General features: G+C 35.6%; 2 protein-coding genes and 1 long non-coding RNA gene across 3 annotated transcripts; 2 read left to right on the top strand and 1 right to left on the bottom strand.

Moving 5' to 3' along the window:
- The first annotated feature begins 38,095 nt into the window (after positions 1–38,095).
- Positions 38,096–38,895, top strand: LOC145053955 (uncharacterized). The gene is made up of 2 exons (XM_079002085.1): positions 38,096–38,355; positions 38,460–38,895. Exons 1-2 carry the CDS (start codon positions 38,096–38,098, stop codon positions 38,893–38,895), a joined length of 696 nt encoding a protein of 231 aa, XP_078858211.1.
- Positions 38,896–43,339: 4,444 nt separating this feature from the next.
- LOC145084422 (uncharacterized) lies at positions 43,340–46,810 on the top strand. The gene is made up of 3 exons (XR_013698871.1): positions 43,340–44,597; positions 44,737–46,048; positions 46,122–46,810. It is a non-coding gene; the product is annotated as an uncharacterized LOC145084422 (long non-coding RNA).
- A 16,358-nt stretch (positions 46,811–63,168) lies between these two features.
- LOC145084406 (deSI-like protein At4g17486) lies at positions 63,169–64,377 on the bottom strand. Its single transcript, XM_079023446.1, has 3 exons — positions 64,118–64,377; positions 63,730–64,017; positions 63,169–63,626 (listed from the first exon to the last, which is right to left on the bottom strand). Exons 1-3 carry the CDS (start codon positions 64,254–64,256, stop codon positions 63,361–63,363), a joined length of 693 nt encoding a protein of 230 aa, XP_078879572.1. The 5' UTR covers positions 64,257–64,377; the 3' UTR covers positions 63,169–63,360.
- Positions 64,378–72,089: the final 7,712 nt, after the last annotated feature.

Below are 72,089 nucleotides of genomic sequence, written 5' to 3'. Positions count from 1 at the left end.
ACACTCAGACAAACAACATGGTACTCTAAGTCCACAACCAAACAAGGATCAGGAAATAACGTGTGTTATCAGTCCTAAGTCCTTTAAACCTTACTTATATAACTATATATGCATTGGACAAAGTTTGGACAATATATAAGTGTAAAAGAGTTAAAGGAAAAGGTTTTTCATGTAAGAACAAGTTTGAATAAGAGTTTAACATGTAAAAGAGTTTGATAAACATTTTGAAGTAGTTTGATTGATAGAACATATAATGACACATATATGTATCTAATTAGTGATTTAACAACTAATTAAGCAAGTAAAGACACCCTAGAACATGGAGAACACTTTGATTCCATTGTTATAAGCACAAAAGGGTTGCATCTAAGGGTTGTATGGCTTCACCTTAGACTTTACGACCCTAGAGTAAACTCCCCATGAGTTCACGGCCAAGGGTTTGCGGCCCTAATGAGTTTACGGCCGTAAACTCATTGTAAGTTGTACCATGTTGTTGTTTAAGGTCCTTAACTCACTTTGGAGGTGTTCTAGACCTAGTTCTATGGATAAGGAAGGAAATTAGGGCTCTTTTGCACCCAACATTAGAGTTTATGGCCCAAGGAGATTGCCTTGGCCGTAAACTCTCTTTTGTTCTTGTTTTTGTGTTGTTTTCAAGTTGTAAACTAAGTGTTTCAATCATATTACAAGCTAAGGTAAGAGCACTTACAATATAGAAGCTTGTAAGGGTGTTTAAAGTCCAAGAACACTAGTGTGTGTTCTTGGTGAAATGAAGAACACTTGAAGATCTAGTTCCAAAAGATGAAAGTTGGATAGATTCAAGCATGAATCAAGAAGAAGTGATGTATAACACATAGAGGGAGTGATTTACTTACATTTTTGGAAGATTGGAAGCAAAAGTCTCAAGATCCTTGAGAGATAATTCCGAGTTCTTGGGTTTGGAAGGTGAAAAGTGATTAAAATCACTAAGGATCATATATATACCAAGGGGCTCACGGCCACCTTGAGTTTACGGCCGTAAACTCAAAGGTCTTGGCCGTAAACTCGTCTTTTGAGGGCTTAAGGCTTGCTTGATAGATTATAAGTTCAATTGAAACTCCATTTCACTTATTCCTTTGATGTATTTAAGATTAAAAACACCCAAACGAACTCCAAAAGTGCTAAAGGTTAGCAGAAGCAAGTTTGACTTTGATTGAAATGTAGGGGTTGTACAAGATAGAAATTTCGGGTTGTCACACTAACCGGTGGAGGAAGTATCTCCACCAGGGGCACTTCTTTAAGCTAGAAACTACCTTGGAACCTGTCCCGCTTGACCATCCCGAAAGGAATGATCCCCTCGCGAACTGAAACAAAAAACAAATCACATACATAAGGGGACGGGAAAAGCCTTTGACTTTACCCCGTTGAAATATAAACATAAGGGGGGAGGGGAGATACACTCTCACCATTCCTCTCCATGAAGAACCGAGGCATCATCCCACGTGCCCTCCAGACGATGCTCATACCGACTACGACCAACAAATAGTCCTCCTAATCCTCCCTATTCAAGGAAACGGTTCTCAACGCTTGTGCCATAGTCTCTCTAGCACCTCCAGAGTTGAGGTGTCTGGTCGGTGAATGTGGTTCCGGGAGGATAGCCAAAACTGACCAAGTTACAATTCAACATGAACCATTTGTCCTTCCAGTTCTTCTTGGAACACATGGACACCCCGCCGCTGAGAGAACGTATTCACGCCAGACTGGGTAGAGGATTTAAAGTAGTACTTGAAAGCCCATAATTGAGGAAGCATGCTCAAAGCTCGACAAGCCATCTCGAAAGCAACTATTTTGTTGACAACAAATGGGAATCATATCTTCCACAGAGAAGACATATTGGCACATGATCTCATCAAAAAAGTCGGTTGTCGGCATCCACTTTACTTGTGTTGAAGATCGGGATGGGGACTCCGACCTTCCCTTCAGGTGGCCAAGAAATAACTTCCCCCTTTCAAGGATAATGCACACCGTGTTCAGGAAGAAAACCAAATCGGGCCTACAGACCCTCAAACTCATGAGGCGTCGACTCTATTCCAGTAGTTGGTGTCACCATGGATTAAAATTAACAAGAACAAGATGAAAGAGAGGATAAGCAAAATGAAGACAAAGACAGTCAAAATGTAACATCCTAAGATTTGTCATTTATAGTTCCTGAGGATGGAAGGGTAAAGCCATGAAAAGCTTAAGGGCAAAATTGCAATTTTGGGATCAGGAGGAGTACGTTGCGCGTATATAAGGGTACGTTGAGCGTACTAGGCGCGCCCTAGTACGCTGGGTGTACACTTTTGTACGTTGGGCGTACTCATGACAGAAGGAAACCCTAATATTTAGGGTTTGAGGGATATATAAGCAACATTATGAGCACAAAACCCTCCCTTGCCCCAGCCTCCATTGCTTAGAGTCGTTTTCACCAAACCCTAGCCATTTCCTTGAGTGTTTGAGCTTATTGAGTGTTTCTTGAGTGTTTTAAGAAGAAGGTGTTGCATCAAAGAGCTGGAGAAGAAGATCAATCTTGTAGATCTGAAGTTGGTTTTTGGGCCCTAGAAGCTCCAGAAGGTAAAAAGCTTCAAACTTTATGCATATATGTATAGATCTTGCCAATTTTGCTTTAAAGAACCATTTCTTGTCCCAAAAAGTCCCAAGATGGTGCGTGATGTGATTGGGACAAAATGAGATGTCCTTTCAGACTCCTGAAGGGGTTTTGAGTGATAAAAATGAGGTCCCAATGGCTTAAGATGTCCCATACATGGATTAGGAAGGTATTAATGGATTAAGACCAAGTATTAAGAGATTTCTGGACGTCCAAATTGATAAATTTCATGACTTTATGGGTCCTGGGCACATTTGGTCACTGGATCTGAAGTTTAGGCTTAAGTGCTTAAGCCATTAAGCACTTATTCAGATTTTGGGAAACCTCTAAGCACGCCCAGCGTAAATCTAGTACGCCCAACGTATTGGGTCAACCACCCTGATGGTGGTCAACATCAGGACGAGTACACCCCGAGTACCAGAGGAGTACGCCCCACATACGTCTTCTGTTGGGCCTTTGGCATTTGGGCTTCAGGTTTTGGGCTGTTTGTGGACTAGTTGGATTTTGGGCCTTTGCTGGACTTGGTGAATATAATTTTTTGGTCCAAGTTTAAATAATGGATCTTGAAATTAGGCCCAATTAGGGAGTTGGGCCCAATTTGGTAAATTGGGCCACTAATGGGCTTTGCATAAGGACTTTCAAGGTTATGTTTTGTAATGACTTGGTATTTATTATGTGGTAGTTCGAGATTTCTGGTGAGGTATCGATCAGAGGTTTTCGGTACTTCGACACTACTTTCTAGGTGAGTTATCCTCACTATATCAATAGGGTCTAAGGCACCAAGGTCGGCCCTTTATCGGATTTGTATCCGGGTATTTGCTTGGTATATTTATTGATCTGCTAGATCTGCATCCTGGTAGTTAGGATGGTGTTATGTCTAGTGACCTGGTTTAGGTCAATATCCTGGTATATAGGATGATGCTATGTTAGTGACCGGTTAGGTCGGTATCCTGATTATAGGATGGTTGTTGTGTTAGTGATCTGTTAGATCGGTATGATTATCTGTTATATACATGCTAGCGTATGATATTTATGTGCACATGATTTTTTGATTGGTATGGGGTTGGGTTGAGGCGGTTCCTACTTCGTGCTGTAGGCTAACATACCCAGGGCAGACCGGATAAACTGCAGCCCAGTAGGGCACATAGTAAGGCCGAAGGCCCGACGAGCGGTACGGATAGGCTGAAGGCCTCGAGAGGGCGGTCCAGACATGCCGAGGCTCAGAGAGTGGGACAGATAGACTGAAGGTCCGGTGCGAGCGGACCAGTCATATTGTAGACTCAGAGAGTGGATCAGGTGGATTGAAGGCCTGGTGCGGGCGGACCAGTTACACTGTAGACTCGAGATGCATGGTTGTTCTGTTTGTTTATATGATATGATTTTGATTGTATGGCGTTGGTATTTTGGGGGAACTCACTAAGCTTCGGGCTTACAGTTGCTGATTTTATTTCAGGTACTTCTGACGATCGCAGGAGGCGAAGGCGTGACCGTACACTTCCTCATATTTTGATTTGACTTTTTGGGATACTCTGATATGAAACTACTTTGAAAACAAATTTGTAATAACTCTTGGTATTTAAAATGTTTTTAAAAGTTTAAATTTGGCATGAATTTTATGGGTGTTACATGAAGAAGCAGTAGAGCGAATAAAAGGAATTTGTCCTTGATAAAGGAAGTCTTAAATGCAAGGCAGGAAATGAAAATAATTACAATGATGAAACCGTCTGCACAGATGGCTCTGTCACATTAGTGGATGTTAGAGCCATCCCCGTCGAACACATGTGTTGGTCTAAGCTAGAACAACTCATCTAACCCAAGCTAATGCTAATGTTTACTAGCCTAGGGGACTTGTTAATGTATCCCTCTCGGAATACGTCAAAGATAACGAGACCATTATCTAAATGACGACCTAGTTAACGGTCGCTACCCAGCATAAGTGCTAGACTCGGGCCCTCACCCTCGCAACCTCGCATTTAGACCCCGACGCTCTAGCGCCAAGGTCTAACTCATAACGAGAAAATATAGTCTATAACAAGCCAAAACAGTACTAACCGCTCCCCAGAGCGACAAGTGTAGCGTTTAGAGCACTGCCCTTCGGTAGTTTTGCACCAATAGCAGGTAACTACTAGTGGTGCACGATCCGCCAATAAGACGCCTCCACGTCACGTGGGGCCAAACAAGACAAAATGTACTGTCGAGGACATGCTCCCACGACGACATGTATAAAAGAAACCCTTCTTCTCCAGCAGAAGGGATCACCTCGTTCTCTACCTTAAACCAAACTCGAATTCTCTCACCCAATTACTGACTAAATCGTTGGTGCTTTGTTTTGGGACCCCCTCCCGGACGACGAATGACATCAGTTTTTTCTTTGTTGTGACTCCCATGCTTAACCAGAATGGAGTTACCCTCAAACAACATTAAGTTCGAAGCATATATCATAACATATATGTATATGTATATGTGTATATATATATATATATATATATATATATATATACATATATGTATATGTATTTCATATAAATATGTGTATTTTATTTAGACCGGTTTAGAATATATTGATCCGATTTTGTCCGTCTTTGATCTGAATTGATTCCATTTGGACCGAACAAAATTGCAGTTTTATTGACAAATGTTAATAAAATTGATGTAACCAGGTTACCCGCTCTTGGAACCAGAACTACCGCTTCCGAGACCGGTTCCAAAAATTTAAGAACTACTTAGACTGGTTGTGGTTCCTTTTTCTAACTTTCTAGGAACCACCGGTTCTGGTTCCGATTCCGATTCCGGTTCTCGCCAAATGAGGCGGGTACCCGCTTATGCTCATCCCTAATTTTAACTTATAATTTTAAAGCATGCAAAATATTTCAAACATTTAGTTTTTCATTCAAAAACTATAAAGACTTCAAAACATTAGTCACAACTCACAACACAAAACGATAAACGGTAAACTGGTAAAGGGTAAAAGACATAAAACGATAAATTCATTTTTTCAAAAAAAAATCAAGGGAATGTAGGATTGGATTGGATCCCGATTCTATAATCCTACCTACAATACCTGCAATTCTACCCAAATATGAGTTGTATACGATCCGACTTGTTTTTCATACCTAGGATCGTACGATCCTATCATCAAGATCGTGATTTTGACAACCTTTGTATCAAATATAAAAATATAGTGAAACAGTTCAGAAAAATCTATTAATTTAAAGAAAAATACTTCGTGTAATTATTTAGATACAAAATCAATAATAATAATAATATAAAAAAACATTGGTTATGTGGTTGTATCATATGTCTTCAATCCGGTTGGTCAAGAGTTCGAATCCAATAAAGTCGACTTTCTATTCCGTTCCTAAAAAATAGCATCTAGATCACACATATCTATCATACCTTTATCCATATAGAAAGTAGTCAAATCATTCAATATCTTTATAACATCGATAACCCTAATAATTCTTAAAAAACTTCAATTTTGAATTTTTTTTTTCTTTATGAATGATCATTAAAACTTAGAAATTGAGACAAAATAATCGACTAATCTGAATTATCGTTGCTTTATTACTTCATAGGTCGTCAGTTCACAATTAGTCAATTCAATTTATATTGGTTGCAGCTACTCACCGTCTATATGAACAACGATAATTATATGTATACTAGACGAATTCTCGCGCGTTGCGCGGCGCGAGTTAAAAATATATTGTTAGAATATAGTTTTCAGACACCTTTTAGTTACTTCGGTTCATCAATTTAGGTTCTTTTAATATTATTATATTTAATGTTTTCCTTTTAACTATGTTAAAAAATATATATTGACTATTTTTTAAACATTATTTGATATTTTACTTTAGGTTTTAAATTTTACACTAAATTTTTAAGCTTATTTTATATATTAATGTAGGTTATTTATTTAACTATATATTGAAGTTAAAAAATTAAGTATATCATATTGATAAGTCACAAATTCTTCCATTTATGATAATGTTTACAACTAAAAGCATATTTAAGTTAATAAATTAAGTATATTGTATGGAAATATGAAAAATTGGGAGTTTCAAATGAATGTGGTGAAAGAAAAAATGCTTCCTTTATAATATAGTACTAGGCGAATGCCCGTGCGTTGCATGGGATATAAAAAAATATTTTATATTAAAAATAACTAAATCATTGTTATTAACAATTAAATAATAATTTCATAAAAAATATAAAAAATGATTTTTAGTATTGTTATTATGTTGAACTATATTATAAGAGATAAGGTTGGAACTTGAAGTTGTTTTGTATATATAAAGTTATATGATTAAAATAGAAAAAAAATTAAAAATAAATAAATTGTTATTGTTATCTATTAAATAATAATTTCATATTAAATTAAAATGTTTATATTAAATATTATCATTATGCAGAAAATACGATAACAGATACATCTTTTTATCTATCTTAAATTTTATCATTGTGTACAACATATGATAATAGAGACAAGTTTTTATCTTAAATAGTAAAAAAAATGTTTTGTATCATAAATATTACCATAATTATGTAGAACATATGATAATAGTGACATCTTTTATAAGGTTAAAACTTTAAATTGTATTACAAACAGGGTTGTAAAATTTGGCTAACACAACCAAATATTCGACATGTTACTTAAACTCGGCCTCCAATGGAAGCGAGTTTGCCTAACTCAGACAGAAGACACTCGGATCCTTATTAAACTCGATCCAAATCTAAAAGATACGATCCAAAATCATTTTCGAAATTCTGAAATTTAATTGGTCACTTGTCAACAAAGACAATCTCAACAAAGAATACACTCAACGTCCTACAAAGTTAGATGCAAGGAAGATCTCATGGCTTAGTCCCTTTAAAATATTTCACAATCTTTCATATTTATAGAGGAGAATACATTCTCTTGTTTACTCTCACGAACAATGTGGGATGAAGACATTTTAATTAAACTCATTTCTTTATTTGCCAATAATTTCATTTTGTTAAATAAAATATTAAATAATAAAAATAAAATGTTATCCAAAAAGTTTATTGTTCAATAGTTCCATTTTTCAGTAATCTCGTAAGTTGCTATAAAAAATCAAGTTTTTATTGAATAACTTTTTGTTAAATCCTAAAATCATAAATTTAGTTAGGTACTTAATATAGAAAGTTTGTGTATATGTATTTTCATGATTCAAAATGTCATTATAAAATGAATTCATTTATAAAATATAATCGAGTATATATTTCGTGCTTTTGAATCGAAGTGATTTTTCAAACAATTATAATTTTATGTTTAGTTAGATTTTTTTATATTTATATAACATTATGTAACTTATAATATTATTATAAACAATTTGAATAATCATGGGAGTTTCAAATGTATGTGTTGAAAGGAAAATGTTTCATTTATCGGTCCAAATTGATCAAACTCGGACCGATTCAGCTTAATATACCAAACTACATAACGTTTTTTCTATTGAAACCCGGTTTGTATATATTTTGTGTTTCTTAATCAAATTTATTTTTCAAACAATTATAATTTTATGTTTAGATAACTTATTTATAATATTATTAGAAACAATTTGAAAAATCATGGGAGTTTCAAATGTATGTGCTGAAAGGAAAATGCTTCCTTTATCGGTCCAAATTGATCAAACTCAGACCGATTCAACTCAATATACCAAACTACATAACGGTTTTTCAAGTGAAACTCTGTTTGAACCTAAAAAAATCTTGTTCAAAACCATTTTCGGGATTCTAAAACTTAAATGGACAGTTGCCAATAAAGACAATCTCACCAAACAATACCCTCAACATCCTAAAAAGGTAGGCATAAGGAAGTTCTCATGGTTTGGTTCCTTTGAAACAATTCACAACCTTTCCTATTTATAGAAGAGGAAACGTTCTCTTGTTTAGTCTCACCATCGATGTGGGATGAAGACATTGTAATAAAACACACTTTCTTGTTAATAAAACATTATTCAACTTATTTAGTAAAACACCCTTTCTCTTGTTTACCCTTTCTTTATTGTTCAATAATTCCATTTTTCTATAATCTCGTAAGTTGCTATCCAAAAGAGTAAGTTGTTATTGAATAACTTTTTGTTTAATTCTAAAATCATAAATTCAGTTAGGTACTTAATATAGAAAACTTGTTTATATGTATTTTCAAGATTCAAAAGTTCATTATAAAAAGAATTCATTTATAAAATATAATATGCATATATATTTCGTGTTTTTGATCAAATCGAATTTTCAAACAATTATAATTTTATTTTTAGGTAGATGTTTTTTTATATTTATATAACATTATATAACTTTTTTTTTAAATATCATTGGAAACAATTTGAAAAATCATGGGAGTTTCAAATGTATGTAGTGAAAGGAAAATGTTTCTTTTATGGTTCAAATAGATCAAACTCGGACCGATTCAACTAAATATAGCAAAATACATATTTTATTCTAGTGAAACCCGGTTTGTATATATTTCATGCTTTTGAATCAAAGTGATTTTTCAAACAGTTATAATTTTAGGTTTAGGTAGATGCTTTTTTATATTTATATAAAATTATGTAACTTATTTATAATATTAATAGAAATAATTTGAAAAATCATGGGAGTTTCAAATGTTTGTTGTGAAAGGAAAATGATTCATTTATTGGTCCAAATTGATCCAGCTCTGGTTCAACTCAATATACCCAACTACATAATTTTTTTTCTAACTGAAACACGGTTTAAACCTGAAAAAATTTAGTTCAAAACCATTTTTTGGAATTCTAAAAGTTAACTGGACACTTGCCAATATAGACAATCTCACCAAATAATACCTTCAAAATCCTACAAAGGTAGGCATGAGGAACTTCTCATGGTTTGGTCCCTTTGAAATATTTCACAACATTTCCTATTTATAGAAGAGGAAACATTCTCTTCTTTACTCTCACCATCGATGTGGGATGGAGACATTGTAATAAAACACCCTATCTTGTTTATAGAACATTATTTAACTTATTTATAATATTATTGTAAAGAAATTGAAAATTCATGGGAGTTTCAAATGAATGTGGTGAAAGGGAGTTAAAAAAGGGGGTTTCAAATGCATGAGATTCAAGAAAAAATGCTAGCTTTATAAGTATGTATGATAATTATTGCTTCTTCATGTTTCCAGTAATGTATTAAATTTAGGCTTTTGAATTTGGATCATTCTCGCGTTCTGTAATTTATCTTTTTTTCTTTTAAATTAGATTAGTGATTATATATTAATATTGCATAGTCCATAATTTTGGGGCCCCTTGGAACGATGAGGCATGAGTGGTAGTCCACCATCTCAGTAGGGTTTGTTAATGATATTTTTTTTCCATTATATCAAGCATTTTAAGTCAATCTACAGAGATTTCATGGATTATTATCGTCTATCTGCTACAAAGATTTGGGTTATTAAATTCCCATAAGTAGTTGTGATAACCATGAATCTACTACTTCTAATAAAAGAGTGTCATTTTTTCTACTTGTCATTTTCTTATAATTTATGATTTTTTTCAAATGTTGTATAAAAATTACAGGTCAGATTTTTCCACTTGTCATTTTTCTCAAAATTTTTGATTTAAAAAAAAATCATATTAATTTATGTTGATTAGGAGGCGTTTACACAGGAAGATTTTGGTTTTGTAGTTAGACAATTATTTACGTGATCCCTAATTTTATGAAAATTTCAATTTCAATTATATATATTATTATTTGAATATCCTATAAATCAGCAATCATAATTATCTTATTGCTGCGATTACTTATTTTTGGTATTCATCGGTTTCTTATTTCATAAAACACTATCTTCATGAAATCTTCAATCTAATCCCATAAAATCAAGAACCAAATTTAATTTCATTTCAATCTTTACGACATTTATGGGATTCGATTTTCATTCAAACTTCAAATTTATACAATTTATGTGCTTTATATATACATTGAGTTGTTGCTGAAACTGGTAAAGTTGTTCATCATAATGTTTGGTATCGTGTGGTTAATCACCTCATATAATGTTTGCATATAACATTGCTATTCCTTTATAAGAAATCTTCATGAAGGTTAGTACTCCCTCCATCACAATATGATTGTCTATAGACAAAAAACATACAGATTAAGGAAACATTAATTACCCTTAACTTTATTAAATGAAATGACAATCATACATTCTGTTGTATTTAATTCCATCATTTTGTTGCATTTAATGTCATGGTAGATGATGATTATTTTGGTAAAAATGATATTTGTTTTTAGAAGTAGCTTATTATTTTGGGACAAACAAAAAAGAAAACATTGACTATTAATTTAGGACAGATGGAGTATTATTTTATATAGTTTCCCGTTATTTGCAAACAAATCACACATCAATCAGGCCTTTATCAATCGATTCATAACTAATAGTAAACCCTTTAAAAGTATCATATTTCTTCTTTTTTCATTATTAATTCTTCTCTTTTTACATATTCTCTTTATTATATGTAAAAGTTTTATGTTGAGGAATTTTGTCCAAATGTTGTTGGATATGCATTTTGCAGTATAATTTGGAGGAAGATGTGATTTTGTTCGATTAATTATTTTTGTACATTTTGGTTATGTGCATGTTTCTTTTTCTACTGGGATTGAATGTAAGATCACAAGATCACCAACTTTATTGATTATATGTTTGCATTTTCCAGTTTCTTGTATTTATTTAAAGAGTTTAGTAAATATGACATGATCAAAGTCGCAAAAGAAAAAAACTAGGTATTCAATGTAACATGTTGAAGTTTGTTGAGAGGTGTGGTTACTACCCTGCCTTTTCCTTCTATTTTCTACATGTTAGACTCTATACATGGTATAGTTTCACATTTCCACTGTTTTCCTTCATCGACATCATCTTTTGTATGTATTCTTCAAAAAAATATATAATAATGGTGAAAATAATATTATTGTTTGGATTTTTACGAAAACATTGGTATTAGGTGTTGCTTTAATGATGTCTCATGTTAGCCTAGATTAAAACAACGTATTACCTTTACTTTTGTACATCTTTAAAGTTTAAATTATTGATGGATAATCCCTAATTATATAATATATTAAAAGAGAATATCCCTTATGAATAGTACTCTCTTTTGGTTAGACCGTTTCTATTTTTTCCTTCAACAGTTGTAGATTAGTGTCCTGGACACATGTATGTATGTGGGATTCTACCGACTCTGTTACCCAATAAGAATTGGATTGGTGGCGATCCACTCTTAACCCGATATCCCACCGCTTATAGATGGATTTCACACCCGATTCATGTTTTTCTACTCCACTTGTTCCCTATTTTCTCTAATTTCGGTCAAACCTCCCTTTCTCGACTTTGCATATGGTGGTTCGATAGTACTTCATCGCCAACATGTGCTTCCCACCGATTGAACAACCATAAGCACCACCACTTTTGCTTGCTTCTTCAAGTTGATTGTGGTCAAAATCGATCTGCCATATTCGTCTTTTCATCGTTTTTTAATTAAGTTTTTGTTATCATAATATCCAGGTCCCGATAGTAATTCCATCGACTGTTGTTGGTAGAAGACATCTTCTGTAACGAATTCTAGGTTGGTGCTTATAAGGTATGGTATTACCCAAAATTTATTTCTATTTTGTTTTTTTATCGTCTGGCTATGCATTTTTTACGTTGGAGTTCCAGTTTGACGGAATTCATTTTGGTTATGGTCCGATGTAACAATGGTCTGATCTCACTTCAATTCCATTCTCCCCAAAGGTCTGACTAAACCTAATGGCAACGATCCCGATTACATGTCAACATGAAACATCCCTACAATACGGTCCAAAAATTTCGTTTTGATTATTTATAAAAACCATAAATTCCATTTGTCATTTCACAAAAGACATAAACAATATATCTCAAATCATCATAATAAAATATAGTATCCCAAAATCATGTGCCAAATATCAGAGTCTAAACATCCCAGACTAAAAGTTGTGGTGTGTGTAATGCAGTCATCCCGAGCTCTTCCCCTTGCTAGCGGGAGTACCTGAAATCAAAACTAAAAACTGTAAGCACAAAGCTCAGTGAGTCTCCCCAAACTACCACATACCATACACATAATCACATAATAGCATACATTAGGCCTTGCCCACTACATCGGGCCCCGCTCAGCATCAGACTGAAGTCCGGCATCGGGACCTACACAACATTGGACCGAAGTCCGGCATCAGACCCTGCCCGACATCGGACCTAAGTCTGGTATAGATATATCAATCAACAAGCATATAACATAAACATATAAACATTCCTCAGGCTTGCCCCGGCATCAGACCGAAGCCCGGTACACATAAACATAACATATAAGCTAAAAATTCCTCGGGCATGCCCCGACATCAGACAATAGTCCAGAACACATAAGCAAACACATGTAAGAATCATGAAGGCATCAAGCATACAAACATTCATAGGGCTTGCCCCGACATCAGACCGAAATCCGGAAACATATAACTACATCGGGCTAACCCTGGCATTGCTAACATACATAAACGGGTCGGCCTTGGTGCCTTAGATCTGTTCCTACTGGAAGAGGACTCACCTCTCAAGCTGACTGCTGAAATCTCGTGTGAGGAATCTACGATGGCTGCTCCAATCGACTCCCCGACTAACATCATCACAATAAGCACTAGTTAAAAACTGATAATTCTTCTAAGGGTAAAATGACCATTTTACCCCTGGTCAAAGTCAACGTTTTGGTTAAAGTCAACATTCTGGGTTGACCAACTCGCCGAGTCGACCTATCAACTCGCCGAGTTCTTTAACTCAACCGTCCTGAAATCACGACGCAACTCGCCGATTCGTCCCCATGACTCGTCGAGTTCTATCAGGCTGCTCATAGTCGTGATTTAGCGAATCAACTCGTCGAGTCCCTTCACAGAATTGTCGAGTTCTATCTTACGCTAAAACGGGACAACACGAACCAACTCGTCGACTTCCCTTATGGGCTTGACGAGTTCCTCTGTCTGTTTGGCCATCTTAACAGATTGAGCCTCTACTCTCAGATCTTAAATTCCAAACTTCGTCCATACAATGGAAATGCCCCATTTAGGGGTAAAGTTTCCAACTTTACATGTTAATAACCCATCTTAATAGGTTTAGCTAATACCCTAGTTCATTAGGACATAGATCTTTGTCCAAAAGCCTTATTACTCCAACTCAAAGCATGAAAACCCAGATCTAGGTCCTAGATACCAAAGAACACGTAAAGCCTCAGACTTTCCTTCCATGTATAGCCTTTTGGGGCACAAAAGGTCATAACAATACCTTAGAGCTTGCATGGAGGCTTCAATGACATAAAGTTTGCACCTTTATGCCTTAAAATCCCTTAATGATCTCAGATATGAAAGGATCCTTGCTTGGGACATTCAAATCCCAAGGGTCAAGCTTCTTGAACCAAAACCCTCAAAAAGTGAAAAGACGTAGATCTAATGAGTAAATGATCAAGTTAGAGACTTGATTACCAAAAAGTGAAAGGAATAAGACGTTGCTTATGGATCTACAATATTCTCTTGGAGTCCTCAAGTTTCTTCTTCTTCTTCTACAAGCTTCAATACACACAAGAACACTAAAAAATGGCTCACGCAGTCACACAATGCTTGAGGGTTTTGTGGATTAGCTTTTGGAACTTGGAGGCTGGAAATGAGGCCAAAAGGTGGGGGTTAAGATGCTTAAATATGGTGCAAAACCCCAAAATTAGGGTTTCACTCTGGCAGACCTACTCGTCGAGTCGAGGGCACTCAACTCGTCAAGTAGACTACTTAAGCCCCGCGTCCAACCCCATTTCTACTCGAGTAGCTCTACAAAATTAAATAAAGTACTATTAAATGAGAACTAGGAATCAGGCGCTACAATTCTCCCCCACTTGACTTAGACTTCATCCTCGAAGTCTGCTGCGTCTGGAAACAACTCTGGGTAATGTTCCCTCATCTCCTCCTCGGGCTCCCAAGTCCACTCAGAACCCTTGCGGTGCTGCCACTGCACCTTTACTAGCTGAACAACCTTGTTCCTCAAGGTTTTTGTCTTGTGATCCAAAATCGCCACCGACCTCTCAATGTAGTTCAGGCTGTCGTCAACCTGAATATCCTCTAAGGACACAATTATTGAATCATCCACTAAGCACTTTCACAACTGGGAAACATGGAAAGTGTTATGGATCTGGATAAGTTTTGCTGGAAGATCGAATCGATACGCCACCTTGCCCACCTGGGTTATAACCCTGAAAGGACTAATGTACTTGGGGCCCAGCTTTCCCCGCTTCCAAAATCGGATGACACCTTTCCAAGGTGACACCTTCAGGACGACCATATCGCCCACCTAAAACTCCAAGTCTGAACGCCGCTTGTCGGCATAGCTCTTCTGCCGACTCTGAGTAGTCTGGAGCCTGCTCCTGACCTGCTGGATTCGCTCTGTAGTCTTGAGTACTACCTCAGTACTCCCCATGACTCTCTGACCGACCTCGCCCCAATAGATTGGGCTCCTACACTTCCTCCCATAGAGCATCTCGAATAGAGGCCAATCTATGCTGGCGTGGTAACTGTTGTTATACGAAAATTCCGGTAACGGAAGATACATATCCCAACTGCCACCGAAATCCAAAACACATGCGCGTAGCATGTCCTCGAGAGTCTGTATCATCCTCTCGCTCTGTCCGTCCTTCTGGGGGTGTAAAGCGGTACTGAAGTGGAGACGAGTACCCATCTCGTCATGAAACCACTCCTAGAATCTGGAAGTGAAATGGACAACTCGGTCTGACACCACCGAGACAAGCACTCCATGTCGTGCCACTATCTCCCACATGTAAATCTCGGCTAGCTTCTCGACCGATATAGTCTCCTGGATCGGGATAAAATAAGCACTCTTGGTCAACCGATCCACGATGACCCATATCAAATAAACCCTACGTGCGGTCCTGGGAAGCTTAGTGTTGAAATCCATAGTGATATCTTCCTATTTCCACATGGGAATGTCTAACGGATGCGTCTTTTCATGAGGCCTCTGGTGCTCTGCCTTGACCTTCTTGCTGGTCAAGCATATCTCAACGTACCAGGCTACATCCCGCTTCATGCAGGGACACCAATAATCAGGGAGAAAATCTTTGTACATCTTCGTCGCCCCAGGATGGATAGAGAACCTCAACTTATGGGCCTCATCCATCCGAATATGTCGTACTCCACCCCATTAAGGCATCCAAACCCTCCCATGTTGGGTCAGCAACCCACGACTATCATAATCAAATGAGGCCACTCGGCCCACGATCTGCTCCCACTTTCGGTGCTCCTCCTTTAGGCCCTCTACCTGTGCCTCTCTGATCTGCTCCAGCAATGGAGTAATCACTGTCATCCTCAGACATATATCTCGAATCGGGGCTGCTACTGCCTTGCGGCTCAAGGAATTAGCCACCATGTTGGCCTTTCCTGGGTGGTAAAGGATCTCACAATCATAATCATTCACACATCTAACCACCGACGTTGCCTCATGTTCAGATTCGACTGATCCATGAGGTACCTCAAGCTCTTGTGGTTTGTGTAAATGGTACAAAGAACCCCATAGAGGCAATGCCACCAAATCTTGAGGGTGAAAACCACAGCCCCCAACTCTAAATCGTGCGTCGGATAGTTAGCCTCGTGAGGCTTCAACTGCCTAGATGCATAAGCTATCACGTGACACCGCTGCATCAATACTGCTCCAATGCCTGTGATCAAAGCATCACAGTAAACTACGAAGTCATCAACTCCCTTTGGCAAAGTCAAGATCGGTGCCTCGCATAACCGCTGACTGAGGGTCTCGAAGGCTGCCTGCTGCTCAGGCCCCCTGGGGAATGTCACCGACTTCTTGGCCAGTCGGGTTAGGGGGATCTTGGAGAAATCCTGGATGAATCTCCGGTAATAACCCGCTAGACCAAGAAAACTCCGAATATCAGTTAGATACCTCGGAGCCTCCCAATGCATCACGGCCACTATCTTGGCCGGATCGACCAGAATACCCTTGTGGTTGACAAGTTCCCCAGAAACTACACCTCGCGCAACCAGAACTCATACTTGGAGAACTTTGGGAAAAGTCTCTCCCTCCTCAGTGTCTCCAGCACCTCCCTCGGGTGCTCCTCATGCTGCTCCTGAGTCTTGGAGTAAACCAAGATGTCATCAATGAAGACTATTACAGACCTATCCAACATCGGTCTGCGCACGCGATTCATTAGGTCCATGAACGCGGATTGAGCATTGGTGAGCCCAAACGGCATCACCACAAACTCATAATGACCATAGCGAGTCCTAAAAGTTGTCTTCTACACATCCTCGTCCCTGACTCGCATCTGGTGATAACCCGATCACAGATCAATCTTGGAGAAACAAGATGCATCCTATAGTTGGTCAAACAAATCATCAATCATCGGGAGGGGGTAACGGTTCTTCAACGTTACCTAATTCAACTCCTGGTAGTCTATACACATGCGATGTGACCCGTCCTTCTTCTTCACAATCAGGATCAGGGCTCCCCATGGCAAACTACTCGGTCTGATAAATCCCTTGTCTAGCAGATCTTGTAGTTGCGTACACAACTCCTACATCTCGGGAGGAGCCAACCAATATGGTTCCTTGGTTATCGGAGCCACACCAAGGACTAGGTCAATCCTAAACTCGACCTGTTTCTCCGGATGTATCCCAGACAAATCCTTTGGAAATATATTCGGGTACTCTCGCACTACCGGTACATCATCCACTGTCATCTTACCCTTGTCCTGGGTATCCATAACATACGCGACGTAACCCGCGCAACCCTTCCAAAGGTAGCGCCTCGCTCTCGCTAATGAACACAAAGTCGGTCCACCCTGCGACCTCTCACCCTAAATTACTAACCCTCCCCCACTAGGAGTCCGAACCCTCACTAGTTGTTGCTCACATTTAATCACTATCCCATTGGGGCTCAACCAGTCCATACCAACTATAACCTTATTCCCTCGCTGGGGAATAGAGACTAAATCCACAAAAAACTGCTCATCGAACAACTATAGTGTACATCCCCGGTGAACCTTCGTAACCCTGACAATCCTATCATCTGCTATCTTTACATCAAGGGGGCAATCCAACTCCCCGGGAGCCCCTGTGAATAGCTTGTTGAGTGCGAGCGACACAAAAGATCGGGTAGCACCCAAATCAAACATTACCAAAGCTGATATACCATTCACTAAGAACGATCCCATAGCAAAACACATAAAAATAAGCAATAATCAGTATAAATAAAGAGATAAGGAGAAGATACATACCCGTCACCATGTTGGGAGCTGCTTGTTCCTCCTCTGCTGTCAATTGAAAGGCCATACTCCTCGCCACAGGCGCCTCTATCCGGCCCTGACGGTCATCCATAATCCTCAAAGTAGCAGGAGTGGGTGCTACCACTTGCCCTGCCGCTGCTAAACTCGGGCACTGGGACTGCTTGTGTACCCTCTGATTGCACTGAAAGAAAATCAGGTATGGTATTGTCGTGGTAGTGGTAGTAGCTGTATAATCTCTGCTCACATGCCCAGTCTGGCCGTACTTAAAGCAGCCTGAACTCCCTGCCTTGCATGTCCCATCGTGCATCTTGTCGCATTTGCCACAACGGTTGCGGCCCTGCTAGCTCCTAGATCTGTGATCTGACACCTTGGGCTTCTTGCCCACACTCCCTATCTGAACCCCCTCGGGTTTCCTCTTCCTCTCCATCTCTAAATCCAACTCTCTCTCTCTCTCTCTTGAGCCCTAGCAATCATGTCCTCCAACGTCTTGTAGCTGGAGCGGCTCACAAACTGGCGAATATCATTCCGTAACATCTCATGATATCGGGCCTTTTTTATTTCCTCGTCCGCCATGTACTGCGAAATGAGAAGAGCCCTCTCCCTGAACATCACGGTGATCTCAGTCATCATCTCAGTCGTCTGGTGGAGATCCTGGAACTCCATGGCAAGCTGCTGCAACTCAATAACGGGTGAAAACTTGGCCCGGTACCTGGCCAAAAAATCACTCCAAGTCATCACATCTAGAACTGCGTCATCTCCAATGGCTCGTCCGACCTCCTCTTACTAGTCACCTGCCCTGTCCTTAAGAAGACAGGACGTAAGTCGAACCTTGTCCCCCTCGGGACATCTGCTGGTGCAGAATGCGTTGGTGATATCCGGCAATCATCTGGTACTCGCAATGGGGTCCCACGCCCCATGGTAGTCGGGAGCTCCACAAGCTCTAAACTCCCTGAATGTCAGTGTGCGGGACCCCATCATGGCCGCCAACTCGGTGCGGAAAGCACTCAATCTCTCATCTAGAAGCTCCAAAATACCCTCCTTAATCGTGCCGAAGATCACAGGAGTCTGATCCATGATATTGCACGTGATCTCAGAGGAGATGAACTCCCTAGTCTGGTTGTCTAGCTGCCCGGCTCCTGAGCCTAAGCCTAATCCCTCATCGGTGCCTAAACTGCTGACTGGTCTAGTGTGTAGTGTCACCATTCTGAAAAACAACATCATAACAATATCAAGATACTAATCATATCTTGCGGGATCACATATACTACAAGTTCCTTGGATTCATCTCAGCCTTCCTTGACTCGAGTACGGATCCTCTGCTTTCAGTAGTACGGGCCCATACTACCTTCCACATCTATCTGTACTTCCCTCAAGAACTTACTAGACTCCATCAAGTCCCTCCTACTATTACTGCTTCACGCGCTAATCTCATCCTAGGCTTTCCCTAGGGTAATCACCGACCCACTCTCCGCCATCAGCTGCAAAAGAAGTCCTTGCTATCTCCCCTAACTGGCTCGTGGATACTATTACATATTACTAAGACTAGATAATTCTTCGAATGAGAGGTCCTAACCTACCACGGTTGGACTCCAATAAGAGCTACGCAATAGAGCTAGACCTAACCTTCTGAAATTATTTAGTCCTCGTAATATGTAACTTAACATATTCGTTTACTAGTTAGTAAAAGATAACTAGAACTCCTAAAATCACAAAGCAAGCAACATTCGAGCATCGAGTAAACATAATCAAGCATATCTCATTCAGGCTATCCCAGACTAATCTGTACTAGCATGCATTTCATAAATCTGAAATACATATAGCAGGAATATAAGGCATCCTTCCTAGATCCTTAACCCTAATCTAGCATGCAGTTCTCATAAAGCTCATATAAATATAACAGGCACATAAGGATCCTTCCTAGATCCTTAGTGCTACTCCAGCATGCATTTATCATAACATGTCATAACATAAACTTGTATAGGTAATTTGGGAGTACTTACTTGAGCTCGGTTGATTGCATGCACCACAACATTTTCTCTTTTTAAAATTCTTTTCTCTTTTCAAAGTTCTTTTGATAAAAATGATTTTCTTTTGAAAATTTTCATACCAACTCCTTAGTTTGAGTTCAGACACACTCGAGAGTGTGTTCGAATTCCTCAAACCAAGGCTCTGATACCAACTTGAAACATCCCTAAAATACGTTCCAAAAATTTCATTTTGATTATTTATAAAAACCATAAATACCATTTTTCATTTCACAAAAAACATAAATAATATATCTCAAATTATCGTAATAAAATATTGTATCCAAAAATCATGTGCCAAATATCAGAGTCTAAACATCCCAGGATAAAAGCTGTAGTGTGTGCCATGCAGTCATCCCGAGCTCTTTCCCTTGCTAGCGGGAGTACCTGAAACCAAAACTGAAAACTATAAGCACGAAGCTTAGCGAGTCTCCCCAAACTACCAAATACCATACACATAATCACATAATAACATACATTGGGCCTTGCCCGCTACATCGGGATCGGCCCGACATCAGACTAAAGTCCAGCATCGGGCCCCGCCCAATATCGGACCGAAGTCCGGCATTAGACCTAAGTACGGTATACATATATCAATCAACAAGCATATAACATAAACAAATAAACATTCCTCGGGCTTGCGCCAGCATCGGACAAAAGTCTGGAACACAAAAGCAAACACATGCAATGATCACAAAGACATCAAGCATACAAACATTCCTCGGGCTTTCCCTGTCATCAGAAAGAAGTCCGGAAACATATAACTACATCGGGCTAACCCCGACATTGCTAACATACATAAACGGGCCTGCCTTGGTGCCTTAGACCCGTTCCTATTGGAAGAGGACTTACCTCTCGAGCTGACTACTGAAATATCGTGTGAGGAATCTCTGATGGCTGCTCCAATCGACTCCCCGGCTAACATTATCATAATAAGCACTAGTCAAAAACTAACAATTCTTCTAAGGGTAAAATGACCATTTTACCCTTGGTCAAAGTCAACGTTCTGGTCAAAGTCAACATTCTGGGTGAACCAACTCACCGAGTTCGTTAACTAAACCATCCTGAAATCGTGACCCAACTCGTCGAGTCATCCCCCCTGACTCATCGAGTTCTATCAGGTTACTTATAGTCACGATTTAGCGAATCAACTCGTCGAGTCCCTTCACAGACTCGTCGAGTTTTATCTTAAGCTGAAACGGGACAACACGAACCAAATCCTTGATTTCCCTTATGGACTCATCGAGTTCCTCTATCGGTTTCTCCATCTTAACAGATTAAGCCTCTACTCTCAGATCATAAAGTCCAAACTTTGTCCATACATTGGAAATGCCCTATTTAGGGGTAAAGTTTCCAACTTTACCCGCTAATAACCCATCTTAATGGGTTTAGCTAAAACCCTAGTTCCTTAGGACATAGATCTTTATCCAAAAGCCTTATTACTCCAACTCAAAGCATGAAAACCCAAATCTAGGTCCTAGATACCAAAGAACACGTAAAGCCTCAGACTTTCCTTCCATGCATGGCCTTTTAAGGCACAAAATCCCATAACAACACCTTAGAGCTTGCATGGAGGCTTCAATGGCATAAAGTTTGCACCTTTATGCCTTAACAACCCTTAATGATCCCAGATCTGAAAGGATCCTTGCTTGGGACGTCCAAATCCCAAGGGCCAAGCTTCTTGAACCAACACCCTAAAAAAGTGGAAATACGTAGATCTAATGAGTAAATGATCAAGTTAGAGACTTGATTACCAAAAAGTGAAGGGAATAAGACGTTGCTTCTGGATCTATAATCTTCTCTTGGAGTCCTTAAGCTTCTTCTTCTTCTACAAGCTTCAAAACACACAAGAGCACTAAAAAAATGGCTCACACACTCACACACTGCTTTAGGGTTTCGTGGATTAGGGTTTGGGACTTGGAGGCTAGAAATGAGGCCAAAAGGTGGGGATATGCTTAAATAGGGTGCAAAACCCCGAAATTAGGGTTTCACTCTAGCACGCCTACTCGCCGACTCGAGGGCTTTCAACTCGTCGAGTAGACTGCTTAAGCCGCGTGTCTAATCTCGTTTCTACTCGTCAAGTCTGAGGCTCCCAACACGTCTGTAACGCCTGTGTTTCTGGGCTTGTCATTAATGTTGATATAATAGTCTAGGCTAACCTTTGTAACCCATTTTGAAATAATAAGATTGTATTATTTGAGTATTATGTGTTTTGTGCTTAATTGCTTAATTATGTGGTTTGATTAATTAAGAATAAAAATAAGCGTCAAAATTTAAGTGTAAAATAAACTTGATATCTTCGGATAATGTTGTAGTAGTTGAAACGAGGTTTTCGAATATATATAGAACGCCCAAATCTGACTTCGTATGAGGAAGTTATGATTTATCGAAGTTTCGGCTCAGCGGTATGCAGCCTGAAATACTCGATTTGAGATCGAGCGGTTTTTAGCCGAAGCAATCTAAACGAGGATCGAAGGTCTCGTTGTTGGTATCGAAGCGATGAAAATTTAGGCGAGAACGGACGTTAAACGAAGAAGTTATGAATTTATAACGAAGTTTTTTTGTCCCGGCCTATTAAAAATAAATAATAAAAATAAAGTTAAAATTAGCCGACAGAGTCTAAACGAAAGTTGTAGAGCGTAGTCTCACCTTCGCGTGGATATAAAGAACGTCGAAAACGGTGTTCGTATGAAGAAGATATGAATTTCCGAAGTTTATTAAATAATTTGTATTCAAATTTAATCTTTAATTCGGATGATTATCCAAAGGAGTCACCGATCTGATCCGAGTTACGCCCCGTGTACTCGTGTACGCCTTGCGTACACCGAGGGATGTCGACATTCGCACTCGAGTCTTCGGATACGTAAACGGTGACGATTTCGGACCTGTACGCCCCGCGTATAGGCGTACGCCCCGCGTACTCCGAGGCTCCAGCCTCCTATAAATAGGATGCGAGGGCAGCCGAGTTCTTTTGCTATTTTCTCTCTTCTCTCTCATGTTCTGCATCGATTTGCATGCCAGAAATACCCCGTAGCCCCGGTATTATTCTCGAGCCCCGAAGCAAGTCCCGAGATCCCGAAGATCCCGAGAAGTGCGGTTCCCGAGCCGAAGCTCTGCCCGCGAGAAGTTCGATTTTTGTAGAGATCTTCCAGATCTGCTGAGGATTACTACTTCTGCAAGCCGTAGTGCTGTCTGATCGTCTTCTGATCAAGTGAGTGTATACTACCTTTCATAAACACGATAATAATGCAAGTATGGTTTGAGTGTATTAAGTATATTGTTGTTTATGTGTATAATTTCGTTGTTATAAGTGTGAATATATATTCATTCTCTTCTATCTCATAGATCTGATTTACTTTCTATGAAATACGTGTTATGTGGAATATGTATTGAATGAAAATGATATACAGGTTTTAAACTATGTATGAAAATATATATTTTTATCTACTAATATGTTGGGTAGAACATGGGTAGATAGTTGGTGTGTAATAAACAGATGAGAGGCCTCGATGTTGTTGTTGTTGTTGATCTAGTTATTCAGCGGAGTATGGATAACGACCGCAGATTCTTTCTAGACAATCCAGTGGAACGCTAGCAGGTTCATAACCTGTAGGTGTTGTGAACGATGTGTTCACCGGTGTACTCTATCCCCCTCATGGTTGCCTTTAGGATATCTATTGTTGAGGAAACCCCTTAGCAGTAATGTCCGTCCCAATGAAAATCCTAGATTAGGTCCCTTGAGATAGATGTTATTTTAGGAACGTAAAGTGAGGATAACGGGAATGGGTAATCGGGATAGTGATTGGTTGGTGAAATTAAATATAATTAATTTATTGTGGGTTGAAAACCCTATATGCTCACTAGGCTCCCAAGCCTGACCCACTCAGTTTTATTTGTATTACAGGAAGTGGCGCAAGGGCGTAAGATGGATGGATCATCGAGTTGTTTTTGTTTACAAGTCTGTATATGTATATATTTGTTGAATGACTTGTAATGTTATCGTTTATGCTTTATGGTCTGTATCGGAACATGACATCCCGAGTTTTGATTATATAATGAAAATGCATCTCTTGATGAAATGCTTTCATAAATATTATTTTATCATGTTTGTTTTGGGAACAAATTCCGCAACACTTTTAAATCAAAAGGATTTACTCTGAAATTATTTTCAAAAGCATAAATGAAATCGGTCTTTTCTGGCCGAGATTTTGGGGATGTCACAACGTCGAGTAGCTCTTCAAAAATAAATAATTTTTTATTAAATGTGTACCGGGAATCAGGCGTTACACAACAGTACAACCTTCCAACGAATCGACTGATACTATTCCATAATTCCTCAACTTTGAAACCCTAAAATATCAATCTCAACTATATATTTGTTGAATTTCTTCGGTTTATGGTCATATTTAGCTATTCTCATCGAGTAATCAACGATTGTAGGGTATAGTTTCCAATCGTAATGGGGTGGAAACCGGATACTACAAAGCTTTAGTTTCCATTAACAAATAACATCACACGGTTTGTCAATAAACTATTTCATGTAATGAATTATAAAATTCATCCCTAATTTTTGTTTATAAATTGTTAAATACAAACTGGGAACAGAATTTGGGAGAAGGAAAAGCAACGACATAGTGGACTCTTGATTCTCATCCATGGTATAGTAGGACATTAATTTCCAGCTTTCTCTATTCTCTTCATGTTTTCATAATTACTCATTTATTGTATTTTCTTTTTTCTTTCCATTTCAACTTGCATGCACATCAGAAGTTTGATAAAATGCCTGAGATAGAATTTCACTTAGGCATCTCAACTTGTGGTAAGTATTCTTCTCAATTTACATTGTTTCTCTGTTTTTTCTTAAATACTTTTCTTTCCTTTAATTTGTCTTACATGGTTTGATTATGACAAGGTTTTAGAACCTATTAATGAAAACTATATATATATATATATATATATATATATATATATATATATATATATATATATATATATATATATATATTATTAGTGTTGATGGAGGTCTAGATCATGAATAGGGTGCAAACGAGCCAAGCTACTCGTGAGCTACTCGAGATCGATTTTAAATGAGCCCGAGCCGAGCTCGAGCTTAATATTAGGCTTGTTTATTAAACGAGCTCGAGCTCGAGCCTCTGTTACTTGTCTCGATTAGGCTCACGAGCCTAAACAAGCCTACATATATATAATAAAAAAAATTATTTTTATTTTTATATATTAAAAAAAATAATTTAATAAATACCACTTTAGGAAATTAGAATATATTGTATACGAGCCGAGCTCAAACTGAGCCCGAGCTCGTACAATTCTTAACGAGCCGATCTTGAGCTTTGCACCATAATGCTCAAAACGAGTCAAGCTCGAGCCTATAAATATTTAAACGAGCCGAGCCCGAGCATGGCCAGGCTTGAGCTCGGCTCGGCTCGTTTGCATCCCTAGTCATGAACGAGGGGTAATGAAAGAGGTCAAATGGGTAATGATTTGAAAAGATATTCTTCCAGTGAGGGACTTGACTCTCTGGTCTTTGTATTTTATGGTTTTTTTCCCAAAAGATGTATCAATAAAATTGTTATGGGATGTATCCTTCCCTTCTTTTTCTTTGGGTTTCCTGAAGTTTCTCTTAACTAAGAATTAAGACTTGGGCACTATTTGTTATACTTATAAAAGCCAACCTCATTTGATTTGCCTTTGATTCTTATTGTGGTACCCATATCCAATTTATGGCATTGCTTCACTGGAAAATACATGTCATAACTAAACGATGAACTCGAGTATTCACTTGGCATTCGTACACTTATTGGTACACTATCATTAAGCTGTTTTTTTTATCAATTCTTCTATTGGAGCATACTTGGTAATACATTAACAAAAGGCCAACAAAAAACTTGAATTTTTTGTAATTTTCTTTCATTTTTGTTTTAACCAAAAACCAAAATTCATGGTTATTTGTTGCATTTTGTTTTTCATACTTACATGGTAAATAGCAATGTACTTTCAATTTGTACATTTTTATTTGGATCTAAAGTTTAATTGAAATTGGCCACTATAGCATTTACATTATCTACATACATCAGTGTGTGAACTTTGTCTTTGTCCTAATTGTCCCATGGTGCTATTGCAGGAACCTCTACTGCCCTTCGGACTGAAATTTCATGGCTTCTTGAACTTAGTCAAAGAAGGAATCCTAACACAAATCTCATCAAGTATGATTATCGTCAACTATCATATGTTACCCCTCACAACTGATCACATATGTATGTATTTATTCTGAATTTGTTTCTAAATCGAATTGATTACAAGTTACTTTAAGAAACATGTCAACATGATCATGAAATGCTTAATTCATTTGGTCTACTTCTAAAACAATTGATTTTTCCACACATTAGTCTTGAAAAAAAAAGAGGTGCATATTTGACGGTTGAACTGAAATATACATATTTATCTTCAAAATTGTTTAATTTTGGGGTAAAAGTTAGTAACTTCACGGAATTGAAGTCCCTTCACAGATACATTCCGATATTTTAGTGTTTCTTTATAAATGTATGATTGGAAATGTTTACGACTTTTTAACAAAAAGCTTGACTGCAATACTTTCCGTCGATGACAACCATTGTTTAACTCAATAATCCGTGAGATTGTAGTTATGAATCTTGCTAAATATGAAAAACTTTGTTGTCATATGTAACATTTACAAGGTCTATTTTTTGAATGTCAAATGCATCTAGTATCCGTTTCAAATTAATTGCAGAACATAATGCAAAAGAAAAATAGGAAGACCCAAAATTTACTTGCATCCTAGGACCATTAGCTTGTCTTCAACAGTAAGAATCTTTGGTCTCTGCAATTTTTAAAAAACATAGAAACATAGTAAAAATAAGGATATTAGGTAATCAAGGTATCCTTTTTAATAAATTGTGTTGAATTCAAGATGAATTATCAAGAGTCGTATGTTATAAAAACATACATGGGAAGAATTCTTAATGAGCAGATTAGATAATAATGACAGATTCTTATCCTGCAATGCAAGGTTCTTCTCTAGTTATTTTTTATATTGTTCATAATAATAGTTATGCTTTTTAAAATGGAAAGCTTTTTTAGTGTTTCGGTAACTAATTAATACTTACAGGAATTGGTCAGACGTGGTAACATATGTAATAGACTTGTTCAAAGAAAGCTTGATCAAGATTGACAACGAGATGCAAGGAGCTCGGACACACTCAGTTCTTATACTAAATAGCCATAGACAAGGGAATATATTTAGTTATGGTATTAGTAGGTATGTGTGTTAACCTTTCTAAAAAATAAAAATAAGAAAAAACATCATATATATGGTCCCTATGGTTTCCCCAGATTTGAAGTTTAGTCCCCATGGTTTAAAAACATCATAGATGTTCTGTGTGCTTTCAAAACTTTTGACGATTGATCCTTAACTCTCACACCGTTACAACCCATCCATTAACTCTTATTTTATTAAAATAATATAAGGGAAAATTGGTCTTTTCATGTGTACCCTCTTCTTTAATGAAGGAAATCATTATACTACAGTCTTCTTCACTTCAACTCCCAAACACCCTTCATCTCCTAAGATACAATTACTTCATCTTCATCAAAGCATTCTCATCCAAGACACAAAATTGGGGTTTAGGGTTTACGCAACAGTAAAGGAAACTGGTTCTATTAGTATGGTGTTTGCGTGAAAAAATGTGTGCTTAAAGGACTTGCAATCGAGATACAGTATGATTTTTTTAAAAAAATTAGTTTTTGTTTTCCTCTAATGTGTTCATGAAGATAAATCATCTTCTTTACCATGTTTATTTTTGTGTTTGCAAAGGGATATGGCAACTATTTCATGTTGAATATACACTATAGTGGTATCTTCACCAAGTCACCTGGAAGGAAATACATTGACTATATTGTATCATACATAGATGACGTTGACATTGATTTATTTTTAGTACATGAACTCGATGACATGGTTCGAGAATTAGCGTACAAAAGTGAACAAACCCTTTACTACCATTTATGTATCCTTGTATTTCCCTTAGACTACGGGTTATTTCCTTTAGGTAATGACCAAGATGTACTTAAATTGGTTTCGTATGTCCCTAAACACAAGCTTGTAAAGGTGTATATTGAAAATGGTCAAACGAGGGTACCTACTTATTTTAAGTCTCCTTCCAAATTTGTTATTGAGGAATTAGAACCTAAGAGTGTGTCACCAGAACTTAATAGAAAAAACCTTGTTGAAGAGAAGAAGGATCATGTAGTAGAAAGCTTGATTTAAACCACCCTGTCAACTATGTTGTTGACTAGTCATAGGTAATAGATGTGGATGAAAGTCATGATCATTCCAAGACTATTTTCCCATATGTAATGTCACAATTAAGCTACAAAGTAATGTCATAGATGTGAATGAAGGATTGACCAAGGGCCACATAAAAGAAGTGTGTAAGGGTAATTTAGTCAATCTTGTAGTTGAGTCTCAAAAACCACATGACAGATACCATGTTGATTGCAACTTCCAAGATGAAGAGGAACCAATTTGTGAAGATGTTGGTGGAGATCAAAGTGTAAGACTTGATGAATTTGAAGCATTTACAGAGGATTATTTCTATTATGTTGAGTTTGATGTTGAGTATAGCATACCAAATGTTGAAGACACTCAAGTAGGATTAGAAATTCTAAAGGGCATGTTAAGTGATGATAGTGGAGATGCTTTCAATAGTCAGAGTGGATATGGTTCTGATTATAGTGGAGATGATTATGATGATAGTGACTACATTGTACATAAGTCTAACTTGCAATTTGATGTGGATGTAGACATTAGTGAATTCCATAGTGTTGTGGATGTAGATGAACATGGAATTTTAAACAAGCAAACCAAAACTATAGGGAATGACATAGTTCATGAAGAGTTGGAAGTTATTCAAAGTGATGATTATCAATTTGTAGAATTTCATGAAGATGAAAGGAAAAGAATGCATAAGGAGATAAGTTGTCAACTACATGCTCACATGGGAGATCGATTGAAAACCATATAGGGTGGGTCAGAGTTTCAAAACAAAGAAGGAAATTGTGGATTACATGCATCCACATGCTGTAAAAACAAGGAGGTCCCTATACTTAACAAAAAAAATGATAAAATCAGGATAAGGGTGAAATGTGGAGGTTTTATGGGCCAATCTACTAAAACAGTTGAATGTGGTGGCCCATCAACTAGAAGTAAGGTAACATGCAAGGGGCAAAAATGTGGTTAGTAAAAAAGGAAAATGTTCTTAGGAAGTCCAAATATCGAGGTCCAATGAAAATCAGGATTGGTTGGTGAAAACCATACAAGATGACCATAAATGTTTGCAAACGAGATCAGTTAAAGCTTGTACTTCCAAATATTTAGCAAACTTAATTGTTCCACAAATTCAGAGTAACCCTAGAATGTAACACTCGTGTTTCTAGCCTAGGCATTTATATGAGGTGATAGTCTAGGTTAACCTTTGTAACTCATTTTGAAGAAATGAAAAGGAATTATGTGAATTATGTGTTTTATGCTTAATTATTAGGGCTTAATCAATTAAGAATAAAAATAAGCGTCAAAATTAAAGTGTGAGACAAGCCCGATATCTTTACATAAAGTTGTAATGGTTGAAACAAGGATTTCGAGGATATAAAGGATGCCGAAATCCGAGTCATAACGAAGAAGTTATGACCTGTCGAAGTTTCGCGACAAACCGGCACGGGGCCGAGTGTCATAAAAAGTGAGTTTTTGATAAACTACTTTTTAGCCTTAGTGATCTAAACAAAATTTGTAGTATTCGTTAAACCGATAAGTTCAATAAAAAGAACGCCCAAATCTGACTTCGTATGAGGAAGTTATGATTTTTCAAAATTTCAGCTTAGCAGTAGACAGCTAACAACTCGAATTTTAGATCGAGCGATTTTTAGCCGACACAATCTAAACGAGAATTGAAGGTCTCGTCATTAGTAGCACAACGGTAAAAAGCCTGACGAAAACGGACGTCGGATGAAGAAGTTATGAATTTTTAACGGATTTCCTGTCCCGGTCTGTTAAAAATATTAATATAAAAATTAAATTCAAAATTAGCCGACGAAGTCTAAACGGAAGTTGTAGAGCGTAATTTTATCTACGCGTGCATATAAAGAACGTCAAAAACGGAGCTCGTATGCGAAAGTTATGTATTTTAAAAGTTTTGGCGTGAAAATCGAGAAAATTCGCATAGTCACGAGTTGCCACGTCACCCTCACTGAAAAAGTGCCACGTGTCCAAAAATGGATGAGTCACCTCGCATGAACAGTAGCCACGTGATCCTCGCATGCAACCCACGTGATCGGACCCGCGTGTCGCTTGCTGATTTGACCGAGGGTGCGGTCCAATGATCTTCCGACGCCTCGCTTCTGACTCATCATTCGAGCCTCGCTGGCCCAATCCGAAGGCGACGCGTGCCCTTCGCGTGTCCGAAGCTCGCACCAGCCACTTGTCCTCGCTCCGCGGATGCCACCTGCCTTCGCTGACTCCTCCTTCTCGGCCAAACCCTCGCAGCTCTCCCCTATAAATAGTGGCCTTGCGAGACTTCCCGGGTAATTTTGGGAAATTGCCCATTTTGACCCCTTTTTCAATATTTTGGTTATTTAGACCTCCCCCGATGCCCCGAGATCATTTCCAACGCCTGGAACACATCCCGGAGTGCTCGAAGGCCCGAAAAATTTATCTTTTTGGTTTTGAAGCCCGACCTTTCGCAGAGCCCGGTTTCTCAATAAAACTCACGGTTTTATTAGAAATGATCGTTTTAGGAAACGAATTGCTGCCCGATTTTCATTAAATCAGGTGAGTGTATAGTCACTTTCACCTTACACATAGATATGAAGTATTTACCTTAAAATACGTTCTATGTGTAAATATATTAATTGTTTATTTGAGGTGACTGTTGAATTGATGTTTTATACAAGTTTTAAACTATATATATATATATATATATATTATCTACAAATATGTTGGGTAAAACATGGGTAGATGAATTAGATGATGTGTGATGAAATAAAAGGGATGAGAGGTACCGATGTTTAAGATAATCTAGTCATCTAGCAGAGTATAGACAACGGCCACAGACTATTTTAGATAGCCCAGTGGAACGTTAATAGACTTGTAATCGGTACATATGTTTGAACTATATGTTCATTAGGTATTTTTGAACTATGTGTTCATCCATTAGTTCTTCCTTTTGACACTATTACATGTTGGGGTACGGGAGCGTACGGGAGTACTTTATCAGTATTTTCCCTATACTTTTATTTGGAAGAACTTTGGAGTCTTTGTTCATTTATGAAGTGATTGGACAAGCTTTATGAGTTAGTGATATAGATCCTGAGTTAAATAGTGGGTGTGTGATGAAAAGTGAGTTGGATAGATGAGATGATCAGTGATATAGATCATGAGTTGAAAGTGAGTGGTGAAATATGGGAAAAGCTTTTACCCAAATGTTGGCGCGAGTGGTGCAATATGAGAAAAGCCCTTACCCAAAGTTGACCCCCGTCATTCAGCAGAGTAGGGATGACAACCATGGACTGTTTTGATGGTTTGTGGAACACTAGCAGGCTCGTAACCTGTAGGTGTTAATTGACTTAAGTGTTCATTCGCTATACTCTAAAACCCCCGTCATTCAGCAGAGTAGGGATGACAACCATGGACTGTTTTGATGGTCTGTGGAACACTAGCAGGCTCGTAACCTGTAGGTGTTAATGGACTTAAGTGTTCATTCGTTGTACTCTATTCCCCTCATGAGTGCCTTTAGGGCAAGTAAGGCTGGGGAAACCCCCTTAGTATGTTCATCAGCTGTATGGAAAACCCATTGACATGTATTGCGGGGAAACCCCATGGGAAATACCATCGATGAATAAGAGCTATGGACTAGCACATGGCGACGATGTGACTTCGTGCCTATTTGACATAAATTGCTGAAGGAAAGCAATGTTGTCACCTTGTTGGTTGTTTTATGTTAGGATGTCTTGTTTGACATAACTTGCTGAGGGAAAGCAATGTTGTCACTTCGATGTTTGTTTTATTTGACATAACTTGCTGAGGAACCCCCAAAGCAATGTTGTCACCCCTAGTGATAATCCTTAGGCTAGGTACCTTATGATAGTTGTTTTAGGGACGTAAAGTGAGGATAATGAGAATGGGTAATTAGGGTTATTTTGGTTGATGAAATTAATAAATTTATTGTTGATTGAGAACTTAATAAGTTTATTATTTATTGTGGGTTGAAAACCCTATATGCTCACCAGGCTCCCAAGTCTGACCCACTCAGTTTATTTGTATCACAGGTATCGATACGAAGTTGCTTTACACTGAGAGATTAAAAGAGAAGTAGATCACTAGTGTAAATGAATGTAAGTCTTTTTTATGCTTATGTTTTTGTATTGACAATGACATCCCAATGGTTTAAGTGAATAAAATACATTTCTTCATAAATGATTTGATAACATAGTTATCATGTTTATTTGGGAACAAATTCCGCAACACTTTTAATCAAATGATTACTCTGAAATTATTTTAAAAGCATAAATGAAATCGGTCTTTTCTAGCCGTGAAATTGGGGATGTCACTGTTGGTATCAGAGCATTAGTTTAAGCGAGCTAAGAAATTGTAGGATTTCTATACTTAAACTTAGAATGGTAAGTGATGATTGTGAGTTGCGTGTGTCTATTATATTTTAGGTAGTACACCTAAATTGACATGAGCACTAGTTTATTTTAGGAAGGATGCCTAAAATGCTTTTATGTGCAAAATGTTTTGTGTTATAGCTATAATGATGTTATTATTTGTTCGGATCTATGGTCTGTTGCTGACCGGATCTGGAAACCTTATGTGTGTAGGATTCTAAGCGTATGATTACGAGATTAGAACTAACATGTAAATGTTTCGAAGTGATAAGGAGATTTATATGTTTATCGTAAATAAAGCCTTCCTATCTTAAATTCTCGCCTGGTACACCGAACGTCTGCTTGGGTGTACAAAACGTTATGGTGAAGACTCGTAGAGAATTGAGTAGATGGAGGAAATGAAAAGCTTATGATAGTGAATGATACCTATTAGAAGATATCGTAAGAGTGGTATCTTATCTTAGAATATGTTTGAGAAAATAATGAAACGTTTAGAGGAGTATGGTACGTCTGAAGTACACCTTCAATTGGCAGGATGATGGAACGATTGGTGTAATTCCTGAAGTTGTCCCATCGTTTGGAATTTCCATCACCAACCAAGTTGAAGTAGAATTGATGACTGAAGATACACGTGAAAGAAGTCCTAGTAGAGTCTAGGAAAATTTTATGATTAATTGGACACATTTGTATCTGTTAAATTGTTTTATGATTTTAGGATTTGGGGACTACGAGACAGTACTTGGGACGAGTATGAGTAGGTGTGAATAGTAGTAGAGATCTATACTACTGGAAGCACAGGACTCACACTTGGATCAGGGAAAGTCACATGGTTACCATGGAACTCGTAATTGATTCCGTCTTATTCTAGTCTGTCGTTACCATCGTTTCGGTAATGACTAAGAAGATGATTGTTATTCTGACCCTAGTGGTTAAATCGAATTGAGTCCGACTACGATGAGTTGGTTATGTGGTTCAGAGAACCAAGTTCGATGTAGCAGTTGACTTAAGCCAAATTAAAGTAAAGGCTGATCAAAGCGATCAATAGAAGTATCGCGTTCATTGTTAAAGAAATTGGGTTAGGTTGTATTCTGACCCAAAGGGATGAAGTGATAGCATATGCACTGAGGCAACGGCGCTAGCTAGAGTTACTCAAGGACTACGACCGTGAGATACTTTACCACCCTGGTAACGCAAGTATTGTTGCTAATGCTCTCAGTCGGAAGGTGAATCTTGAAAAGAAAAGGCCAAGAGCGTTGAGAATTGAAGATGTCTCTACAATTGTGGGAAGTATAAAAGAAAGCTCAAGAGGAAGCTTTAGAGAAAAATGACCGGAAGAAGGAACGTTTGGGATAAAACATTGGTGTTTGATACAAACGGTCAAAGACTGAAGGTATTCAAAGATAGGATTTGGGTACCTAAGATGGGAGGAGTAAGAGGGTTTCTGATGGAAGAAGCTCACAAAACCATGTACTTGATTCATCCCGACAATAAGAAAATGTATGGGGATCTAAAACCCTATTACTGGTAGCCGACGATGAAGCTCGAAGTTGCTAAAGTATGTGGCTGAGTGTGTAACTTATGCTAGGGTTAAGGCAAAACATCAGAAACTATATGGGAGTTTAGATCCTTTACTTGTACCCATGGGTAAATGGGAAGGTATCACTATGGATTCTGTGACTAAACTGCCCAGAACAAGGAACGGTCACGACATGATTTGGGTGGTCGTTGATCGCTTCACTAAGAGTGTGCATTTCATAGCAGCCAACGAGAAACGGTCTATGGATAAACTTGAGAATTCTTATGTGAAGGAAAGTGTGAGGCTTCACGGTGTTTGTTAACGATTGTATCCGATCGTGACAGCCGTTTTACCTCAAGGTTTTGGAGGAGTCTATAAGAGGAATTGGGTACCAAGTTGTGTTTGAATACAGCTTACCATCCACAAACCGATGGTCAGAGCGAATGAACGATTCAAATGTTGGAGGATATGCTGAGAGAATGTACCCTAGAATTTCAAGGTAACAGGGATGAACACTTACCTCTAGTAGAATTCACCTATAATAATAGTTTCCACTTAAGCGTTAAGATGGCACCTTATCACGCTTTGTATGGGAAAAAGTGTTGGATGCCATCATGTTGGCTGGAAGCTGAGGAAAAGCAGTTTATGGGACTTGAAATAGTCCATTAGATTGCTAAATAGTGGTAAGTGATTAGGGAAAAGGATGTTAGCTGCTCAAAAGAGCTATGCTGACAAGAAAAGACAACCAATATCATTCGAAGTTGGAGATTCGGTTTCACTTAAAGTCTCGTCGTGGAAGGGACTTATAAGATTTGGTAGAAGGGGAAAGTTGAGTCCAAGGTTTATTGGACCATTTAAAGTTCTTCTGAGAATCGGGAATAAAGCATACAAGCTAGAATTACCAGAAGAACTAGTGAGTATTCATAACACCTTTCATGTTTTTTATTTGAGAAAGTTCACGGGAGGTGTGCCTGACATAATTCCCATTTCTGAATTAAGGTTGTACGAGAACAAGAGGTTAATTGGAGAACATGAGGCAATCGTTGACCGTAAGACTATGAAGTTACGACGCAAGATGGTCGATTTAGTGCTTGTGCGTTGGAAACATACGAATGGACCAAATCTCACTTGGGAAACAGAGAGTGACATGTTGAGCCGCTACCCGTAGTTGTTTGGTGATATGTGATTCCCGGGACGGAATCATCCTAAGGGGGAGAGAATTGTAACACTCGTGTTTCTAGCCTAGGCATTTATATGAGGTGATAGTCTAGGTTAACCTTTGTAACTCATTTTGAAGAAATGAAAAGGAATTATGTGAATATTATGTGAATTATGTGTTTTATGCTTAATTATTAGGGCTTAATCAAATAAGAATAAAAATAAGCTTCAAAATTAAAGTGTGAGATAAGCCTGATATCTTTACATAAAGTTGTAGTGGTCGAAACAAGGATTTCGGGGATATAAAGAATGCTGAAATCCGAGTCATAACGAAGAAGTTATGACCTATCGAAGTTTCGTGACAAATTGCTGCCCGATTTTCATTAAATCAGGTGAGTGTATAGTCACTTTCACCTTACACATAGATATGAAGTATTTACCTTAAAATACGTGCTATGTGTAAATATATTAATTGTTTATTTGAGGTGACTGGTGAATTGATGTTTTATACAAGTTTTAAACTGTATATATATATATATATATATATATATATATATATATATATATATATATATTATCTACAAATATGTTGGGTAAAACATGGGTAGATGAATTAGATGATGTGTGATGAAATAAAAGGGATGAGAGGTACCGATGTTTAAGATGATCTAGTCATCTAGCAGAGTATAGACAACGGCCACAGACTATTTTAGATAGCCCAGTGGAACGTTAATAGACTTGTAATCGGTACGTATGTTTGAACTATATGTTCATTAGGTATTTTTGAACTATGTGTTCATCCATTAGTTCTTCCTTTTGACACTATTACATGTCGGGGTACGGGAGCGTACGGGAGTACTTTATCAGTATTTTCCCTATACTTTTATTTGGAAGAACTTTGGAGTCTTTGTTCATTTATGAAGTGATTGGACAAGCTTCATGAGTTAGTGATATAGATCATGAGTTAAATAGTGGGTGTGTGATGAAAAGTGAGTTGGATAGATCAGATGATCAGTGATATAGATCATGAGTTGAAAGTGAGTGGTGAAATATGAGAAAAGCTTTTACCCAAATGTTGGCGTGAGTGGTGCAATATGAGAAAAGCCCTTACCCAAAGTTGACCCCTGTCATTCAGCAGAGTAGGGATGACAACCATGGACTGTTTTGATGGTCTGTGGAACACTAGCAGGCTCGTAACCTGTAGGTGTTAGTGGACTTAAGTGTTCATTCGCTATACTCTAAAACCCCCATCATTCAGCAGAGTAGGGATAACAACCATGGACTGTTTTGATGGTCTGTGGAACACTAGCAGGCTCGTAACCTGTAGGTGTTAATGGAATTAAGTGTTCATTCGCTGTACTCTATTCCCCTCATGAGTGCCTTTAGGGCTAGTAAGGCTGGGGAAACCCCCTTAGTATGTTCATCAGCTGTATGGAAAACCCATTGACATGTATTGCGGGGAAACCCCATGGGAAATACCATCGATGAATAAGAGCTATGGACTAGCACATGGCGACGATGTGACTTCGTGCCTATTTGACATAAATTGCTGAAGGAAAGCAATGTTGTCACCTTTTTGGTTGTTTTATGTTAGGATGTCTTGTTTGACATAACTTGCTGAGGGAAAGCAATGTTGTCACTCCGATGTTTGTTTTATTTGACATAACTTGCTGAGGAACCCCCAAAGCAATGTTGTCACCCCTAGTGATAATCCTTAGGCTAGGTACCTTATGATAGTTGTTTTAGGGACGTAAAGTGAGGATAACGGGAATGGGTAATTAGGGTTATTTTGGTTGATGAAATTAATAAATTTATTGTTGATTGAGAACTTAACAAGTTTATTATTTATTGTGGGTTGAAAACCCTATATGCTCACCAGGCTCCCAAGCTTGACTCACTCAGTTTATTTGTATCACAGGTATCGATACGAAGTTGCTTTACACTGAGAGATTAAAAGAGAAGTAGATCACTAGTGTAAATGAATGTAAGTCTTTTTTATGCTTATGTTTTTGTATTGATAATGACATCCCAATGGTTTAAGTGAATAAAATACATTTCTTCAGAAATGATTTGATAACATAGTTATCATGTTTATCTGGGATCAAATTCCGCAACACTTTTAATCAAATGATTACTCTGAAATTATTTTAAAAGCATAAATTAAATCGGTCTTTTCTGGTCGTGAAATTGGGGATGTCACATAGAATTCCAATAAAATATTTACATGAGGAGTTGTGTAAGAAGTTGGAGCTTGGTATGTCAACTCAAAAGGTTGCTAGGGCAAAACAAATGGTTGAACGTGTCATGAGTGGCGACTACCAACTACAATATGGGTATCTGAGGGACTATGATTTGGAATTGCAAAAACTAATCCTAGTATAGCTGTTAGGATAGAAGTGTATCATGAATCATGCTTGTCGACTACTACAAGAACTTTTAGAAGGATATATGTATGTCTAGGTGCATTGAACGTGGGATTCAAATATAGGTTAAGGGATTTCCTGGGAGTGGATGGTATATTCTTGAAAGGCCCATATCCTAGGTAGGTGTTGTGGTTCTAGACTCAAATAATGGAATATACCATGTAGCATATATAGTGGTAGAGGCAGAAACAACTAGTTATTGGACCTGGTTCATGGTACTGTTAAGAGAAGAGTTGGAATTGGGAGCAAATTCAAATTTTACCTTCATTTCTGATAGACAAAAGGGTATGTTTCACCTCATTATTTCTCATGTTAATGTAGCTTACTTTATATTTTTATAAATGATACTGAGTATATTTGTATTTGTTGAGGGGATAATACCAGCAGTTGGAAAGGTATTTCCCAATGCAGAACATAGGTTTTGTTTGAGGCATATTTATGAGAATATGAAGAAACAACGGAAAGGAAAAAAGTTGATTGACAAGGTTTGGGAATGTGGTAGAGCAACAACATTAAATCACTTTAAATATGCAATGGACGGTTTGAAGAAAATTAATGATGAAGCTCATGCTTGGTTGTGTATAATTCCTGCAGAGACATGGTCTAAATCTCACTTCAGTTGTATGTCACTATCAACTTGTTGGGTTTTAATTTTTTTAATATAAAATATGTAATTTTCTTTTTGAATATGTTTTACACAAGTAGGGCACACACTAATTGTTTGTTGAATAATCTTTGTGAGGTATTCAATGTTGAGATAGATGAAGGTAGGGATAAACCAATCATCACATGCTTAGAGTATATCAGAGAATATCTCATGAAGAGATTGTGTGTTGTGCAAAAGGTAATAGATAAGTGTCAAGGGGAACTAAGTACTACTGCAACTATAACTTTAGAGGATATTAAGGCTGAAGCAACAAAGTATGTAGCTAAGTATAATAGGACAGGAAAGTACCAAGTTGCAAGCACATGGCATGATCAATATGTGGTAAACTTAAATGAAAGAAGTTGCACTTGTAGATTATGGGAGATTACAGGTTTTCCATGTAGACATGCTATTTCTTCTATATGGAACAAAATTGAAAATGGAGAAGATGCCCTTGATGTTGAGTATTGGGTTCATCCTTGCTATAAGTTATAAACATGGAGAGCCATGTATTTGAACAAAATTGATCCAATAAATGGTCGTTCAATATGGCCAAAAAGTAACTGTCCATTCACTTTAACTCCACCGAAACATCACACATAGGTTGTTATGTCAACTAGGCTAAATATGTAGTTTGAATGCCAACATGTATGTTTATGTTTTAACTATAATATATGCATAGGTGTAGTTGGGAGGCCAAAAAAGAATAGAATGAGAGGTGTTGATAAGCCTAACAACTAAACCACTAAATTGAGCAGGAAATTTCTTGCAATCACATGTTCAAAGTGTCATAACAAGGGGCACAATTCCAAAACATGTTAAGCGCAATGAGGTATTAGTGAAGTTGGAGCAAAGGGGAAGACACATGGAAAGGGGAAGACGCAGGGAAAGGGAAAGGGGGCTGGAAATTTTGTTAAGTAGTTAGTTGGATGTTTGGGTACTTAGGTCTTTTGAAACTTAAATTATGGTTTGGTTGTTTAAATTTGTAATGTTTGTATGGGTTAAGACATTCCATCATTAAGTATATTGAAACTAAATATCATGTTTAAACTTTGGTATGTAATGGTTTTATCAATAGTTCGCTTATGAATTACCATCTCCAAATCATTCTAAAAAAGATGCATGTATAACAATGTACATTTGAAATACTATTCCTAACCATTTGCAAGATGCAGTTATAACAATGTATTTACGAAAATGCACATCAAAACTACTGATTTATAACAAAGTACATTACATTAAACTTCTATTGACTTGATGTGTCACATAAACCTTCATACAACTAAATGAAACCAAAAATCCTCATTCCATCATAATCCAAAAACCCCTGAACTAGTTAGATGCTTACAAAAGAAACCAAAAACCCCATCCCATTACCATCCAAATCCTTCAACCACCTTATTGGTTAAAATAAAACCAAAGAAAAAAACCCATGAACAAAACAACATCAGCTGGTAGTTCCACAGTTCTACACTTGTAATCGCAACCCTCTCTTCCAATCGATTCATTGATCTTATCAAACCTGGAATCACCACCAATGCCCTAGCACATATCGAAAGGTAAACCCACCTTACGAACCCATATCTTGAACAATTCCAAAATTGCTTTCTGGGGTTACGATCCGTCCATGAGGTCACATTCGTTGTTTCGATTCCACATCTACAAATTTCCATCTTCGACACTTGCAGAAGACTTTTCCAAATGGATGCACAGTAGAGTGAGAACAGATGAGGGTGGGTGCGAGAACGATTTTCAAAATGATCAGACATGCATTTGGTTATAAAGAAGAGGGTACATGTGAAAAAACCAATTTGTCCTTATATTATTTTAATAAAATAATAGTTAACGGTTGAATTCTAACGGTGTGAGGGTTAAGGACCAATCATCAAAAGTTTTAAAAACAAATGGATCATCTATGATGTTTTTAAACCATGAAGGCTAAACTTCAGAAGAAACCACAAGGACCGTTTATGATGTTTTTTTTTAAAACAAATGGATCATCTATGATGTTTTTAAACTATGAAGGCTAACTTCAGATCTGAAAAAAACACAAAGACCATTTATGATGTTTTTCTAAAAAAAATAAATAAATACCCACAAGCATAATTCCAATCTTGTTCCAGAAAATTAACAAATCTTATTTTCACTTTCATGGCCATATTGATTACCAATTCGTTTATGAGTTCCAATTATACGAGGTGTGATTTTTCTTATTTAAGTTTTATAATTTTTTGTAGAGTTTGTTGATTTCTAATATGCTCCAACATCAATTATTCATGTTTTGCTTTTTACTTTTTATTTTTTATTATATTTTTTATCCTACAATAGATATAAAAAAAATTGATTTCTAACATTCTTTTTATTATGTTGATAGGTTTTACAAATATAAGACTTTAAGTATGCATACTTCGTAGATTTTTTATTTTAAATATATAACAAAAGTTTTAACCGAAAATAAGATTTTAGGTTGTTTCATGTTTTACAAGGTGTATTAAGGTTTAAATATTTTTTTTCATATATGATTTGTTTAACTTAAGACTTATTTGATAAACATAATTATTTTAGTTATTAAAAAAACATATGTTCATAATAAATGAAACCTTTCACATATCTCATCAAATAAAATTATATTGTGTGCTGGGAGTTTGTTAGAAGAACATTATGGTATTATGTGTATATTTGTGGTTTAGTCTTGATTTAGCCTTGAAATATCATGCATAAAATAAACAATTATCCTATATAATTTTCCTTGGCATATCAATAAAAACATATAATGCCATGTCTAGACTGGTGATATCCGAGAGTGGTGCCATTCAGTCATTCAGAAGTATCTTGAACCTTTGCTGATTGTAAAAAATTAAAGGATCATAATACCCCTAAAGAATACTTGTACATCAAGACTCAGGGAAAATGACTTATTAAGGTAATTAACTTTTCGTTTTGTTCATATTTAGGTAACTATTTTTTTACACATATAGGTAACAAACTTGTTGGAAATGTTCACATATGACAATTATGACCTGTTATAGCAGATTAAATCCTAGATGTAACCGCTTTCAACAAGTTCGTTACCTAAATGTGTACAAAAAAATAGTTACCTAAATATGAACAAAACGAAAAGTAAAAGTAAATTACATGAATGGTCCCTGTGGTTTGGGGGAATTTGTGTTTTTGGTCCCTAACTTATTTTTTTAACTTGGATGGTCCCTACTGTTTATTTTTATTGCACGTTTGGTCCATATCTTACCTAAAAAGACTATTGTGCCCTTATTAATTTTTTTAATTAATTTTCTTATTTATGTATTTATTTTTTTTACATATTTAAAAAAATTAATAGACCCCACATATTTGTATCTCCTCGGATGATCCCTACTGTTTATTTTTTAATTAATTTATTTTTTTAACTCGAATGATCCTTACTATTTAATTTTTTTAATTAGTAGACCATACATATTTGTATCTCCTCACCATCCCATCTCTCATCATCATCAACTTCTATTTATTTTCCATCTTTAATGATATCGATGTCTTCATCATCCATTCTTTTTTCGGTCCTTCAACTCCGTCGAATCAACACCACAACCCACTGAAGATGAAGAGACAGTAGGTTCTGGTGTTGGTTCGCCAGAGTTGAAGTACCAAAAAGAGAAGCATGATGAAGACGTCGATGTTACTAAAGATGGAAAAGAAATAGAAATTGGGGAGGATAAGAGATGAGATGGTGACTTGTAAGACCCAAATTAAATTTCTCAAATGTGGTTTCAAGTTTACAGTGAGGAGATACATATATGTGGGGTCTATTAATTTTTTTAAATATGTAAAAAATAAATACATAAATAAGAAAATTAATTAAAAAATAAATTAATAAGAGCACAATAGTCTTTTTAGGTAAGATAGAGACCAAACGCACAACAAAAATAAACAGTATGGACCATAAAATTAAATTTCTCAAATGTGGTTTGAGATTTATGGTGAGGATATACAGATATGTGGGGTCGATTAATTTTTTTAAATATATAAAAAATAATTACATAAATAGGAAAATTAATTAAAAAATAAAATAGTCTTTTTAGCTAAGACAGGGACCAAACGCATAACAAAAATAAACAGTAGGGACCATCCGAGTTAAAAAATAAGTTAGGGACCAAAAACACAAATTCTAGCAAACCATAAGGACCAATTGTGTAATTTATTTTTACTTTTCGTTTTGTTCATATTTGGATAACTATTTTTTGTATACATTGAAAGCGTTCACATCTAGGATTTAACATGCTATAGCAGATCATAATTGTTATATGTGAACAATTCCAACAAGTTTGTTACCTAGATGTGTAAAAAAAAAAGATAGTTATCCGGATATGAACATACCGAAAAGTTAATTATCTTAATAAGTCATTTTCCCTCAGACTAAATATTATATTATTGATGACATTTAATTTGACTTAAGCGGTTAACGTCGAACTAAAAATAATAAATAAAAATCCAAAAAGCAATTGAATGTCATTAGTCTATTTAAATTTTATGGTTGATAGTTGGATCTTTGATTAAAATGTCAGTTTACAATTTAAATATATTTAGTTTTTTATTTCTTAGTTTTTATTATTTATATATATACTAATTTAGAAAGACACGATGAACAGGATTTGTTTCCTATTGGAGCACTTTTAAATTTTCTTTTTTGTTTTTTTCTTTTTCTTTTGGCAGTCAACCTTACTGTTCAAAGTGTACACTAGTCCTTCTTCTTTACCACTCCACGTTGATCAGTTTAGTCTCTACACGTAACCATCCACCGCCTCAAATGTCTCAACTTTCACATTCCCATATTTCACATTTACTCTTCATCTTCTCTCATATGTATCACCACCCACCACCGCTTGACGTATCACACCTCCATTACAATCGATTCAGATGCATTAATGGGAATATTGATCGACGGCTCCATTACAATTGATTCAGATGCTTCCCCCCCCCCCCCCCCCATCCGCGTGTAGCCATCGCCGTTGACTTCTGATAAAAATATGACCTTTCTTACCCATCACCGTCTCTCTCCCATATTAGTAGACTAATATCACCGGTTTTGTTCTTCATAGTTGAGACCCAAAACGCTTCCACCACCACCACCTTATATGCCGCTGCTCACCACCACCATATACGCGTATACAAACATGACTGCAGTCGATCTTCTCCACCGATTCACTCTGCTGCTTCTGCACAATCTTCAACCTCCTCTGTTTGTAAACCGATGAAGCTTCCAACTTGGATTGGAGGTCGTTGTCCTATCCTTATGTCGACTAGGCCTCCTCCTTTTGACATCAATCTGTCCGGAGATATGATCAGTATAAATGGGTGGCAAGGTTAGTTTTGGATTTTCTATTATTCTCTTCTTTTATCGATGTCTTCTTTCTAAGCAAGAAACACAGTCTCCTTCGACTTCAAAACCCTTGAAAACCCCCCTTCTTATTTTCTGGAGCGAGAAATTGCTAAAGAGAGAAGGTATGATGGACGTTTCAGCCACGGGCGGTAGTTCAAGAGAACTTTCGCCGGAGGAAGAGATGCTGATCATACATTCCACTTCAATGGCAGCCGAACCTCTAACCAAAGTAGGCAATACGTTTTGCTTAATTAGTAGAAGGTAAGACCGATATTTTTTTTATCTCTTTCAATCGCTTATCTATATCTGTCGAGACGATGATTGAATTTGTTGGTCATTTTAGTAGAATGTAGCGACTTCATAAAGAATTAGGGGTGTGGTTTCATTTAAGGGGGTGCTTCGAGAAAAGGAAGGCTGATGTTTGTCGATTTTTAGGTTCCTGCAGTTAATCTGATAACTATCATCTAGAATTATGGTTTAATTAGATGTTGAATTTTGGTATGAGTAAGAGTTAGTGCAAACTAGACAGTCTTCGGAAGCTGATCTATCATCTATGCACGATTTTCCACTTCAACATTGGTTTGGTTGAAATTATTTTCTTTTTTGGGCAGAATGCATTGCTTGTATAAACGATTAGGGTTTTAGTATCCAGTTTACATGGGTGTGACGATAAAGGCAGTCCAAAGTTTTTTTAATTCAAGCTCCATACAGTTAACTCCATAGTTGTTATGTTCACTTAGTATCCTTCTTAATATAGGGAAAAGGAGGTCGTGAGGTGGGGTTGCTACTTTGGAATTCAAGAGACGCAATCTTTTCATTGTTTGAGGTATGCTTAACCTCATAAAACAATGTGTATCGATCATACAAATCAATTTGACATTAATTTAAAGCTATACAACATTAATAAACATTACTTAATAGAATTGGACAAGAGAAGGCTCTCTATAATTCTTTCCCATTTTCAGGAACTTTTGTGGGTATACAAGTTGGTGTCGCCTCTTAAGCTTGGTATGGCGGACGCTACAAGAGTTTATAATGCACTTGCCTTGTTCAAGTAACTATTACTGAATATTAATTTCTTTTCCTATTGAAATATATTTTTTTTTTCAATTCTCCTTCTACTCTATAATGTGTATGTGTGTTTGTAAATTGTATTTGGTCTACTGATCTCTGGATGAAAAAACTACGAATTTGTATTGGTTGATTGGAAACGTTTAATTTTACGGGTTTTGTGTTGTAGGCGTTGCCGAATTAGCAACCGAATTAGCAACCCGTCGATTACCCGACTTTTTGGGGTTAGGGTTACTGTTTATACAGCTTATATGTGAAAGATACATTTAGGACATAAATACCCCTGTGGTGGTTCTTAATAAATAAAACGTTTGAACCTTAGAAATAATGAAAAAAACCACTGTTCTTGAAAAAATAAAATAAGCCACTAATCTTGTGTGTTAGAATGTATTTGCATTTGCTATACAAATAATGAAATAAACCAATGTTCTTGCAAAAAAGAAACTTAAACCGCATTATATTTGAGGAAGGAACAGTTTTAACAGTTGTTGCATGTATTATGTTACTTCTGGGACATTTTCTAGGTCTTTATCACCTCGCACATTGTTTTCCAAGTTTTATTTTCGACTGATGGTTAATTTTCCATAAAGAGTTGATACGCATTGTGTTTACATACAATTCCAAGTTAGAAATGAATTTAAATCTCTATCAAACTGACATCTAGGTCACAAAGAGTACTCTCTCTATAGCAGTAGATGCTTTTTTCTGTTTCCATGACCCTAAATAGTCATTGTTTGAATTGTGTAGGAAAAACCACCTGCATGAAAAAACAGTTAACTGGAGATTTTGAGAAGAAATATAAACCTAAGTAATTATAAAACTGCATTCTCCTATCTACCAAAGTCTTTCATTTCGACTCTTATAATTAATAAATTTCTTTTTTCGTTCATATAGAGACCATTGGTGTTGAAGTTCACCCTCTGGATTTCTTCACTAACTGTGGAAAGATTCAATTTTACTGAAGGGACACAGCCGGACAGGAGATATTTGGTGGTCTTCATGATGGTTATTAGTAAGTATCTAATCTGCCATTGTTTATTTATATCAAATGTCTAAAATGCCCTTTATTAACAATGACAATAAGCATATTTACTGACCTATTTGAATGATGTTCAACATTCATGGTCAATATGGCATCATCATGTTTGATGTAACTGCAAGGTTGACTTACAAGAATGTTCCCACATGGCATCATGATCTTTGCCAGTTAGTTTTGTGATATTTTTTTTATCATGAATCTTTATTGTTTCTTGATGTATTTTTATATGGATTTTTATAGTGTTTGTGCGAACATCCCAATTGTGGTATGTGGAGACAAAGTTGATGTGAAGAATCGTCAAGTGAAAGCAAAACAACTTAGTTTTCATAGAAAGAAGAACTTGCAATATTATGAAATCTCAGCCAAGATTAATTACAACGTTGAGAAGTCTTTCCTTCATCTTTCCAGGAAGTTGCTGGGTAATGCATCAAGGAACGAGTAGAGTACAACACCAAGAAAGGTGAAGATCCTCTCTCCTCAGCCCAAAAAGGACGGCGGAGGTGGTGGTGATAAGAAGCCCAATGAAAAGCCACCGGAGAAAAAACCTTGAAGAAAAAACCTGTCGATGACAAAAAACCAAAAGAGATGCTGCAATTAATTAATGGAAATGTTGGATTATGAGTTTATTCCATTAAATTAATGATTTATCAAAACTTATATTGTATTTGATTGTTTTTTTTTTTGGCGGTGGCTGCTATATAGCCTCAACAAAGCACGGTGGTTCTTAAGATTCCGCTCCACTTTTACTCTAGACCAATTTCATTCAAGTATATCTTTCCAGTTTGCTATAAATGGCTTGTGTGTCTCGTCCAAAACAGAGTTACAACCTATTGCCATGTTTGTCATCTACAAATAATAAGTTATAATCCCGCAACGTGGGTTCCTTCACTAGTTGTCTATTATTTTAGAGCAAGTTACTTATCATTTTGTGTTCATGTATGTTTTTTATGTTATTTTATTTTCTAATTTTAAATAAAAAAAAATATCATTAATCTAGACAAATTTATCAATGTTTTCTATTTTTTTTAAACATTATATTTCATTATACAACATGATCATTTTATCATTAATCTAGACAAATGGAACATTATTCAGATCTTCAAACTATTATATAATATTATATAGTTACTGGACAAAACATCTAACTATCTTTTAAAATAACTATTTACAAATAGATGATTAATATTATATTTTTTAAAGTTTTGAATGTTGTTTTATTTTGTAACCGTCTAGTACACTGATTATACATAGTAACATATGATGAATCGTCAGGGCCATTTATTTCACAATAGTGTAAAAGCTCTTTTCAATTTCGATCGTCCTCTACCATTTTGTAGTTTAACATTTCGTGTGATTTCAATTCTTTAAGCTTTTTCTCTCTCAAAAAAAACTTGGAAAACGAATGAGTTAAAAATAAATTTCCTTTTTATCCCAGTATTGATAAAATATACATTTAAATAAATGTGAAAATCAAAATGACTTTAACCATCCTCGTTCAAAGGAAGTCATGAATATCTACCATCCAATTGATATATATTATGAGGGTAAATGTCATTGTAGTCCAATCAACTATCGTTAGTTATCTGATTTGGTCATTAAAATATTTTTTTGTGTAATATGTCATTAAACTTACAACTTACATGTGTATTAAGTCGTTTTCGTTAGTTTTTAACATATCATCCATTAACTGGTTATTATAAATTACACGAATGATCTCTATGATTTCAATTTCTTTCGTGGCTAGTACCACACTAGCATAGTTCACCACCGACATCACCAACGTTCAATTCCGACAACCACCACCCTTCACCTCGGGCAACCCCGTTAAACATTATTCTAACATACGATCACTAACCAAAAAAATCTCAATCGATTTTATTTTTTATAAAAAAATAATTTCAACAAGTTTCAATTTTAAAGAGTGTATTTAAAATTATGTGAATGGTCCTTGTGGTTTGGGGTAATCTGCATGCTTGGTCCTTAATTCTGTTTTTTAACTCGGATGGTCCCTAAAATGTAATTTTTTCCGCATTTGGTCCCTACCAGACCTAAAAAGACTATTTTGCCCTTTTTATTTCTTTTTTAATTATTTAATTATTTATTTCTTATTTGTTATTGAAAAATATTATTAAAAACAATCAGATCTCACCCTTTACCTTGACCCTTCCCACCCATCGTCCTTAATCATCACCATCGGATAATTTCTTCCAAAAACAATTGGCTACCACCACTACATACTCCTTCTTCCCTCATCCCCACCCCTACCATCGCTGGAAACCCCCCCCCCCCCCCCTCTTCTTTACTTTTTCCGGAAAGCTCTCAACCACCTCCTTACCATTTCACGTCGGACATCAATTTCTCTCGTCGGAAAGCCTAACAGCCTCTCCAGCATCGACACCATCACCTTTGTCACCCTTGATCGAGAAGAAGGGGTGATACCGGAGCTTAGGGCTCCACACCACTGCTCAATCCCTACATCAGAGGATGTGTTAGTGACCTTCCAATATTTCTTGGACCACCGTCAACCTCTGGAAAAACGTTGGTGGTTTAGGGTTCCATAATTACTGCAGATGCTGCCCCATGAACCGATCCATTTGTTTCCTTTCCATTTATTTCCTTACTATTCTTGATGTGTATTATGATCGAATGAAACTAAAGACGGAGCCCTAAAATCACAGGATTAAAGATATGTCTCCTTACTCTCTTGGTGATTTGGGTATATTAGAATATGAAGCATTTGGTTTATGATTTGTGATTCATTTTTTCATCAGGTTGGTGATTCAACTTGCAAACTCGAATTTCAAGTACTAGAGTGTACCCCTATAATCGATGTTCTTCATCTTCACAAACATCGATCGTTGTTTTCGAGACCAAGGTCGATTTCTAGGATTCATCATCAGTTAAATTTAAAACATTTCAATTTTTGTGGTCATAGTATGCTTTTGATTTCAATTTCCATTTTCATTTATGGGTTTAGATGGAAAAAACTCAATTTATGGGTTTCATTTGGATTGTATTTGTGAGTTTTTCTTGGGTTGTAGATTGGATTTTTGTTTTGGATTTGAGTTGTTGCTTTGATTTTAGATGTATTTCATATTTATGGTTGAAAATTAGGTAGTTTGTGTTGACTTTATGGTGATTTCTTTGGTATCGGATATGTGGCCGGAGATGGTGACCATTGGTGTCGGGAAACTAGATAGCCCTCCTCCATTATGAAGGGACGAAGAATAAGTTGGGGTGGGTCCATTAAAAACAATTATTAATAATTTATTTTATTTACTAATAGTTGAAGTAATAAAAAATATTAACAAAATAAAAATATATCATCAAGGGCAAAATAGACTTTTCAGGTCTGACAGGGACCAAAAGCGCAACAAATTACATTTTAGGGACCTTCCTAGTTTCCGAGTTAAGAAAAAAATTATGTACCAAGCGTGAAAATTACCCCATTCCACAAGGACCATTCGTGTAATTTACTAAAAAAATATACCTTTAGAATCAACATTGAATGAAAGTTAACAATGTCTATTTGCTAAATAAGAAATTAATTACCAATAAGATATTTGTGAGTTAATTTTTTCTTACAGAGAATGCATCAATAATCCTTACCTTCACAAAGTATATACATGACATGTTTATTTAAATTGGATTATCCGAATGAAATTATTACACTATGTAACACTAAATGCAGTTCACTAACTACCAATATATACATTTTTATTTGCGACGAGAGTCCCATATTAAAAACCGATCATTCTTAATGCAGCTATTTCACCAAATAATATTAAATGCAATTTGCAAATTTCTACGATGACCCTTTTAGTGATCTAGTATATTTTTGGTCGATTTAAAGGATTTAAGTGGTTGGAGTTTCTACCAAATCTATTATATTTTTACTTAAAATCGACCAGTAAACTAAACTCTAAATCTAAAATCCTGGGGGTTGCCGGAAGTGAACGATGGTGGGTGCCGGAAGTGAACGATGGTGGTGCAGGTAATGAACGATGCTGGTAAAGGACCAACCACAACAAAGTTGAAACCATATGGACCATTCTTGTAAATTATAATAACCGGTTAACGGAAGATCTGTTAAAAACTAACGAAAATGACTTAATAGACATGTAAGTTGTAAGTTTACTGACCTATTGAGAAAAAAAATATTTTAACAATCAAATCAGATAAATAACATAGTTGATTGGGGTACTAAGACATGTAATTGTTAAATCTTCTTCTTATCTTGTTATATTCGCACCAAAATAAAGGATATGGGTTCATTTTACATATTGATCGTAATTATTATTTTGGATGGAAACAATAGCCCCACCCTGAATTACCCAATAGAATCCCATGTTGATTGAATCATTGAACGAGGCCAATTAATGGGCCCTGTGACATGTTTTATCTGGACTTGCAAAACCATACACCAAGTAAAAGTTAAACCTAGAAAAAGAAAGGTGCTTTTTCAGGAGGCAAACTATATGTATGTGTTTTTTCATGTTTCATGTTATTACTAATGCCATTACAAAAGCTGCCATTCTTTACCATTATTATTCTTTGGTCCCAGGTTAGGGTAAAAGAATAACTTTACCTTTTTATCGTTAATAAACAGGTTTTTTTTCTTCTTCTTTTTTGCTTCTGATTGATTCCTGTTGATGGATAGATCCAAACAAATGTTGGTTTTAAGGCTGCCTTTTGTTATATCATATATGGGAGAAGGTCAAACCAAACAAGTTTTCTAGGATTAATTTCGATGATGAAAATAAGATATTCATGTCTTTTGCATAAGTGATGCCCACCTGTTTTTTATGTAATATTTCTTTTTTAGATGTCATTTGTTTCAGTATTAGTCCATGTAAAATGCATTACAAGTTGGTCATGTTACGTTCTATTTATGCATAATAAATGGGGCATAAAACTGTTTAGGGCGTGTCATCCGGTTTAGAGTGAAAAAAAATGAATGGCTGAAAATTTGGATGATTTCCAACGAATGTCGGAATATGGGTTAGATTGAAAGAAAGCAGGCTTATATTATAAAATAAAAATTAAAATAAAAAATAGCGACCAAACTATTATTTATTTCATTTTTATTTAATGGATTTTATGCAAGATTATTTAATGTAGTAAGATATAAATATGTCTACGTAATATTCATTTAATACAAAAAGAACAATGATATAGAAAGGGAAGAGGAGTTTTGTTTTCCTGCTTTCAACTTTTTACCAATCCATTTCTATCTAATTTCTTTTCTTCCATTTTTGAAAATGTTTTGTTCTTTTCTAAAATGTTTTGTAAGCATCATTAATAAATGAAGAAAAATGAAAGAAACGTTACCAACCTTTAGGAAACCAGTTGTCATATCAACTCTAGAATATGGGGGAAAAAAGACTGTCATTTTCTTTTCTATTATTTACAAAAAGAAATTAACCTTTATTTTATTTCTTATCACTCTCCCTCTTTGTTTATGTATTTATGTACATACCATGATATATATACATTGGGTCCTTTAATTCTCATAAGTGATAGTACAAAAAAAATTTGACCAAGCTAACTTACACATTCTCTAATAATACTTTTGAATATCTATCTTTTTTAGAGGATTTGAACCATCAACTTATTGGCTAATGAACACATTTCCAAAACATATCATCCGATATCGCTAAACCAAAATCCATCAATCTCTAAATATTATTAAAAAAGAATCCTTAATTCACCAATAAAGCAATCAGGACCCTTGATTGCATTTCAATCATACGTTTTCACCATTAGATCAAATTGCTTACCTCATCTTCTTTAAATAGAATTCAAACACAATAAGATTCAATTATAGAATCTTTAATAATTATAGAATCTTTAAATTCAACAATTATATTATCAATTACAACATATCGTTTTATTTATATACTAGATATCAGTTTCTCTAATTAACGTTGTTCCAATTTAACTTCCTTATTTATAGCTTTTGGCTTCAAAATCTAAACTATTTTTTCTTTTTGAAAAAAATCATTAAATAAACATATAAATAATTCAGTTATCTTTAAAAATTATTAAAAGATAACTCTTAATTTACCAATGAAGCAATCAAGACCTTTAATTGAATTTCAATCTTATGTTTTCCACCATTAGATCAAATTGGTTACATCATCTTCTTTAAATAAAATTCAAACACAATAAGATTCAATTATAGAATCTTTAAATTCAGGAATTATATTATCAATTACCACATATCATTCTATTTATTTACTAGATATCGGGTTCTCTAATTAATATTGTTCCTAATTTAACTCCATTATTTATAGCTTTTGGCTTCAAAATTCAAACCCGTTTAGTTTTTAGTTTTTTTTTTTTTTGAAAAAATCCATTAAATAAGCATATAAATAATTTAGTAATTAACCTATAAAGGCTAATCTAATCCCATTAAATCTGTAAAATATTTAATAGTCAAAATTAAAGTCAATATTATTCATAATTTATCTCTCGGTATATCCCACGTAAAAGAAATCAATTTGAGATAATGGTTTTGAATTTAAAACTTATTAATTAACAAAGTCAATTAATTTGAAACTTTGACACAATAAAAATGATATTTTTTTTTTCAGATGAATAACCAAAATTCTCCAAGATGATATCTTAGGATCCCATTTTTTTGGAAGATAATGATTTCCTTATTGGAAAACAACCTATATATACGATTACATTGAAGTTGTTCTTCTTACGATTTTAGATTGAATCCTATGATTTACAGTGTTTCTTCTTTAACGGTCTTATTCTTTTATTCTTTTTTTTCCAAGTTCTTTGTTTACCGTGTTCTCCTTCTTCTTCTCCAATCTCTTGTATTTTATTCTATTCTTATTACCTCTTATTTCTACTTTATTCCTATTGAGAGGTCATTAATAAAATTATTAATCTACTATAAGCATATTAGTTTCATTCTTTTAGTTATAAAAAATAAATTATATCCATATATATATATATATATATATATATATATGTGTGTGTGTGTGTGTGTGTGTGTGTTGACCTATGTTTGTTAAGAGAAAGCCATAAAAGTCATTTTAATGCATGATGACAAAACTCGTGGACCGGATCAAAAGCAAGATAAATAAGTTTTTTATTATTACACTTCAACTTGCATGAACAAATACATATATGTTGTTTTAAGGTTTTTAAGAATTTTTTTATACATATTATTATACTCTTCAGTTAAATTTTCTAATTTTATTTTACTGAATTTGTTTATATTAATGATTTTAGTTTCAAAATCATCATTCGAGTACAAGACTTTACCGATGTGGTGTTACTTACAATATTTGATCATGATGCAAAGAAACTTCTAGAAAAAACTGCTTCAAAAGTTTAACGAGGTTATCGATATTAACTTCATTTATATAATACTAATTTTTTACTTTTTGTCTATTGATTTTTATAACCTTTTTTTTTAATTTTTAAGAGGGTATTATGGAGATTTATCTATCTTCTTTGAATGTACTTTTGGATAAAAAATTGGTGTTCAAAATTCAAGTTTTACATTATAATTTGAAGAACAAAGTTGATGGTTATGCAATCTCAAACTTCACTGTTGATAATACAATCATTATTGAATTGGAAAAAAAAATTAACATCAAACATGAAACATTCTTTTACGAAGAATGCTATAAACACTGCACTTATTAAATTTCATTTTTTTTAATATTTCGGTTGATCAACTAACATATTTCTATGTACTAAAAATATAAGCACCATAATCTGATTTATTTAACGTTTTATTAGCAGAATTCGGATTTCAAGACACGTTAAATTAGAAGGTTTTAAATATAATATAACTAAAACTAATATGTTAAATACTTTAAATTATTATTAACTTCTAGATTGACATATGAATTTATTTTCCACATTTAGGATGTTGTTTCGTTTACTGGTGTTAACATCACACCCATTTTGAATCTTGATAAATGCACTGCAACAAGTCCACTAAATAAATGGACATCCTTTAAAAAAGTGTATGGATATGAATAATTAAAATGCATTCTGGAAGATGTTTACGATGTTGATAATTTGACAACAATGTCCTCAAACAAACGACCATCAACATCAATGACATATCGTATTTCTAGAGAAGGCAAGTCAAAACTGTTAATTCCAAAGCAAGAAAAATAATATATGATTTTCATGATTTTGTTTGAGTAGTTGAATGATTTGAATATTATTAATCTCATATTTTGTTTACATACTATTTGGTTTTGGGGTTTGATTTTTGATGACTTTGTTTCATACTATTCATTTTTTGCTTAGAATTTTGATCATTTGAATACATTTTGGGTTTTATGAAATGTTGAATTATTCATCTATTTGCCTTTTTGGTTTAAACTCAGATGAATTTAGAAATTTAATAATATTTTACTCTATTATTTCGTTTTAATGTGACTTTGTCAACATTGTTATAATGTTATTCATTACAACTTCAATATAAATATTAGAAAACTACCATTTTTATGAAATTGTAAACTTTTATTAATTTTGTAACTGTTCTGAAACAATTATTAATAAATCCTTGTGAAATTATTCATAAATTTATTAGTGAATATTTACCATTAAAATATTATTATTTTTAGATATTAATGATATTCTATAATTTTATAGATTTAAATAATAAAACTCATTACAATGATGCTAAAGAGAGACGAAAACTAAGACGTTTACATTTACAATATAAAAGATTGAATTCTATGTCTAAAAGAGAAACTTTATTTCATCATCTAAAGAAATAAATACTTTTGATTGTGTTTCACTTATACATTTTCCATCCTTAGATCAAATTGCTTATGCCATCTTGACCAAATTAAAATATTTGAATTTCATGTTTATAGTTATGACAATGCTCTTTAACTGTAATGTTTATCGAATTTCTTTGCAAAATTTAACGTTGCTGGTACATATAACAACTTATTTTGTTTTTGATTTTACAGGGCCAATATGAAAAGAATCATATGAGCCTTCATGGGGGTTGGTACATCGAACAAAGTTAATTCATAAAGCTACTACGCAACATGTTTTAATCAAGAAGTCACATCTTGTCGTGATAAAACAAAGATCACATGGATCATTCATGTTAAAAATTATTGTATTAAAAAAACAAATTGTTCTAATATAAATATTAAATAATTTTATTTAATAAGTTTGGTCCAAAAACTGTAAAAATGAATATAACTAACATTTTTTATTAAAATTTCACCCAAGACAATATCCCCTATTAATGTAATATGTATTTAATTTATATTTCCCGCGTTTAACGCGTGTCATAATCTAGTTGATGTAAAATGACTCGTACATAAATCATACAAAATCTTATTTTCCCCACATAACTCGTTTATAAAATATGTTTGCATTATGGCTCTTCTTACACTAATGTGTTACATCTCGACACTCGAGCTTCAGATCACAATCATTGCTGACTAGTTTCAGTATAGACTGTTAGAGTTTCTATGGAATATAAATTTGGTGGGTTTATGTAGTGGCGGAGCTTCAATATTTAATTTGGAGGGGCCGAAAATATAATTTGTGTAAACATTGGTGAACAGGGGGGGGGGGGGGGGGCGCATAGTCAAAATTTTATATTTTTTGGCTAAATATGTATAAAGTTAAAGAATATGGACTATTTATGCCAAAAAAATCAGGGGGGGGGGGGGGGGCACAGCCCCCTAGCCCTATGAAAGATCCGCCCCTGGGTTTATGTAATTGATTATGTATAACTCAGGATAAAGAATAAAGGAAACCATGTAAAATAATAAGAGTATGGAACAAAATCATGAAAGAATAAAAAAAAAATATGTAAAAGAATGGAATTAAGTAACCCGTTAACTCTTCTTAGATTTAAATGTGAATAGTTTTTTTTAAACGACAAATATTTTAATATGCCCAACTACCGCCACTAGCAAGTAACTAGAGAGCGGTAAGGCATTCAAATATAAAACATGATCAAAACAGGGAGTGGGGAAGAAAACACGAAAATACAAACTATTACAGGGGAGAACACACTCAATCACACCATCTAACATTAGCCTTTTTGCTCCTATGTTTGATCCATGGATAGGATAATGAAATGATGTTGTATATTATCAACGAGGGGGATAGTGGGATACCTTTGAAGAAGACCCTGTTGTTCCTAGCCAACCAAACATTCCATAGTGTGCAATATCATACAACTGTGGAAATTACCTTCTTCCTTGGGCAGTTTCCCCAATTGGCTGCAAAGTCAATAACATCTCTCATACCATTAAAGACCTGAATAGGGATGTGACACCAATTGAAAACTCCTTCAAAGATTCTCCTGGCTATGGGGCATTTAACGAGGACATGGTCACACGTTTCATTCTCCATTGAGCATAAACCACATAGGTTATTGTCCATTTGCACACCTCGAGTAGCTAAAGTCTCCGCCACTTGGAATACGATTATTCCAGGCCCTCCATAGGAAGCAAGAGACCTTTAACGGAACAAGGTGAATCCATTTAATTGAGGGTCCACTACATAGAGTGATTTTTTGTATCTATCATCTATCGAAGAGATTCAACCGTGTAAATGTCATCATGAGTACCTGAGAACCAATATATGTCATCTATGCTACTGAAGTGGAATGTCATGATCAGGACATGCAGTTGACCAAGCTCCTATACGAGGTTGCTATGGGTGATCGGTTGTTTCCATGACCAATTGAACCTATTTCTAGAACATCAATCACTAATCATACACAACTTCTTGTTTTCCAGTTTACATTGCCATACATCTTTCCAGAAGTGAGTATCTTCTCCATTAACAACATGAAATCGGAATAAAGAATCTGAATTGAGGTCGGGAGAAGGCAGCCCTGAGAGTGCTTTCGAGATATTTAACCAGACACCCGAAATTATTTTTTTCGCAATAACATCCCTAGTTTTTTTTATAGATTGTGAATGTCATAAATTACATTTTTCCACAATGACTCTTTCTCTGTACCACCATCTAGCTAAAAGAGCTCTATTTTGTGCCAATAATGAGCCAACTCCAAGCCCGCCTTCCTGCTTGGGTGCAAGGACCTTCTCCCACGCGATCCAGTGTACTTTCCTGATTTCATCACTACCCCCCCCCCCCCCACCCATAGGAACGCCTTCTAAGTTTTTCGAGTTGCTCGATTACACATGTCGGGGCCTTGAACAAGGAGAAGTAATAAGTGGGTAGACTGCTCATGACTACTTTGACTAAGGTAAGTCTACCACCAAATGATAGGGAACGGGCTTTCCATGTGGAGAGCTTTGATTGGAATTTTTCGATGACATACCTCCAATGTTTTTTATGGGCAATATTAGCGTCTATTGGTACTCCGAGATATGTGAAGGGGAGAGAATCAACTACACATCCCAGTGTCGTGGTCCAACGCTTTATTTCTGAATCAGAACCGTCGATACCAAACACATGAGATTTTTGAAAGTTGACTTTCAAACTTGGAGAGGCTTGAAAACACCTTAGAATACGAAATGTTAGTTTTTCAAGTGAGTTATTTAGTTTTAATGCACTGCAATTAGTCTTTTCAAATGTTCATGTTTGGTAAATTAATAATAAAAAAAAGTAGTTTTAAAAAACTATTTTAACTAATGTTTCAACATGTTTATTTAACTTTTTCTTTTAAAGTTATTTAACTTTTTTTTTTAATTTCTCAAAAATACTATTTTTGATAATTCTCCATAAATGATTATTTATTTATTAATATTCTTTTTGAAACGGCAAGATAATATTGAAATTAAAAAAAAAAAAAAAAAAAAAAAAAAAAAAAAAAAAAAAAACATCCAACATGAAGCTGGACATATTACAAAACAGCAAAGATCCAGCATGGAGCTATGGATAGTTAAAATTTTCAACAAACAACAACAAAACAAAAAATAGATCAACAGGTCAAGCCGCTTACGAGACGATCAGTTTTGCCCCAAAAATTTTCACCAGATCAGCAGCTACATGACAGTGAGTTGAGTTTCAGAGACGATTAGGTTTTGACTCCCCTCTCCTTGTGAGACTTCAAACACACCAACATCAGGTAGTATTAATTACGAATAATTCACCAACTTGTCAAGCATGTTATCTTGCCATGTGTCGAGTACACCTTGTGTTTCGATTTCCCGGCCGGTCAAGAGAAAAGGCCATATGTTCATCAGAGCCTCTGCAATGCAACTACTTAGACATCTTTTGAGAGCATGAACCTTTGAAGCTGGACATTTGCACCAATCGTTGTAAGACCTATAGAAATAGGAACACCAAGGAACATATGTATCCTATATACTAATATATGGTGAATAAATATGGTGAAAAAAGAGAACACACACCGAAATTATACTCATTCCCCCCCCCCTATATCCATCGTGTCGCGGAAGAGAAACATGAAAGAGAGCCTAATTATAGTACACCTATAATATGTCTACCCAGTCAAAGATACTCACACTAAACACACACTACTATAATTAGGCTCGACACCAATGACACCAAGTTTTACCCACACCAGCCCATAAACCCTACCCCCATCAATCAATACACTGCCTCAAATATTGCATTCACTTACTGGATTGCAACACCATTCCCACCACCTGATTTTTTTGGCCTTGCATCTGGAATTAATCCACATGTGGCCGAGAACTTGAATTTCATTTACCAGGTTACAATGCGATTTGTTTTGGCTGGAATGTATCCTTCCATTTCTGAATTTCCATACTACCTAGATAAATGCCAACATAATTGCTTCTTGAATTTGGCCAAGATTATTGTTTATGATTAGTTTCTTGCATTGAAGCATGTCTGATAAGGATCTAAAGGAATAGGGAAACAGGTACCACCACCTCTTAACTTCTTTCCAGATTTCTAGTGTAACTGTACATTCCGATAGAAGATGAGATTCTGATTCATCAGCGTTGTTGCATAATGGGCATGTAGTTTGCTTCGAGTATTTGTTGACTCGTTAGAAAATCTACATAGAAACAATAAAACTATACTTTGATTCAGATACCATCGCTAATTTCCCAATACGAGGGGCTAATTTTCTTCCCTACTCGTATTTGTTTCCTATATTGGTTAGTCGTGTCTTTCTATCTACTCTATATTAAAAAAGAAAAGTCTTGCTATATTTTTAACTTAATTAAAATATAAGTGATTTCACATATAACTAACATACATGTAGTTTAATACACAAATTCAAGTAAATAACACAAAATATACATTAAAGTTAATATTTTACATGTTGATTGTAGTTTATACATTAAAGTTAATATTTTACATGTTGATTGTAGTTTGGTCGCTTGTACCAAAGTATTTTTATATTTATATTATGAATTATAGTCCGCCGCTCAAAAGTGATTCAATAACTTTTTAAAATCAATTTCTACATGTTTTTTTTATATCATTTTATATTTATCATTTAATTTTTACAAACATCGTTTTATTTTTGTTGGCTAGCTTTTTTAATTATTAACAATTTTTTCAGTTACAATTTAGTTTTTTAGATATTAATTAGTTTTTCAACAACTCTACTAAAAATAGCGAAAAAAAATTAAACAGTTTAAATTATTAATAACAAAGATTAGTTTAAAGCTAACGTATAATTACAAGAATAAAAACTCTTTGCTTTTGGTTAAAAATATTTTTAGGAAAACTGCAATAAAGTCCTTACATATTGTCCTCATAATTGATTTACTCTCTATATAGTTTTTTATTCATTTAACTCTCAAAAATCAGTAATCGTATTCAATTTAATCATTTTATCCGTTCAATAGGTCATTCAAATTTCAAAAATTACATTTTTGGCCCAAATTTTAAAATTTATTAAAAATTTGGTCCAAAATTTACACCTTTGACCCGAATTTTAAAATTTATTACAAATTTGGTCTTAAAATTACCCTTTTGGTCCAAATTTTAGAATTTTGTTATGAATTCATCATAACTTTAGCTTTTTATTACAAATTTTTTTCTCAAAATTTTGTTTCGAATACGTTTTTTTCTTTATAAAATCATTTATACAATAAAAACATATTTTCACATAAAAAATCTTATATTTTCTATAAAACTTTTTTTTAAAAACTTTTTTGTATACAAAATTGATGAGGTGATTATCAACTTCAAATGTTATACATGAAAGCAATAAAACTAATATATTAATTATACAACCCTAAACTGTGATTTCCTTATTATAAGCTCACAAGTTTTTTTTGTGATACTAAAAACCCTCTGCGGTGGAATATGTGGACCAAATGGTTGCAGACTGTAATAAGAAACGTGTTTTTTTTAACATCTGCATGTTGCTGCAAATATTAAAAAATTAAAATAAACTGGTTTTATAAACCAAAATAGTTTTTTAATACTGAAAATTTAATAATGTATGACATTTCAGCAAGAATTTATGATATTTCAGCAAAAAAAAAATAATGATATTTCAACAAAAAATAAAAATATTTTAGCAAAAAATAATTATATTTCATCAAGAAATTATCATTATTCAATATAAAAAAAACAAAAAAATCAACAAAAAAAAACAAAAAAAATGAAAAAAAATGTAAAATAAGATTTCAACAACATATAATCAAGATTTCAGCAAGAAAAAAGAAGAAGAATAGATTGGAAGAGGCAATACAAATGTTGTACCAAAATAGAACATGCACAGAGGTTTTTAACTCTAAAGACTTTTAAAAAACAAACAGTTGCGAGATTAAAAGTGTTGCGCGTGTGCTGCACCGCGCAGCAATAAGAGGTCTCAAGAGGTTTTTTTCAAAAAAAACAACACCACCACCACCACCTAAGACGAAGGAGCCACAAAAGTTTTTGAAATGTCATGAGTACAACACATTTTTTTTACAAGAATGTTGGTTAATCGCATTACTTTACTACTTCTACATAAGTGTTCAAGTAAACTTACTCCATGAAGAAAATCATGCATTTGATGTTATATGAAGTCTTCAAGTACAAATATTTATGAAGCGTATATTGTATTGAGAGGTTAAAAGTGAACAAACTAAAAATACAAACATGAAGAAATTATATGGGGTTTGTGCTTATTGTTTTACGCATAAAAAGAATCAACACAAATTTGATTAGCTAAAAAATGAAAATAATTTGTTTAGCTAAAACATCAACATACTTGTTTTTAACCTAAAACATCAACATACTAATTGTCAAACTGAAACCAATCAAAGTCCGACCAATAGCAATATGTATTTGATTTGTGCTCCTTGAAATGTATTACGTTTTCGAATAAAATTAATTCCCGAAATAAACTATTTGCCGCCCATTGCATTGTGTAGGTAGACAGCTTGTGTGTGTGTGTGTGTGTCTATATATATATATATATATATATATATATATATATATATATATATATATATATATATATATATATATATATATATATATATATGGCTAGGTTATAATGTGGATGGACAACTATTTGGCAGACGTGTGGACAATGCTATTCTATGAGAATTACTAAGAGAATGAGTTGTTTAGTAATTTCACTACGTTCAATCTTATACAACTATCATCATTTTCCAGGATTCTCATTAATTCTTATTTATTTTTGTTCATACACATCGTTTTTCCCTCATTTTCATTATTACAGAATACGACTCAATAAATATTCTGACAGAATGAGAATAATAATAAAGTCTATAATAACCTTATAGATGATTTAATTAGTAAGAATGTGTGAGAATGACAATAGTTATGTAAGATTATACGTATTTATATTATTAAACAACATATTTTCTTTATCATTCTCACAGAATAGCACTTCCACACGTTCGCACAATAAATATCAATACATATTTGAACCTAGCTTTTTTCTCTCTCTCTCTCTCTCTCTCTCTCTATATATATATATATATATATATATATATATATATATATATATACACACACACACACACACACTTAATAAATACCTATTTTTATAATTAAATATCTCTTATACAAAAACGTTTTTTTAAAAAGTTATAATATAGAAAATATAAGTTTTTTTATGTGAAAATATATTTTTTTGTATAAATTTGATTTTATAGAAAAACATGTTCGAAACAAAATTTTGAAAAAAAAAAGTTATAAAAACTACTAAATTTAGGATGAATTCATAAAAAAAATTCTAAAATTTGGGCCAAGAGTTAACAGGGAAATGTTCATCATTCTCTCTCTCTCTCTCTCTCTCTCTCTCTCTCTCTCTCTCTCTCTCTCTCTCTCCATAAGACAAAGTAGGAACATTAGAAATCAGAGGCTCAACCGAAGATGTTGTAGGTTTCAGAACTACTGAAAGTTGTGGAGATCTAACCGGCGCCGAAGAAGGTGGCGAGCTCATCGGTCTCTTTTGCGGAAAATGAAAGAGGAACAAAAACATCGTAGGGAGAAAAAAAAATGACCGGAACACTCTTTGTTGCTTGCGTCACAATATAAGCACATTTTCGGTCGACCTTCATCAGATCCTTATAGAGAAAGCACAACCACCACGAGTAGGTTAATTTGTTAGGACCGGTAAGTGTTATACCACACCTTACCATAGTTTTAGTTTGTCACGTCATTTTTACATCACCTCACAAAATTGATGGGTGTCATACCACACACCAAACACACCTCAAAACACACAAATATGTGGTGAAATTTCCTCGTGCGGCAGGCTTACCGTAACCCCTCTCCCCAATCGGTGTTGTGTTCATCGCATCCCCACGATGTACGGTACAGGGTTGTACCGATCGGTCTAAATGTCTTTCAAAAAAAAATGCAAGGTTCATTTTTTGGACACAAGAAAATGTGGGAGGAAAACGATCATTGTTTGACAACTTTTATATATATATATATATATATATATATATATATATATATATATATATATATATATATATATATATATATATATATATATAATTTTCCCTTTTGTAAAAGAGTCTTCGTCCATTATAGTTATTTTCTTATTTTTATCAGTCTTAATTTCTCAATTAGCCATCTAACTGTAACATGTGACTATTCACTTTTAGAATACATTCCTTCATGCAAAATTAGATAAAAATACATTTTTCTTCATAAAATTTATCATAACTAAAACGTTTAAAAGTAGATCTCTAAAAAACTAAACCATCAAATCTAAAGGCACATGCAATTATAATTACAAAAGTGTCCTTGTCAAATTTTAAGAGTTCTATTTGTGCAAACAGAGTTCTTTTTTTTCCAAACAGCATCAGGTAGGCAGTTACAAAACGACAATACATATTTGTGGTTAAGAATCTTTTATTTTATGCATGACTTTTCAAAATTCAACGTTCTTAAATTATTTAAATCATTCGTAGTCATAACTAATATCAAGAATCAATTAGTTGTACGAATTCTGAGTTGTTAACAACCATTACCAAACCCTCCTTCATGTGCTTTGCAGATTCAACTTCATAAAAAGCTCAAAAGCTTTAATTAAAAATAAAATAAAAAAAAGGAAGATTGATTACATATGATTACCATTACAGACTGTTATTGCCCGTGAAGATGGGGAATCAAGCATCAAAAGCGATGATGAAGGGAGAACAGTTCTTCCATGACTTCTGGGACGATCAACCGAAGATAACGATGGAGAACTCGAAGATGAAGTGAACCGATTTGAACGGCTCCTTAGTTTCGTCTTAATCTCTGCTTCATTACACACTTTGTGATCTTCAATTCCAACTTTAGTCGAATTTATACTCGCTGGAACTATACAGTTGCACAGGAAACCTAATCATCACCGGAAAAAAAGTGTCAGGAATTTCATTTGATCGCAAGAAAATGAACGTGTACGATTATGAACTGAAACAGTTGAAATTACTTAACAGCTTACCGATTCTAGCTAGACGATTGATCCAATTCGGTATAGGATTTCCGGTGAGTTGGAGACAAGCATCATTGCAGAAGTGATTGCAGTTTCTGGTGATTAGGTTATATGAAATCCCTGTGTAATCATGAGATAGCATTTCCATGAATCCTCTCACATCTCTTAGACTCATCTCCGTCCATCCTATCAGAATCTGCTTCCTGAACGTGAATCCTTCGCACTGTTTCGGTTCCCCTTCGAAGATTCCAGTCGTCGGTTGTTCATGAGATCCAAAAGCGTACTCAACTCCATGAACTAGAAACGATATTGTACAGAAAAAACATGTTTAATTTAATGAAACTATGAGTGAGCATCTTAATTCATGAAATCAACTAAAACAACACCGAGATCAAACCTTGAACGCCGGAATGATATACGCCGAGGCCAACCCAATAAGCGTATTCATTCATGGAGGTAAGATCATAAACATTCAGGTAAACCGGAACTGATCCAGGTTTTCTACATTTTATCGAATTAGTTCCCCTGCACAGCATCTTCAGTTGAAATTTGAAAATATGGTGAAGGAATCAAAAAAAGATTTAAAATTTGAATCCAATTATTTGACAGATATGAATGTTTGAGAGAGAATCTTAAGAATATGGAAGCGTATGGATGAAGGCGATGCTTGTTGGTGCCATGGGCGACATATAAGCGCCGCATCATCTCCTTTCTCGCGGACCCACACAAATTTTGTATTGAATAAATATAATTCTACTTGTTTTATACATTTTTTTATTTTATCAAAGCAGAATATATTATTTCTTTATTATAATAATAACTTTTCATATTTTTATCAAGTCTTCTACACTTTAAAAAGATATACCCATTATAGCAGTTAGTAATTAACTAATTATTAGGATTTGACACTAGTTAGGAAGTAACCAATAACTAGCTTTAGATTGAAAATCCATCATGTCGTTGGAAAATTGGTTTTATAATTTCCAAGAATGGGTTTTTCTTTGTTTTTAGCACGAATTTCAAACTCTAAATGTAATCAAAATAGACAAATTATTATGTGTTCGTGTTTTCGTCTGTGATACATTCGTTTTGATATATCACACGTCCAAAACGGATTAAAAATGAATGAGAAATTACTTATCAAAGTGAGATAGTTGAAAAGATTAAAAAAAAGTTAATTATGTTTTGTTCCATCCCACATATGTGGAGAAAGAAAAGAAAATTGGTATATAACTACAAGGGTTTCTAACCTTTGTAAAACTTATAGAACCAAAAGCTCCCTTTTGCACATGCGCACGCAGGTGGTGTAAATGCGAACCGGTTTGACTTGGGTGCCATGAACTTGTGTGCAAGCGCATTGGGTATGAATGCATCACTGGTCGACCAGAAAAGTTCAAAGACATTTTTGCAATTATTTCCTTTTCGTTTAATAGTTACAAACCCGAATTAAATGAATGCATCACTGGTCGAGAAAAGTTCAAAGACATTTTTGCAATTATTTCCTTTTCGTTTAATAGTTACAAACCCGAATTAAATGCTATTAATAATATATTTCAGTTTTGATCTATAAAGTAGTTATGATCTTTAATTTGAATCTAAAATTGCGACTATACCTTAAGTATTGCTACACTCCTCCTTTACAATGAAGGACATGGGAGTAACAGATGTGATACTTTGTGTAAGAGTTAGAAGAATTCGAGAAGGATACACTCTTACTCAATCCCATTATATTGAAAGTGTACTTAAGAAATTTGGACACTATGATGAGAAGCCGGTAGATATCCATTTTGATTCTTCTAAGCATCTTAAGAATAATAAAGATGATAGTGTAGCTCAGTTACAATATACTCAAGCCCGTGGTAGCTTAATGTATATTATGATGTGTATAAGAGCAGACTTGGCATATAGTGTAAGTAGATTGTGAAAGAGCTAGTATGCTCAATAATCATATTAAAGTGATATTACTAATTAACATATGATACTAATGAGTCACACTAACAACTTGATATCTTTGGATATTTATTAAAATGAATTTTTATAAATATTCAATAAACTCTTATTATTAAATTGGAAATTATTTTTTTCATGGAAATAATAATTTTCATTAGCAAGTAACATATTATTTCATATGGTATGAACTAATAAGTCATGCACAAACTTTTGGATTAGTTGAGTCCTTTTGTCTTTTACCAAAAGACAATTTATATTTTATAAACTTTGAGTTTATAAAATTTAAACAAATCTTCTCTTTTCTTTTACAATTGTCGAAAATGTAAGGAGGGAAAAGAAGCATGGGTTTCAAGTTTGTTTAATTCTTAGTATTAAGCCTAGAAGCATGCATGGACACTTTTATGACATAGGGGCATGGTTGCTTAAGTGTTAAGACCTTGTGGTTAAGGACTTCACTTTAAGACCTTTACATGAGGCTTGCATTTTGGCTAGTCACTAATGCTTGTCAAAACCGTAACATTCTTAGAGCATGTTACTCTCTCCATTTTTTCATCCCTTTTGAAGATTACTTGCATCTCCTTTTCTCTCTTTAAGTTCTTATTTTGATACAAACATAAAGCTTAAGAGATTACGAGTTTATGAACTAGCATCTACATCGAGTTCAGTTCTCGTTGGTGTCTCAAAAGTTCCACATTCTTCATCAACTTCCAAGCCTCCTAAGAGGACCTAAAGAACCACAAAGGTTGTTATTCTTCATCTTCTTCCTTGGTGCTTTTAATCTTTCTAGAACTTGCAAGATGATCCTTGGTGAGTGTAACTTGTTATGTTATGTTCAAAAATTCGAAGTCTTTTGTTTGCCATTTTACGAGTTTTTGAAACTATTTTTTTTTAAATGAAACCCAACAAATTGAGCTTCTACTCCCATAATCTTGGGAAAAATCATTGGTATGAATTAGTGAGTATGCTTAAATATTTAAAGCATACAATGAATTATGGATTACATTACACAAGATATTATCCTGCTCTTGAATAATATTGTGATGCAAATTAGATTTTCAATACTTCTGAGGCAAAGTCCACAAGTGGCTATGTATTCACTCTTGGTGGAGCTGCTATATCTTGGAAATCATCTAAGCAAACTGTGAATACCCGTTCTACAATGGAAGCAGAGTTTGTTGCTTTAGACAAAGTTGTTGAAGAAGTTGAATGGCTTAAAAGCTTTCTAGAAGGTATTCTTTTATGGCCTAAACTTGTTACTACTATTTGTATACATTGTGATGGCATGATTACTCTCACTAGAGCACAAAATCAGATATATAATGGCAATTTGAGACACATTAGGCACACACACATTACAAATACAATAAGAGACCTGCTGAAAAATGGATTCATTTCCATTAGTTACATAAAGTCAAAGGAAAGTATAGTTGATCCTTTCACAAAAGGCCTTAATAGAGAGCAAGTTATCTTCACATCGAGGGGAATGGGCTAAAAGCCAACACAATGAGTGACCACCTGGTGTAAACCTAACCTAGCAACATTGGAGATCCCATGGTCTATGTTCAATAGGACAACTAGTTAGGGAAGACTCACAGAAGCACTAACACAAAGGTATGCTCAATCATATGATATTTATTTTGTGTTTTTCGATGATGATATAGGGATGAATCTTATCCTTAATAATGTTGATAGCTTTTATGGTGGAATAGTATAGATTGTTCTAGATTAGTATTACCTAAGTGAGATGGATGTGAGGTCTCATATTTGGGAGTTGATATGGATAAGCTCTCTAAAATTCTAATGAAGAAGTGATTCTTCATGACCGAAATGAACACAATGGTAAGAAATGAACCATGTTCTGTTATGATATGTGCTACCATTTTTCATATTCTACTATAAAAAGTGGTTAGTTCAAGACTCTAGTTTACTACTCACAAAGTAGATGCCAATAGTATTCACTATGAAAGGTTAAAGTTCACCAACACCTTTTCAAATGCATATCATATATAGTGTCCCTTATTTGGTTATTAAAGTTCACTTATTTTTTATTCAAATGTGGGGTATTCTTGGAGTTTGAATAGAAAAATATAGGGTATTGTTGGAACTTTGTTCTATACATACACATATAGGACTTGCCCTATATAGGAATGAGAGAAAACCTTTTCCCACTTTGTAATATTTTTCCATCTCATTTAATTAAATGGACTAGCTAATGTGTCAAGCATTATGGGCTTGGGTTGTGGTGTTGGACTTGTCATATTGGGATAGAAAAAGGCTTAGATTTATTATATATTAATGATCAAAGATAAGGCCGTGGGACTTGAGGATCTTCTTGACTACATAATATATTTTTATAATTATAAATCTGAAATTAATTATTGGATTAACTTTTTTAATAAATTCATTTAATTAGTGAACTAACTGCGTGATAGTTTCCAACATGTATTTTCGGTCGGGGCTTTACAATCACCATTAGAAGCATATAAATACTTGGAGTCAGACATAATTTGAAGGATAATAAAACACAAACATACATTTTCTTAAAAATAGTTTTTGAGGAAAATTAAAAGCATGGTGATTTTTGACATACGCAAGATCTATTCTTGAATTGATTGTTGTATCCTCAAGAAAGACCTATACCAGGGCACTTTATGTCTTAGGACACTGTAATTTGCAGGCCTCAATCTACTTATTTTCATGTAACACCCATAAAATTCAAGCCAATTTAAAACTTTTTAATTCGTTGAAACCATTCAATTATTACAATCTGTTTTCAAAATAGTTTATACATCAGAGTTCCCAGAAATCATAATCGTCAATCGAGGAAGTGTACGGTCACGCCTTCGCCTACCAGCGGCCATCCGCTGAACCTGAAACAATAAACTAAACCTGTAAGCCTGAAAGCTTAGTAAGTTACCCCCAAAATACCAACCTTATATAACCATAATCATATCATTCAACAAATATAGAACAACCTTGCATCTCGGGCCTACAGTGTGATTGGTCCGCCCGCACCGGGCCTTCGGTCCACCTAGTCCACTCTCTGAGTCTACAATATGACTGGACCGCCCGCGTCGGGCCTTCAGTCTATCTGGATCTATCCCGAGCCCTTGGTATGACTGGACCGCCATACGGCCTACAGTCTACCCGAACTGCTCGTAGGGTATGTTGGCCTTCAGCACAAAGCAGGACCGCCTCAACCCAACATCAAGCAAATAACCATGTGCACATATAACAGATAATCACATAATAGTCCATAGACAAACAAATCGATCTAGCAGATCATATAGTATAGCAATATCCTAACCAGGATACCGACCTAACCGGTCACTAACATAGCATTATCCTATATACCAGGAGACCGACCTAACCCAGGTCACTGACATTGCATCATCCTATATACCAGGATACCAACCTAAACCAGGTCACTGACATAGCAACCCTAATGGATCATAAGAGCATAACAACATATTGTCTATCCTGATACCGATCTAACAGGTCATAACCACATCAAACAAGTACAAGTACGAAATCTGAAAAAGGGTCGGCCTTGGTGCCTTAGACCCTATTGATAGAGTGAGGATAACTTACCTTGCAATGCCGGATGGAACCACGAAATCACGCTCCCGAAACACCGCCCCAAACTCCAACACCTATAACCATCAATGATCCAATTCATAAATATCCACTTACCAATTACTCTCAAAATTCAAACTGGTCAACCCTTGGTTTGAGGTCAAAGTCAAGTGTCAAGGTCAACAGTCCATGTTGACCTCAACTCATCGAGTACCCTCAGCTACTCGGCGAGTTGCCGAGTGTCTTGAATAACTTGCCAACTCGCCGAGTAACCATGCCACTCGCCGAGTCCAAGGCAATCTTCATCAGACTCGCCGAGTCATTCATCCAACCCGTCGAGTTCATGACCATCTTCATATGACTTGCCAGGTCTACCATGCGACTCATCGAGTCCCTTCATTCCTTCATCCATACAGATTCTTTTTAAGCCATGTCAAGGCTCCATACTACAGATCCAAGCTCCCAAGGCATGCTTATCACGTAAAGTTGCAAACTTTACGTGCATGCAAGGCTCTAATGACTTAAAATGCCAAAACCAAGCTTGAAATGGAGTTTTACACTTAAGGAGGGGTTCATGCTTTCCAAAGCTAATAGCTTTATGGACTTATAAATCAAAGAGAGTTCAAATCTAAAGTTACAACTTCAGATCTAAGCTCATACCCAAGAATAGCTTCATAACCAAGCCAAGAAGCCCTAACTTCATCCAAAGAGTTCTAGGAAGGAATGAGGCCAATAATCATGAATTGATACCTCAAATGAAGCTAGCTGAGATAGACTTCATACCCATAAACATTCTTGCTTCCAACTTGTTGATCTTCAAGCTTCTTGCATCAAGGTCTTTTTTCCAAGCTTGAAATTTACACTAATATGGAGCCCACACACAAATTAGGGTTTCTGGACTCTCAAGAGGCTGCAAAGGAACTAAGGGAGGCTAATGATCCCTTAAATAGGGTGCCAAACCCCGGAAATTAGGGTTTCACCCTCCAGCTCCAACTCGTCGAGTCATTCTTCCAACTCGGCGGATTGGTCACTTAAACACATGGCCCAAACCCGCTGCTACTCGATGAGTCAGGCAACCAACTCGTCGAGTAGATCTTGAATTCATGAGAATTCATAACCATAAATTGGTATTCGAGAATCGGGGCATTGCAATTCTCCCCCACTTGAACTAGACTTCGTCCTCGAAGTCTGCTGCGGTGAATATCCTCGGATAGTGCTCCCGCACTTTGCCTTCGGCTCCCACGTCTACTCAGACCCTCTTTGGTGCTCCCACTGCACCCTTACCAAAGGTACCTCCTTGTCCTGTAGAACCTTCAGCCCTCTGACCAGAAGGGCTACAGGCCTTTCCACATAATCCAGGCGCTCACCGACATGAATGTCATCCAACGATACTACCACCTCCTGATCCATGACGCACTTTCGCAAGTGTGAATCTTGAAAGGTGATGCAAATCACAAACGAACCTTTTAAAAAAATCTAACCTACAAGCCACTTTTCCAACTGACAAAATCCTGATGATCCAACGTATCAAAAACCCAACTTTCCCTTTTTCCTGGAGCGAACCCTTCTTGCTGACATAATAATGCATCCATCAGCTCTCATAATATCATACATAATCAATCCACTAATGAGTACGAAGACTCATGCCTGGCCCAATCAGCCTCAGGCTGAATTACCAAGCGAGCCTACGACGGCTCCAATCATCCCCAGGATAGAATACCCTCGTACCCCTAACATGTTTGGCCCAATCAATACCAAACATATCAGATCCAGTCAATCATAGGGTTTGTTCATCCCTAGGATGGAATACCTCTATGAACATAACTCGGGTCTACTCATACTTGAGAACCAAGGATCTATCCTTGCGTCTCATCCACCATTCTCTGATTCGTCACAACCGAGTGCAACTCCCCCGAATCTTCAACAATACATCCAGTCAAAACGCGCTCCTACAATAGACACAATCAACACAATCTCTATGCCTACAACCTCTGACTGGAATACCCTTACGTAGTCCTCAGCATAGGTCTGGATTGCCTCTGAGCCCACATCATGAGTCTGATTTTCCCTCCCCGGCCCTTAGCTCATGACTGGAATGCTCCCGATGACCGACCAACATTATTGTCGTCACTTCAGTTGCCCAACGCTCCTACCCTATGGATATCCACTTTTCTCCGCCACTTGAAGGGCCTAAACGATGCTCCTTTCATCAACGAGCAACATAACGATACAAAAACTACTACTGCACATGAATCCCAAGTCATAAACCCACTTCAACTCTTCCTTCTACCATATGACGTTTCTCAAGCGAAGTCGAACCTCCTTGGTCCCAACTTGTCTACCCACAACCCGAACATCAGACACCTCACCGATTACTGAACCAAAACAAAAACACACAAACAGCAGTCCTACGTGTCTTCCCGAGAAGAAACCGACTGGTTGGACCTGCTTCCACGCCCTGCCACCAACTCCTGCCAACATAATGAATGTTACATGACCCACGTCAGCATCACACCCTACCTGGTCTTTAGTGACCCATCCTCTCCTTACTTTAGACACGCTATGGGTCCATCGTAGATGAAACCAACCCAACACACATCACAATAACTCAAACCGTCATCGACATACCTACCACTACCGGCCAACCAACACGACACTCATATCTAACCCATATCACCCCTTCGGGTTAGGATACCAACATGTCTAATCAATTCAACTATCGAGTCGAAATTCTCAGGGTTTGTTGGCCTACCGCCTCAACACCACCGCTCCCTTCAAGCCTTCGTGCCTACGACTTAAAGTCTGCCTGCAACGGGTATCTTAGCCTACTGCATAGAGCAGGA

Source organism: Lactuca serriola, chromosome 1 (assembly GCF_051521515.1).
Source record: "Lactuca serriola cultivar US96UC23 chromosome 1, Lser_US96UC23_V15, whole genome shotgun sequence".
Lineage (NCBI taxonomy): Eukaryota > Viridiplantae > Streptophyta > Magnoliopsida > Asterales > Asteraceae > Lactuca > Lactuca serriola.
The sequence above is the reverse complement of the archived record's forward strand: the minus strand, read 5'-3'. Positions and strand labels throughout refer to the sequence as shown.

Bases quoted from the DNA above. Each gene is read 5' to 3' on its own strand.
- LOC145053955 (XM_079002085.1), top strand. From the start codon at position 38,096: ATGATACTGAGTATATTTGTATTTGTTGAGGGGATAATACCAGCAGTT. The intron at 38,356-38,459 runs GTCTAAATCTCA...TTACACAAGTAG, and splicing joins ATAATTCCTGCAGAGACATG to GGCACACACTAATTGTTTGT.
- LOC145084406 (XM_079023446.1), bottom strand. From the start codon at position 64,256: ATGCTGTGCAGGGGAACTAATTCGATAAAATGTAGAAAACCTGGATCA. The intron at 64,018-64,117 runs GTTTGATCTCGG...TATCGTTTCTAG, and splicing joins ATATCATTCCGGCGTTCAAG to TTCATGGAGTTGAGTACGCT. The intron at 63,627-63,729 runs GTAAGCTGTTAA...GGTGATGATTAG, and splicing joins CAATCGTCTAGCTAGAATCG to GTTTCCTGTGCAACTGTATA.